This window comes from Dermacentor silvarum, chromosome 7 (genome assembly GCF_013339745.2).
Source record: "Dermacentor silvarum isolate Dsil-2018 chromosome 7, BIME_Dsil_1.4, whole genome shotgun sequence".
NCBI lineage: Eukaryota > Metazoa > Arthropoda > Arachnida > Ixodida > Ixodidae > Dermacentor > Dermacentor silvarum.
The window spans coordinates 41,492,301-41,559,531 of record NC_051160.1 but is presented as its reverse complement, the minus strand read 5'-3'; the positions used below and the strand labels follow the sequence as shown (position 1 = coordinate 41,559,531).

Genomic DNA, 67,231 nt, shown 5'->3' with positions numbered 1-67,231 from the left:
TGGTGAGAAACAAGGCGGTCTACCAAGGAATTCTAGCGCGTTTGTGGGCTGTGTCCAGTAGGAAGCCCTGAATTGTGGGAAAGCCAGACTTAATTGTTGCAACATGACAATGACCTAGTTCACGCGTCTCTCCTTGTATGCGGATATCTAGCAAAACATCACCTCTCGTGCCCCACCCACCGTACTTTCCAGACCTAGCCCAAGAAGCCTTTTCCTGTTTCCCGAACTTAAAATCACGTTGAAAGGACGTCGTTTCCAACACATAAAAGAAATTTCAAGACAATGCGACACGAGACCTACGCGCCATCCCCAAAAAGTGTTCCAGGAGGCTTTCAAAAATGGATGAGATGATAGGAACAATGTATTGCCAGAAGAGGGGACTACTTTGAAGATTTTAAAGCAAAAGTTTGGTTTCTTTTCGAACACACCTTGTACGTATTTGAATTGAAGAACTCTTTTGGGAGCCAAGCAACATAAAAATCTTTTGTCTTGCGGAGCACACTCTGTATACATGCCGCAGTGGTTGGTTGGGAGATCCAAGTGAAGTTTTTTATGAATACATTGCTAAACAAGAGAAAAAAACATTTTTAAATATGTGTTTCATTTTGACATAATTGCTCCGTCATCACAAACACATTAGATATCATTTATATATATCAGAATTATTTGTCCTGATGACTCCTGGGCCTCCAGGTGACCGTCATACCTGGAAGGAAAAAGAAATGCCACTCAATGTTAGATGATTCCAAAAACTGCATCACCTTGGCCCTCTTAGGGCTATGTTGTTCAATAGTTTGTTCGAGGCCAATATAGTAGTGATATTGCAAGAAACAGATCTCAATGTTAACCATAAACTTCTGAGACTGCGAGATAATGATGCGAGGTCTTTTATTTGACTGCCCTCATTTTGGTGTGGCTTAAAAACCACACTTGACTGCACTGAATTGCATCTTGTTGGCGGAGAGAATAATTGTTCAGACTGTGTTGAACACCCTTGCATTGCCCTGCTACTTGACATGTGGGTTGTTGCTGTAGTGCACAGCATTGCATTGATGTGCACACATTCTCTTCCTTTCTATTTTAAATCTAGGCTCTCCTGTTGCCTTTCATTCCCTTTATACCCCTTCCTCAGCACATTCACTCGTATTTATGCCGGTGAACCTGCCTGTCTTCCTATCTTTCTACCTCCTTTCTCCAAGAGCACGTGTCAGCATTATAAAACTAGGTGTCCATGATTTACTACAGAAAGCTGAACATTCCATATCACACACTTCACATGTGAATAACTCATAAGAGATTGTGAACGACATGCGAATGTGTCTGACCTTTGAATTTACAGCATTGTATTTGAAATTTCACTGGCATTATTAGCACTAAAGTCCATCCCTAATTAATCTGAATATAATGAGTGCATACACAGTGTAAACAAAGTAATCAAGCCATGACAATAGACGCAAACACATAATGCTCTGGCAAGCAACTAAAGAGAGAAACATACATTCAGTTGCATTCTTCACGTTATGTACAAACACATTTCACATATACTTGGCCTCTTCGAAATCAACTCAATGTGCTTGGGCTTCTGGTTTATTTCACAGTCATATTTCCTCCCACTTGCAGGTAATTATTAATAGGCCCACATTGTCAGCTGGCTCTCAGGGGCACTCATTTATGTCCCTCACACTTACTGGAATTCAGTTGTACTTGCATTTACACTGGCCTAAACTCAGAGACTTACCACTGTTCTGAAATCAGCAGAAATTAGTGAGACGCTCTCGAATGTGTGTCTATCTCTAGTGATATTACAGCTCGTGTAAGTGCTTCAATGTTCTCCGCGTGCAAGAAATATTGTAACACTTGTATCTTTCTGAGCCCCGCACCACTTTTGAGCTGGCAAAATATGAGTTTTTTCTTCGTGTGCTTCATCATAAGCATATATTTCCGCACTGCAGTGAACAGCCATTTGTGGCCTGATTTCGCTTACCGGTGCGGTGGTCCACTCTAAAGTTCCAATGGAGAGCCCGGGGTTCTGCTTTCATGGGTGGCGTTCTTATTATTGTTGACGTCCCACTTTATTCCTGTATAGAAAAAAAATTCAGTTAAGCGAGAATAAAAAGAAAATGAAGAAATTTGATAACTCGAGAAGCATAAGCTCATAAGAAAGGTCTTATTAATGCCTATTTGGGGCTAGTGCGTACTTCATAGTCCGCAAATCAACACAATATAGCAATCACCACACAAAAGCAAAATGTCCAACTTGTAATGTTCTTTTGCTTCTTTCATAGTTTTTTTAGCTATGCATGCAGCGCTTTTATCTCACAAAATGATGTGTGGCAATATGGAACGACGCAAGTACTCAAAACCAGATTTTTCCGTCTGCTATAAAACTTGAATTTGCTACAATCGACGTGACATGTTGCGTTGTTGAAATTTTGCCAGTTGCATAGAACTTCGGCCCTTCGACAAGTAACGAGTGTACTGCTTATCTCCAAGTAATAATGTGGCAAATCCTGCGGCTAGTGCAAACCGTCACTTCGGAGCTGCTGCGTCGTCGGAGTTATTTGATTACGGTCGCGTCACGCAAGCTTCGTGCTAAATTGGGCTTTGAATTTTAGTAAACTGGACGCATTAAACAGGAAAGCCAGAAATCTACGCAAACCGACACACTACACAGAGGAAAGTGCGTAACACACCAGAAAAATTTTTTTCAAAATATAACCGTCGTTTGACGAACTGCAACTACGAAATGCAATGAATTAATCACGCAAAGCCCACGAAAGGAATTTTAAAAAAGGCACATTTCATGGTTAGAACGCTACACGCGATTACCAGCGCCGTTATAAAACGCAAGCCCTAACGAAAATTCGCGCATGAAGTTTCAACAAATGGACACCTGACTACGCAAGAAAAAAAAATCGCCTGCAATCATACATTAGGGGGAAAACTAAACGGAGCTACGCCTGCAGTTATAACTACTTCACACACCAAAACTTATAAAAAGCGTGTTCGCATTATTACTACACGTTCAGATATTTAAATCACTGACATTCGTTATCTGCTGGCTCATAATAATGCAATGGTAGAAATCAAGCATTTAGTAAGCGTAGTGTAGAGGAAACAAAAATCGACCTACCAAATAGGCACAGGTTCGCAGCTCTACAGCACGCACTCCTGGGCCCGCCGATCCAGCGCACATGGCGGCCCGCCGCCGCTGATCGCCCGTGTGGCCGTCGTACTCACACGAGTTGTCGAAGTTGCACTGCTTTTTTGCAATTGCCGGTAACAACGGTGGATTTGAACATCACTGACATCACCGAGAGCGTTCACCGACGCGGCCAGATCACTTCACAACACGAACACAGTCGTATAACGTCGCCGGTACAAAGATATGACGATAATTACCGCCGAAAACAATCGCCTCGCACGCCGCCATACGCCATGTTCTCGCTCCCTCCCGGTCCGGTCGGCGCAGCCTTTCCTACTCCTCCGCCATCAAAGCAAAGCGGAGGCGTCGACTTGTTTCTCTTCGTTCTCTCCTTTTGCATTTCGCTTTACTTTCTCCCTCAAAGCATAACCCTCACTGCTCCTTACAGCTTTTGCTTTGTAACGCTCTCTCAACGCTTCGGCGCGTTTTTGCGCGCCAAATTTGCAAGGCTGCATATAAGCGTTGCGTCCGCTCGCGGCCGCATATAGCGGGCCTAGCCTGCCGCCGCAGCCATTGTCACGCATAATATTGCTCGAAAGTCCGTTTATATGCAGTACTTTACGCTGGAACGAAAATATACCGCATATGTGCCGGACATTATACGGTATTTGACTAAGAGTGTATGCACTCTAACCCAATTTTATTCTTCTGTGATTTTCTTTCTCGTGATCAGGGTCCCCTGTAAGTAATTGACCTAGATAAACGTACTCCTTTACAGGCTCTAGAGGCTGACTGGCGATCCTGAATTCTTGTTCCCTTGCCAGGCTATTGAACATTATCTTTGTCTTCTGCATATTCATCTTCAACTCAATTCTTACACTTTCTTGATTAAGGTCCCAAATCATTTGCTGTAATTCGTCTCCATTGTTGTTGAATAGGACAATGTCATCTGCAAACCGAAGGTTGCTGAGATATTCGCCGTGGATGAATGACAGAGCTCGGTTCAGCACGTCGCGAAGTTTAAGGCATGGTTGTAAACCCTGGAGCGCTGGTTCAGGGAAATAATCGCATCAACGTTAAATATGTGATCCAGGGTTTGCATTATAATTATGATCGATGGTTAATGCTATAATTATTATAATAAATGCATATATGTACAGATTCTGTTTCACTACGGTTTCCGCAGAAGACTGCCAGTGAAAATAGACCCGAACGCATTCTTCCTTTTTTCAGCAGACACTCGCCTCTCTTTCAAAACGTATTCTCTCTTTTCTGTTCCTTGCTTCGCACCTTCTCTCCACGTTTCTTCCCTCTGGCACTCGTCTGATCTCACCTTGTAGTTTCCCTCTCCCTCCGTTATATGTATTCCGTCTCTAAACTGTGCTATTGCTAGATTGTTGCTCATTATGTACATGTTTATCCCGTTTTCCTTTCTTTTTATCGCATGTACCTTTTGTTCGTACGTAGTGGCTTTACCTTTCTACCTTTAATTTTGTTTTCGTGTCTCTGTGTGCCATTTATTTGGCTGGAGCTGGTTCTTCGACGCATAAAAGAATGTGCGGCCCAACACCCTGTGGAGATGATTGATCAGCGAAGCTGAATGCCCCGGCCACGGTCTTTATCTTAAGATTTATCACGTGGGTATATTAAAGGTTTTCTCAGCTGTGCTATGCAATTATACATCACATTACGCGCCCCTTTAATGCCGAGCAATGAAGACACGGACACGTCTGGCGTTGGCGGTACGGCACCGTTCTTCGTACGCGAGCTGCCTCGGGAGAACGCCCGACACGTGGCTGTACCAATGCGATGGCGGAGAGAGAAGGGTGCGCACGCGCACCGCCGCCAGAGAGGAACGACGTCAACAACTGCGCAGCCAATTGCGCACTAGACGTTCCCTCTCTACTTGGCCCCTCACACTTGGCGCGTGCGCACTTCCCACAGGCTGGGCTACGTCACACCCATGCTGCGAAAGAACCAACCGTTGCCTTTCCTCTCTCGCCGAGGCTGCGAGGGTGTATGTACGTCCCCAACACGTGCTACACCTAGCTGAATAATCAAGATATTCCCTCTCCTCTTGCTTATAAGCCCTCTAGAACACAGTTTTTCTTTTTCGCGCATGCGTACTGGTTCCTGCGAAGGGCCTTCCTGGCCGCGGACAGACGTTTCGCCTAGGCATATACAGATTCGCTGTAATAGGAATAGATTAAGTGCATGATCTATCATTATTTGAACATTTCGAATAACTCGCACGCTCCTTACACAGGAGTCGTTCGAGTGCTGCGGCGTGACCGAGGCGCGGTTCCGCGACTGGGACCACAACATCTACTTCAACTGCTCCAAGTCGAACCCGAGCTCCGAGCGCTGCTCCGTACCGTCATCGTGCTGCCGGCCCCACGTTCTCAGAAACATGACCACGGAAGAGAAGGCGGAGTGGGACCAAGACCCGGAGGAGCGCCTCAAGCGACGATTTTGTGGCCGGGGGGTCCTGAATGTCAGCGAGCAGGAAGCGTGGAAAAAGGTGAGCGAGCCGACACTTGGCAACATTGGGCGCGTGAGAGCAGGCTGCAAAGCTATTCACTCCTTATTTAGAGTGGTGGACAGATGATGCGTAATAAATGCAAAATGGCTAAGACCTCTTGTATACATGAAATTGCCCATTGCTTTCAATCCTTCTGAAAAGTAACTATGAAGGGATTATGCAATGTTAGAGACACTGGTGAGATGTTCTCCACGAATACTACATCGCATAAGATGCACGTGAGACTCTAAGAAAGTTTTAATCGTATTCCTGACGCCAGTTTTCGAGAAAGCCACCACTAATTTTCATGGAAGCCGTTACCTCGCTACATACGTCAAAAAGCAGTCAGGAAATGCGATTCGAACACCGCGAATTCACACAAAGTCCAGGTCGTAGCGTCTGTGCCAATAAGCCATACGATGTTGCATCTTAATATCTGTGTTTATACGAAGAAAGCTTTTTGTACCATGTGAAAAATGAAGGAATAGTTACTTTGTCTACGTACACGGAGATTATGCTTCTGGCATCTGTAAGCATCATGTAACCCCCCCAAAAGTATTACACGTTTGTCACATATGAGTCATAGTACCTATAGGCGACATGTAAACACAAAAAAGAAGTTTTAACGTTTGTAGCATATCAGTCAGTAATAAGAACGGATTTCAAAAATTATTATGCCTGTGAGCTGTCTTGAGGACTCTAGAATGTAGGATAAACTTTAAGACACCCCATGCGTGGCTTCCTGTCGTACGAAGATCAGACACTTGCTCTAGGGGCAGTTGGGGCGATGGAATGAGGAAGAAGGAATGATATTGATGGAACGACAAAAGCTTATAACGGCGATGGCATAACAAAAATGACATTTCAGTTCTTAAATTATGACGATGCTATAGTGACGACAACGTGACGTTGACGACATGAGGTCAATGACATGATGACGATGCTGTGACTGCAACTGTATGAAGACAGCCGGATGAAGAAGCGAGAATGACGAGGATAGCACGACCAAGCAAGCATGGCGACGGCGGTATAATAACTAATGCACGATAGCGTCTGCATGACGACAATTCAATAACGACGATGGCGTTACAATGATTGCATAATCACGATGAAATGATGACAGCTTCATTACGATAGAATGGCGAACAAGGAATGACGTCGATCGATCGGCGTAGGTGATGTGATGACGATGGAATGACGAAAATTGGCTGACTACACAGATGTGATGACGATGGGGAATAGACTGCGCGAAGACGATATGACGGCGTATGCACGACGACGACTGTATGAAGACGATGGCAAGATAACGTGAACCCAATGGGACGACGACGAGTGTATGATGACAATGGCGTGATGACTATTGTATCGCGAAACTTGTATGACGACGATGGTTTGATGACCACGGCATGATGAAAGTCGGATGACGTAGCAAGTCGGATGGCACGACCAGGACGGCATCACGAAGACGGTCAGACAGTGGAGTCATGATAGCGACTCATGACTACGGCATGACAAGGGCACTATAATCACGATTGAAGGACGAAAGTATGATCAAAATACAATGAAGAAAAATTCACGTCGAAGGAACGACGAAGGCAGTATGGTGGCGATACTCGAGTAATGACAGTGGTAAAAAGACAGGTTTACGACGACGACATGAGGATGTCTGTGTGACGGCGATGGCGTTATGACTACGGCATGACGATGGTCGGATGACAAAGCTGGAATGACGACGATGCTATGAATGCGACAGCATTATGACCCGGAACGTATACCTAGTAACCCAAGCCATTTCGACCACTGGGTCGGAGTGGAAAGCGCGATGACAGCACGACGAGAGTGACAATACGAAGGTGGAATTGACGACGGTTGAACGCCCACAGCGGCAACACTATGGCGGTGTGACAAGAAATGCACGACGACGAAGAAATCACGAGTGTCGCATGACAAAGCTGGAATGACGGCAATGCAAAGACCACGAATGCATCACGACCACGATCGCATACTTATTGGCCCAAGCTATTAGATATCTTGAACGACTGGGTCGGGGTAGTGGAGTTACGACGACGGCATGGTTGGTGCAAGATCACGAGACTGAGGTGAGTGCCAAAAACAGCCACACGATTGTGCAGATCATATTGCAAAGCAATATTCACGAACGCAACCACATCTGTACATAGAGAAGGACCCGCTGGACACGACACAGCGGTTCAGCGGCGAAGGTATCCTGCCGCTATGTCCCGAAGTCCCGGGTCCTATTACCGTTTTCTCTGGAAAATCAGTTCCGCATAAATTTCGAAGGAGGAGTATGCTTCATGCAAGCGAATAGTCGGGCACTTTAAATGACCAGGTTTATATATTACTGAACGAAAGACCTACTCGAAAACTCACCAAGAGAATCTGAAGATTAAGGGGAAGCGAAATAAGAGTAGAACCCGATAGCGTTATCGGGACCAGTTCGCATCGCATCGTTCGCATCCGGCAAGTAGGCTTCTTTCGCTGCAACACTGAATGTGGGAAAGCCAGCTTAAAAAGAGCAAGCTTACACCGATCCCCTTAAAGTCGGCTTCACTTTTAAACAGAAATGCATTGCTGGGAAGGCGTTATTCCAGGGGCAATATAAGTGGTCTTATATTAAAATGTGAAGGCCCTAGCACCCTTTTTATGATTTTACTAATTGTTTGTTATTGCCCCAAAGCGCGCAGGTCTGGTAGAAATGTTTGAGTTTCTTCGTAGATGAATTATGTTTTCTCGTACATTCAAATTAAAATCCGACGCAGAATGGTAAACAATCTGACGGCGAATCCGACGCCGAATGGTAAAGTCGTACTTTACCATTTTTCTGACGGATTTCACTGTGAGAAATTCAATTTTTGTTTATCAGAACGTTGCACCACGTGGAGGGCCTGCGTGGTCGGGGTGGTTGGTATGATTTTCTCCGCCACCGACGCCGACATCGCACACCGACGCCGGTCGCCGACGCCGGATTTTCTGCGACACGAGGCCCTTAATGCTATCGCGTATATAACAATAATAAGAATTTATGGGTTCTTCTGTGCCAAAAAATTATGCGTAGCTCTGCTATCGCAGACACCAGAGACCAGCGTAGCCGGGGAAAGCCTTGTAAAGTAGTGGCAAACCAGACACTGAGTCTTAAATTTTGCTCGGCTTCCCCCACCTCGGCGTCGTCCGTGTTTGCGATAGCAGAGCCACGCATAATAGACCTCTCCTGGGGTACGTCACACCGCACCGGCGACGTCACAGCGTGACGTCACCGGCGCACGTGCGGTGACCCTGGTTGGCAAAAAACAGCCGCCGCCGGATTTCTGCGTGGTGCAGTCGCGCAGAAGTTGGTGTAGGTGGGCGCCACGTGGACGCGTGTTTTTATTTCTTTTATTTCTTTTTTATTTTTACGTGAACTTCCACAATTCTCTCGGCAGCCATATTAGCAGCAATGTGTGTCGGAGAACATCGGCGTGTGGTAAACGGCGTGATGAAAATGTGGCGACGCTGGGCCTTTTTTACTTGCTAACATGAACCACGTGGTGGTGGTCGGTGATGGATTGTGCGATGAAGAATGTGGGCATTTCCATGGAATTGTGCCACGTTTGTTGTGGAAAAGTGTGCGGCGAAAACAGCGACGATATCTCATCTCTGCGTAGGGAAACGGACTACATTAGGTGTGTGTGTGTGTGCGTGAGGTGCACTATGCGATTAGCAATACATCTCGCTTACGAGACTGTGGACGCATGTTGCGTGTAATAAAACCAGTCGTAGTGATCAGGCTCCGATAGAACTTCAGGGGACGTAATTGTTGAACTGGTGAGAGTGAATGAAACACGATGATTAGTGAGCGCATGTATTTCGGGGCCATCCGCGCTGTGTGCAGAAAAAAAAATATGAAAAAAAAAACCACCTTCGTTTCAGCATAATTTATCAACTGAAAGGTGTGAGTACAAATGAGTTCCTACGATGTTTTGACCGCTGCCGAAGCTGCGTGTATGCATTTAACCACGGGGAATGCCCAAAAGGCAAACCACTGAAATTATCGCGATTTAACACAGATCTCACGGGTCTTAAGTAAAATTGAACTACCTTTTTTTCGTTATTGGTGTATTCACCATTATGGTACGGACTTTATGCCGTGATGATGCACATAAACATGCAAAACTTAGGCCTTGTAAAGTTGAGAGCAGCAAAGGAGGCAGCAGGCACAGCGAAGTTAGCGCGCAACGCCTTATGTACTGGTGTAAGATTTTGCTTTGTGCATACAAATGGCCGAGACTAATATTTGAAATTAAATTATGATGTTTAACATCCCTAAGCGGCACAGCGGCTTATGGGGGATAGTGTAACGAAAGGCTCCGTATTAATTTTGTTCACCTAGATCGATCCACGCCGGGCACGGCAGGAGCTCAAGCGTATACAGCTTCGCTGTTAAAACACGATTTCATTATGAGGAACGCCGTAGTGGGGGACTCCGGATTAATTTGGACCGTCTTAGGTTTTCTAACGTGTACCTAATGAATGGTACACGGGCTTTTTAGCAGTGAGGCGTTTAAGCCAGCCGTAATTTGTGGTTTGTGGTTAGTATGAAGAAACTATCAAGAAATAAACTTCCTGGCCGAGGCGGGATTCGAGCTCGTGTACCCACGGTTCCAAGACGAACGTTGTAACCACTAGGCTATACATCCACGCTTGCAGAGCATGGATTTATGCGAACCATATGATTGCGTTCGGGCGTCGTCGTCTTCATCCATAGCTGGCGCGTTCGCACGCTCGAGGTCTGCGAGGTGAAGAGGTTTTGCGCGCTATGCTCGGGAGAGAAGTAAATAAAATGAGAGCGAGAGAGAGAGAGAGAGAGAGAGACGCTTTCACGGAGCGGGACTGCTGGAACGCGTTGTCGGCATTGCAACGTGGTGGAACCCGGTGCCAGCATTGCAACGCGGTATCGGGGTTGCATGCTGCGCAATGCAACGCGCAGTGACTCCGTAAGTCCGAGACGCGCGAAAAGAAATTATCATCATCATGAGTGACAAGATGAAAAGTTCGCGCGCAGCTGCGGAAAATGCTGGGCTACGATGGCCCACCTTTACTGTTTCAAGCGTTGAGCGGCCGAGTACAAGGTTAAGCGTTTTTTTTTTTTTTGCATTTCGCGCCACTCGCAATGCGGCCGGCACGGCCCCGATTTCGTGCTAAGCAGGGTAGCACCAAAGCCGCTGAGCAATCACAGTTGGGTGGGAAGCGGAATGCAGCAATAATGAGACAGAGCACTTTGGGGCTGCTACAAATATGAGGTGGTGTGAGGAATTTGGAAATGAGTAACGGTGCCAGCGTTAACGCTTGCAAACGTCGTTCTGAGCTGATCACCAGTTATCTTGATAGCGGTTACAGTTAACCAAGGGGTGGTGGGCTGATTGGGATTGATGGTTTGCAGCAACACCCCAAATGAGCCAGCACAGGGTGACATGAATTTGGCTTCATTCAGATAAGAACGGTTAGTGCGCACAAATATCGGCACACCAAAAGCGTCGACACGGAATGTAGGAAGAGGTCTAGAAAAAAGTCGCAGTTTCACACGAAAGGCGAAGCATCAATTGCGATAGCAAATTAGTACAGAGCTATACGGATAAAGGATAGTAGTTTTATCGGCTGTATAAACTTGCACACATTGGCTCACTAACTGAATTAACAAGCATGGTGTCAGCGCGATCAAGCAAACATGAATAGATCACACTCGATGACCGCAGACAACCACTGTCAAAACGCTGGCGTGAGCAAGCGCGACGGAAGCAGCGAGCGAAGGTTCGTGCAGGTTATCGCTTCAACAGAAACTGAGCGGTGAAGGCACAGCGCATACAAAGGTAGGAGCCGTGTGCAGATCGCTTTCAAGATACGGTGCGCACGAACGCCCGCATTCGCGCAAAGTACAAGTAGGCAGTTGCTGGCAGAGTAGAAGCCGCTCCCCCTCCCTCCTTCGCTGCCTACCCGCTTTCCTTCTTTGCGTGCGAGATCGCCAGTTCTCCTTGCGCCCTGTCGCAAGATACGCTGTCGGTACAAATAAAGTACAAATTAGCAAATGCTATACTGCAATATGTATATTGAAACACGAATAACTCAAGTAGGCTAGATGAATATTTGTGGCATCCCCGTTTCAATGAGGATATCATTAAAGTTTTAGAAGAACGAGACCGTCATTCACCTCAGAGTAGCACGAAGCTATGAAGGAAGCATAGGCGGGTTTTTAAGAACAAAAACTTTACAGATGAAGAAGAAGCCTCTAACCTTTGTAGTTTCGAGCAAGCCTGAGCTGGATGACTATTTTCCCCCCTCTCTTCTTCTTCCACCGCAGGTCTACACCCGCAGCTGTGTGGACGCCTGCGTCGCCTACATTCGCTCCAACATCTCGGTGATGATCGGTGTCGCTCTGGTCGTGTTCGCGGTTCTCTCGCTTCTGCGCACCATGGCCGTCACGGTGCACGACGAGATAATCTCACTCACCCACCTTTACAACAAGTACTACCGCAACAAGGCTCGTGGGTACCGCAAGTCGCTGGCGCGCCGCAAGGCTATGCAGGCGGAGGCCGCCGCCATGCACCTAGTCGTCACGAGAAGCACAAAGGCACAGTGAGTGGAGCCATTCACGTGCACGTGACATAGGCATCATCATCGTTTTTGCATCATTAAGGGCCCCTGATGGGGTAATATGTAAGGGTGAAGCGTGATCAACGGAGTACAGCACTTGGAGTACGGAGAATAAGAATAATGCGTAACAAATAATGAAAAAAGAAATGGCAAGAGCGATAATATGAGTTTGCAGGTGCGCAGTAAGCCTCGGACTTTAGTCGTTGCTGAGTGCTAGGTTAACTCTAAAGACGTTACAACTACCAGGCAAATATCGGGCTGACGGAGGAACAAATACGCGCACTCGTTTTGTTCGAGCTTAACGATATATATATATATATATATATATATATATATATATATATATATATATATATATATATATATACGTACATCATACAGAATGAGTACACCCATATGTGCTCATAAAAGATTAAGAGCAAATGTTCCACGTCATATATGCCAATAATTTCTATGAAGGAAATTGAACTCTTTTTTTGATAAAGCGATCGACGGGGTGCTTTCACTGGTATCGCCAAACTGCGGAATCTATATAGCTTCGTTAATTATATAGCTTTGTCAATCGGCAAATACTGCTCGTGCACTTCGAGTATTTTGATCGCATGAGAATTTAGACAAATAAAGACTAAGAAATGACGCCACAAGGACGACGACTTGAGCCACAAGCACGAACATTAGACAAATCAATGTGATCGTCAATCTCATGGTAGCTGAACGGGCGGAGTTGCAGTGTTCTTTCTAGTAATTGCTTTATGGTACTCTATGGCTGGGGGCAGTTTTTTATTTCCGCTTTCGCCGGCGCATAGTTGCAGGCGCCCACCGAGCCGGTAGATTTTATATTCTCCCACAGAAATGTTTACTAAATACTAAAAATGCTTTTTTTGTGCCATAAAAGGAGACATCAGGTCCACCATGGTCTTAAGAAATAGGGTCAGTTGGCGTCCCACAGCAGTTACCAGGTCTGCAAGTACTCATTGCTCCCTGAACCGAGAGCAATAGTGAATCGTACTGGGCATTTACCGATAAAGAATTCTCAAATTCTTGTTTACCACACTTCAGGGCTAGTAAACAGAAGTACATTTATAAAGAAAAATGTGGGTAGAAACGAAAGGCCCCACCTAATGCGAAATATTCGTTGCATCGTCACACTTAAAATGCTATATAAAATGGGTATGAGTGTAAAAAAAATGTCCAACAAATGCTCTTACTAATCTATGCAAAAAGGTTGTCTCAGACATTGGTACTGTTTAGTGCGTCACACGGTTCCCTCTATTATGTTACTGTGTATCTTTTCGAAGTCACGTTGAGGGCCGACCGATAAAAAACCCAATGCGGGATAAAAGTCGGATGAGCCAAGGCGAAGTGCCTTAGTCAGACTGGCCAACGCCTGGATAAGTGCACCTGCCGTTGTCAAAGGCACCTTTGTCATCTTTGGCGTTGTAATTTTAAGTGGCTTTCTTCACAGATGGCCACCACTACCTGCGACGCCACGTGACGTCACTCAACTAACTACTTAAACCTAACGTGCCTATAGATTGATAAGGTAGCCTTAGACAAAGATAAGTCCACCTATCAACACGTCGGCAGCCTCATCTGATTCACCAAAACTTTATGCCACACTGTCTATAAAATTTTCCATGCTACGCTCGGTCAAGTTGCTGCAGATCCCCTGATCTAGACTGGTGCTTCGATGTTCATGTCACTTACAGCCATGAGAGTCAACACCGTGAGTCGCAACCGCCGTCCGACTACTTCGGGCCTCCTGAGCCACGGCAGTTTCATCGAAGACGGTGAAAGTCCCTACCGGCTTCGATCGTAGTCTTCCCACCAGACTCGGTTCGACAACCCTGGTGGGCAACTGCGTGAAGATGTTGACTCGCATGCAAGTTAGCGTGCATCAATTTGTGTCCGGCGACGCCCGGCATCGGGCGCTTCTAAACCTGTAACGATTGGCTCCCATCTTGAAACACTTAGTTCAATTGTCATTCTGTAGTGTAATGTACAAAACTTGAATTTATTTGTGTGCAGACCAAATAGCTTGATAAGTTGTTTGTTGTCAAAGTGTTAAGCGTATGTTCCTTGTGCGTAAATATTTTTCTGTCATCTGTACAGACTTGTGTACTACCTAATGCCTAATCCTCTGAAGGCTATCTATAATACAAAATGTGGCATCTTTGTCGTCATGCTCATTGTTAAGGGCTATTATGTGTGCACTTATGATCGCTTTTCGCCGCAGTAAACTTCTTTGCTCACACCTGGATGTCTATATAATTATTCGCATGTGTTTGCTTTCAGTGTACTCCATTAGTGGCGGCCACAAACCAAGCGCCACCACACAACGTACGCATTGTCGGAGCGCGCGATACACGTTACGGTATTTAAGAGATGCAGATAAAAGTATGTCGGGTTGATCCCCACAAGCACGAATTTCTTGAATCTACGAACTGCTTTCAAAGATCAGTCTCAAAACGTGGACTACTGTTTTAGTCAGTGAAGAAAGTCACCTTGTCCACATAAGGCAGCCACTTTGGCCGCTTTTATTGCAAGACGTGCGTCGTCTCTTGACATAAATCACTTCGCATTTTGACTTGTTGCATTTCTGTTGCGTTGTTCTCTCAGTCGTGCCTACAAATGAAGTCGTGCTGGCGAGTGACGCATGTTCCATTAAAGCATGGGTTAGAAGCGCAATGGTTAATTTCTGGAAGAAAAAAAAGAAAATGCACAGCCGTTAAGTGCGAGAAGCACTACGCTACAATTAATAAATCTGCAAGCGATAAAATTTCGGTAATGGGCAAAAGCAATGCTGATGTACAAATTGGTTGCAAGTAATAGTTCACGCAACATCACCAAAAATGCTCCACAGATCAATTTTTGTTTCACTACGTGTATCCCCAAAAATGTCTACATTGCAGAATAATAAGAATCTTGTTAGTACTAGTGAATGTATTGCGATGAATATTTGTATCGGTAGCAATGGGAAGTCAATATCGTTTGCTTGCGTATTGGTATTTGCTATACTGGTAACGTTCCCGTTACTTTCTTAACAAAACGTCATGTTATGCGTTGAAGCACAAATGTATCTGGAACGCCAATTTCAGCGCAATTGATTTCATTCCCCATTGATTGGTTGAATCGGGGAGATTGTAATATTGCAGAGCATACCGGATTTTTTAGATGTGTCGTAATTATTATTCAGATCAGCTTCCACCTCACAGAGCTACTTAACACATTCCCAAACGGTGCCACACCATCCTTTTGTTTTTGTTCGCATTTCACCCGCTACGGAATTCCATCGTTGCAGCCAGAAAACGAAGCTGCCACCTCATGCTCAGCCTGAGGGCGCCATTACTACTGAGTCACCACTGAGGCTCATTTTCATAGCTGTTTCGAAGCACTGGCGGTGTGTAAACTTATCGTTCTATAGTTGCAGACAAGGAACATCGAGATTTCGCGATTTAAGGCTCGGATGCAGAATCTCTGCTGTCAAGGGAAAAACGCTCGCTCTCGAGATTGAGCGCGCTTTTCTGAACTGAATACGCAAGCCTTCCTTCAACAAATATCACGAAGTTCCAAGCAGCGTTGTTATTTCGTCAGCATTCACGAAAAAGTTTTCTTCTCCTTACCGACGCAATCGTAGCTCGAGTGCGATCCTTCGTGGAGGTTTGTCTTTGGAACTGGGCACTCGGCGCATGATTTCCGACCACTCATCTCCTGGTAAAATCCCCTCTTGCATGGCGCGCAGGGTTCTATGCCACTCTCCGAGTACGTTCCGGGCTCACAGTACTCTGTAGAGAAAAAAGAAAAGAGGTCTAATGACTTAACTCTGAGTGTCTTGCAAAAAACGGCGAACAGCAGTCGGACGCGTTGTAGACCAGGAACCCGTGCAGGAGAACCCGCTGCTGAAAATCTGTGCACCTAATGTAGTGGCACGCCGGTCACTGCATAAATAGCGAGGCCTTGAAGTGGCTAATTTGCCGAGTACCATTTCAAACGTACAATTTATTTACAGTAATTATTCGCTATAATAGCGCAGGATTCTTCACCGAGTCCCATGCGCACACATCTACTTACACAACCTATAAATAAAACGAACTTCAGTGTAGTTTTAAATATTTTGACCATTCAAAACGTTTTCGATGTGGAGTGAGGATTGGGCATTGAAACTATTTGCATATTTGCAGCAAGGGACCGTGTTGTAGCAATTGCTACGGAACGGTTTCAAACGTAATGAACCCAACCATATTTGCTTTTTTCTTGTGTCATGCAGTGCTTGAAATGAAGTGCAGTGAACAAATGGCCGCGATGCACTGGAAGGGTAACTGATAAATGCTGTCCACAGTCAAATTCCGAGGGATGTGCTTGTGCCCAAAAATACTTGTGCGCATGCCCAAAAATAGGGCGTCGAAAGGAGCACACAAAACTAAATGGCAGCTAGCCTTATGAATAGCATCACCATTATTAGAGCTTGTGACCGCAGACAACTCGGACGCATAAACTCCCATCTGGGAACTTGAATGAAATGCACTGCAATACCGATATGCTTATTTCTAGCATTTCTTTCTTTGAGACTTTTTTGTTGCCAAAGCAACGTAGAGTGTAGCTAAGTAGAAATACAATATTTTTGCAAGTTAAAACCTGTGGAGGGAGTTGGAGAAGCTTTTATGAGCTTTGTCAGTTGCTCTTGGTGCTTAATGGTGCTGTAAAAACTTTTAACATCGAGAAACCGTATGATGCAAATATACACTTCAGACTGCGATAGCACTCAGATGAAACACTACGATATATTTTTCGTGCATGGTCATAACGTACCAAAATGTCCTAGTGTATATGGACAGTGCTAACAACTGATGCTGGGAAGAATGAGGAATTATGAAACTGACTTTTGCAATCGGTGATCCGATCACTGCCATAGGCCTCGCTCGATGATCCTTCCGGGCACATTTTGCACTGCACCTGCTGGTATTTGTCCTGGTACGTTCCCGGAGGGCAGGCACGACATGTTCCAAGCCCGGTCCTGGAGAATGTGCCTGGAGGACACGGAGCTGTAGAAGGCATAAGAGTCGCGAAGGCAATTTATTACGGAGAGTGATGATGACGATGATGATCAATGAATTTTATTGGGGCAAGGGCCAGATATGGCCAAAGAGCGCCATCTACGGAGAGGGAATGAAGCACTGAATGACGAATGACACAAACGCAAGCCCTCTGTCCCTTGCTCCGCCACACCATGTGGCAGTATAACCTGAAACCTTGTTTCCGCGGTATGTCATTTTTCTGGGGCACATAACCAGTAAAGCCCAGTGCAGGATTTTCGGCCGTGTACCAAGCACTAGCAGGATTATGCATAAACGTGTCGATTCATTCTAACACTTGGAACACACCAAGCATGGTGCGATGTGCGTCCTTTGTGTTTCTTCACGCGTTCTCTGCGCAGTCAAAAATAAACATATGCGTTTGCGACGTGACGTTGGGATCTTGCATGTTACAAGCTGTCTCCCGCATCTAGAGTTTAGAGTGCGAGTCTCCAGGAAGACCAAAGCATTGTTGTACAAGTCATTCTGCACTGCTGGCACAACTACAAGCAGCACAAAACATGGAAAGGGACAGACGTCCGCGCATGCGCACTGTGCTCGAGCGCCGGTGTGCAGAAAAAATATGTCGCAGTTTCGCCTGAAAGGCGAAGCATCTATTGCGATAGCAAATTAGTAGAGAGCTATTCGGAGTAGGGATAGTAGTTTTATCGGCTGCATAAACTGGACACATTGGCTTACTAACTGAATTAACAATCGTGGTGTCAGCGCGCACAAGCAAACATGAATAGATCACACTAAATGACCGCAGCCAACGACTGTCAAAACGCTGGCAGCAAGCGCAGGTTCGCGCGGTCTATCACTTCAACGGAAACTGAGCGGCGAATGCACAGCGCATACAAAGGTCAGAGCCGTGTGGAGATAAGAGACAGTGCAGACGACCGGCATCTCCGGGCAAAGCGCAAAGGAGAAGTTGTTGGCAGAGGAGAAGCTGCCCTCCCCCCCCCCCTCTTCCCCCTTTGTTGCTTTCGCGTGGGAGATACGCTTTTGGGGCCGGAGCACAGCGCCACCCCGCCTCCCTCCCTCCCTCCCTCCCTCCCATACCCCCACGGTCTTTCGCGCGACGGTCACGTTTGCTTTCCGCCGAGCGTTCGCTCTCTGTGATAGCGCATGGGGGGAATGGGGGGGGGGGGGGGTTCGCCCTCCGTGATAGCGCGTGTCCCCCGCGTCGCCGCACGGCGCGCGGCGACGATTTTATCGCCCTTGGAATCTATACGGAACCTCACGGCGAGGGCGACGGCGACGCTGACGGCAGAAATTCGGTTGAAGTGTCCATATAATTGCTATCGCAATAAAATAGAATGCCACAGCAGCTGCCAGATACTAAGTATAGAGCTAAAAACTAGACGGGCCGCTTTCCGACTGGATATAACTATTTGCATTTGTTGCTCGTCAAACAAAGCAGCAACGGTAAACTATCAAATCCTTTGTTTCGCCGTGCATCACTGAAGCACTTCAGACAAGTTTCTACAGCACCACAAGAATGTTTGCAAGACGCCACAAATTTTGAATACATATACACTCTTCACAGGTCTATGTCATTCATTGTCTATGTACACTGCGGGTAGGAACGTGGTCAGAATCACTACAGCGATTTAAGGGGCAGTAAAGCGGACTATAAATTCGCACCCCAGTTTCCACCTGATAGCCTCCCTTCAAACCACCGATCTATTCTTTCAGGCCAAAAATCACTGCCCTCTCCAAACACATGAGCCTTTATCCCTTCGTGTGCCTATTTCCTCCCTTCCTTGTAATTTTTCGGGGTGGAGGAAGTCTCTCTTCGTTGAATAAAGGCTGGTGCGGCCCTTGCACCTTCTCTAACGTGGGCCAGGGGTTCAAAACTTGAAGCCTCAGTTATGTGTCCAAAGGGTCGAGCTTTCACAGCGGACGTTGACCACCTACATCGTAGTTCTGCCCAAAAACGAAGCTAATTCGAGGAGAGGTGCTAGAAGCTGGCAAGCTATGATTGGAATAACAGACAGTTGGATGGACGAACTCATAGACTCAGTACCTTAAGCCACCACTCTATTTTACGCACGAGGACGGCCTGCAAGCTTTCATTTAAGTAAACATCTATGATGTGGGGCAAGCTTCACGAACACGCAAGAACAAGAAGTGCGGATATCTGTACATCATTCCGCTGGCCTAACGAACAATGATATTGTGTGTGTTGCAAAAGATGTCACGTATTTGTCTACACATGCGAGGCGAAGTTCCAGGCAGATGTGCGCAGTAAAGAGAAACAAAATAAAAAATCGGTTGAGACTATTCAGTTTCAAACAAACAGCTCAAAAATGTCTCAACGACAAATATTGGGGCATTTTCGTCGGAGCTGCTGTCGGCGTGACACGTTTTTGTGTTGAGGTCTTTCTTTCGTCACAACGAAGGCGACTGCTTTGCGTAGCCACAGCAACTTTTTGTCCTAAGGAACACATCTTGTTGCTTCGACAACGTAAATTCTATCGTGAATACCGGGAACTGTGACAAGTGAAAATGATTACGACAGAAGCTTTTGTCACAGTTTGCGACACATTCTATCGCCGTTTTTTAACTTTGTGCTGTTCGTCCTGGTGTAGCTTCTGACCGACTACGACTCGTTGAAATCAATCGAAAGGGTCCGAATGAAGCAGCAATGAACCCACCCTGGCAGTCCTCAACACTCGTACTCTTAGAAGCGAAGGTTACAGAGCCTCCGGGACATGGTGTGCAGGAGACTGCGCCGTCTCGGTCCTGGTAAGTCCCCATTGGACAGGGAGAACACGATGCTGCTGTGCGGTCGTGATAGGATCCTTTGGGACACTTGACTGCGAAGGGAGAGAGAGTTGATGATGATTATGCTTATTACACTCATCGATGGTACCTATGCACTAGGAGTGACAAGTCTAGAATTTATAGGCTGAAGAAGCGTCGAACAAACGTATACTTGAAGGTGATGAATTGCTAATAGAGAAACGATAAATGAAGAGTACTGCGCTATAGCGAAGTAACACTAACTCGAGGCTGACCAGTCTAAAGCGCACACGCGCGCGCGCGCACGCGCAATCGCAAACGCACACGCACACACACACGCACAGGTACGCGCAAACGCACACGCGCAAACGCGCATGCACGCACACACACACACTAAAAATAAGAAATAAGTGAAATAATATGTGAAATAATAACACATACAAGGTATTTAAAACGACTTATAGTGATATACAAGTAAGGTATATTCTTCGCACGACATTTTCTACGGGACTACTAACTATTGTCAACAACAATTAAGCAATTTCCTGTAGCCCATACAGGTGTCATTCTAGGAGGGAATTCCTTAGTATTTAGTCTCTGTGAGCTCACCGCAGTCTCCATCGCTGTTCAGTGCTTCTCCGTCTGCACAGACGATGGCGAAGTCGTTTGCGTAGTAATCTTTCAGGCGCATTTCCAGAGTCAGGCGTTCCTCGTCGCCGACTTCGTTCAGTATGGATGGATCGATTTCGCCGATGACGTCCAAAATTCTGTCCACTGCTGCGGAGAGGCCTTGCGTTTCGTTTCCAAACGCATCTGCATTACTCGTCTACATGTCATCAAAAAAAGAACAAAAAAAAAACAATGAAAGGCTTGTGAACCGTTGTTGACGAAATAGAAGGCAAGGTGGATGTACATGGTACATGCATTTAGATGTACTGAAATTCGGCCTATAAAGACCACGAAATGTAGGATAATTGCACCATATGTTAGCATTATTTGCATTCTTTTTTTAGTTCCATTGGTAAACCTTTCTTTTTCTGGCGGGCCTTTTATTTATTTCCTTCATGTCAAGTTTTTTTCATTAGACGTTTTTTTTTTTGCGTGCGTGTACGTCGACGTTTTCTTTCGCGTTGACTTTGGTTGACACGCATTTTTTTTTTTGACCAAGAAGACGGTTGGTCCCATACGGGAAATAGCGCAACCTGTGATGCAATGTAACTATATTGGCGCTAATTATGCCTGCGACGGTAGTTTCACCTACTCTGCGACTAATTCTCGCGTCGTGTCTCATCGATACCTATATTTTTATTCCTTTTATGACCCGCTACCACGCAGGCATGAATGGGCCATTTTCAGACCAAGAGGCAAGATAGATTTCTAAATCCAATGCATCAAACCCATGCAAGGTTGCCATAGCCAGAACACCTTATCTTCAAGTGCACTGTCCTAGAGTGACGTGGCTATTAAGGGTGTGTATGTGCAATAACGATAGAAAAGCATTGCTATAGTGAAAAGTGAAGTGTGTTAAGCCATGTATTGTCCGCATAAAACTGCCCAAGAAAAGGGTCCAAAGGAGAGAAATGCCTTAATATATAGAGGTCAGAAATATTAAAAAAAAACAATAAAATCGAAATTTTTGATGCAGTCGCTTACATGTTTTGCGTCGTGAAGACAAGTTTTAGAAGATTACTTTTTAGTTGGGGCTTGGTATGCAACAAAAAACGAGAAAGAAAAATAAACAACAAATGAACATTCATCAAGATTGGAGAAGGGTGAATCGCTATGTAGAGCAAGTTTGCTCTACATAACGAAAGTAAGGAATATCCAAGGCGGTGTGGTACACGCTATAGGCCCCATCGATGCCGAGTTATTGTGACCGTTTATCTGTCATTGTACCATTGCAAAACCTTTGAAAAAAAAAAGATTGCTCAGTGCACCGTGTCTTCGAACGGAGATTCCTGCTCAAGGCATTTTATTTCGCTGCCTTAGTCCTTGACTGGCTAGATTATCAGTTTTCTAATATACATAGAAACGCTTGAAACGTCGTATGTTCTTCATTTATCTATTTAACATGAGATTGTGTGCACGTACACGAGAACCTCACTTTCCTATTTTTGTGGACCAAGCATCTAATTTATCGATTACAGATTGAGTTTGATTGGATTGCATGCTTAGCACACGGTGGATTGTCTATAACGAAATCAATGGCATTTGAACTGCTTGATCTACTTATTCCTAAACTACTGCTCGGTTATTCATTAGGAACGAAAATGTCGTTGCGTATTGACTCCACTTTGCAGGTGTTGTCTGCTCTCTTGCCAAGTCGCAAGCCCTCTGCTAACTATCACGCTACCTACGGATTAGTTTGCATCACTTCTCCACGTTATATCTGTCAATTTACAGTCCACAGATATGTAAAGATATACTATAAGTCTGACAATTGAATGTCGACAGACTCATAGTATAATTTTTAAGTGAAGTTGTCTTTGCCCCTTCTACCCAATTCCGGGGTACTGGCTGCTGCCTTGACGAGTACACAGGCGTAGTGAGGGTCGCGGCAGCGGGCACACCCGACACGTGAAAGAACGTAAAGCAACAACCATAGTGTTACCAGTCCGGACATGAAAAGGTGGCAATACGACTTGAACTTCAAATAACGATGCCTCGTCAACCGAGCATTCTCATGCCCGCGTGGTATACAGCAGGAAACTAGCAACAAAGCCAGTTGCACTCACGCCAACATTGAGGACGAATTGGGCGTCAACCGCTGCAATGGAGGTGTTTCCGGCGGCTTCCCGGACCGCACTTCTCGCAAACCTCGTGCGTGGGTTGCCGTCACTGCCGTCCGCCGCTTTGTACGAGTTGGGCTCCACCAATTTGCCGCACGTCACGCCCACGGTGTTAATCTGGCAAGCGTCCTCGGAGGCGCAAATCGAAGTTCTGTTCTTCACCACCTCGAAGTTCTTGATGAAGGCCTTCCTGATGGTATTCTGTACGCTGGCTTCCCCGCAGTCTCCGGAGTAGTAGTAGTAGGCGCGGTACAACTTTTTTGCCTGCGTGGGTGATGATTTCGCTGGCGACGAGCAAGAAAAATATAGAGGATTAACCAGACTGGTTGGTCGGGTGTTTAAGAGCGAGGCTTTCTGTGTCTCACTGATTCGTCCGTGAGAGCCGAAAACACACTGCAGGAAAGCCAATTGACACAATGGAACTATCTGCGCCTCTGCGCACACAAGAGAACAACGGCGCACGACATACGCATCGTAGCACACTACAGTTTACACTCACAGTTGTACCAATAAGAACACTGGGAACTGCAACTTCACGTTACCTAGACAAATTGTATATATATGCATTGCATTACGCGCGTCACGCGATGCATTCCCGGCCGTCACCATGGGTAGGCCGCGGGGGCAGCGCACGGCAGAAAAGGCTGCCGTACGCCAACGCGAGCGCGACCGTGCCCGTAAGGCCGATCCCGTGTATCGGCAACGGCAGATCCTCAGACCGTCTACCACAGCGGTCACAAGGCAATACTGTGCAAGTGTAGAGCCGACCGTGAAAGTGTGAGTGTGTGCGTGTAATCAACGGCTACACGATCTATAATATAAAGGCTATGCAACTTAACGAAATGTGTCTTCATTCAACTTCAACGTTCAAAAAATACAATCCTAAACAAGCAATCAAATCACATATGCATCGACATCGGGTCGCTCAGCATTTCTTGGGTCCGTTGCGTGGTCGTTGGTTTTGGACTTTGATTCAATTTGCATGGGAGAAAGCTTCGCGTCCAACTATCTTTCTTTAAGAAAGGGGCTTTCATTTTTGCTGCTTAGTTCACAGCGGAAAAAGCAGTGTAAAATGGGAAAGGCGCGGGAAAGTAATAAGCAAAGAAATGCGGGTCAAGCGCTCCACGGGTAGTTTCAAGCATCTTGGGATTAAAAAACAGAAAACAAAAATGAGGTATCTGATTGACTTATTATGACTCACAAGATAAGCCTTTTGATGTTACTGTGGTACAAGCATTAATTTCGAAAAACAGGAATTGTGACTTCCATGCGTGAGGTAATCTCCATTTTTCTACATCTGCGATTATGGGCGGGTGGCCATGATTTTATAGGAAGGTTTATCTCGGAAGCTTCGTTATATATAGTAAATGGGAACGGATAAATCGTTTGTCGGCGACCACTGCACAGATTTTAGTAAGGCCTCCTGCATGTCAAGGAATAATCAAGGTCTAATAATTAAGAACAAATATATCTTTAAAAATCTTGAAGATATATAGCAGAATTTAGCAGAATATAGCGAGGTCAACGGGTGAGGAACCAAGACGATGACATCCATATTAAAGTAATTCAGATTCAATAATTTACGTGAAGGCTACAACAGCGACAAGTCTAAAAATTAGATATGGACACCAGTGCGGGCTCTTTGGGGTTCGCTCTCACTGGACGCTGTTCTGAATATCTGGGCCCGAATTCACGAAGCTTTTTTGTTCTTAAGTGCTGTGTGCCATTGACCTGCCGTCTTCGCTTATAATACGTGCAGTATCACTACATACTGCCAAAAGAACCTGTCCTTGGGCTAGTAGGTGTTTAGGCTTACTGTAGCGTTGTTTTTGGCGTTACCAACTATTTAATTGCAGACCCAGATACAAAATCTAGGAAACTTCCACGCACGTGCAACGCAGAACGCGACATCGCGAAAGCTGCTTTTCGAAAAAGCACATTTCCGAAGGAAAAAAACATAATGGATGTGTAAGTAACACAAGCTGACCCTTTCTTTCTGATATGAAATGCTTCCAATGATTCCCTCACACTTTGTTCTCTGCTCTTGCCTACAATCTTCAGTCTGGGACGCTGTATTAGGGACCACTAGAGAGAGCACGAAAACAGCGTTGGTTAATCTGGTGGCAAGCATCTTCCTGCGCACTGTATAAGGCATGGCTATGCGTGTCTGCTTTTGAGCGAGTTAGGATTAAATAGGTAATAGCAGAGATAAACGTTGAAAAAAAAATATTTGAAGCGTTTTGTATTGGAAAGAGCAAGCTTGTCTTTGTGACACGTCTATCACGTTGTTTTCTTCCCAAACGCGCTTTTTTCAAAAGGTAGCGTTCGTGATGCTGCAATTTTACGTGACGCATTGTCGGCGCCGTGAGTACGTGAAAGTCTTCTTGGTTGTTTGTCTGGGTCTGCTATTTCACATTTGGTAGTTGCCTATTCTTTGTGACTTTCCTTTTTTTCTATTAAATTGATTGATGCTCTTCTACTATGCACCAAGAACAACCCCAAGTTCCACCCCAGAATGCTGCGGATGGCTTGGTAGTGCTTAGCCTAGCTCAAAAGCCAGGACTAGCTAGGTGCCCATCAGCTCCGCTGTCTCTTTAGCATTGCGCCTTCAGTGCAAGTTACTCTAGTTTTTTTTTTCTACCATTGGGTGCTTTAAACTTGCAAATTCGTTGAGAATTTACCAGAAATTTATTGTTTTATATGAAAACGTTAGATGACGGCTCGTTCTGCGTTTTTCTAAAGCAAGAATGCCATTTTGTTTTGGAATCTTTGATGGCAAGCCATTGCTTTTTTTATACTTCTCGAAAAAGTAACTAACGGCTTTTTGCACATTTTTTGTTGTGCGAGTCCCGGGGATGCTTTCTCTGAACGCGATTGGGGAGAGGGGGAAGGCTCTATTGAGAGAGCGCGCTATTCCTCGTTGTTTGAAGAGGATTTGCACGGGCCTTCTACATGAACGACGGTGCACTAAACACTGAAGCATGAAGTCCCTGGTGGCTCCACACTTTCTCGCGTTTGTGCACCAATTCCTCATCTGTATTCTGAGGCTATTTTACAAGCAAAAGCCACACTAATCTGAGTTTTAGGTAATTGTCTGGTCAACATGTGGAACCTTAAATTATTTGTGGTGGTGTACATGATATTCAATACTAACCTCACTTTCCGCTTAGTTGGCTCTCTCATACGGTCGTTAAAAAAACGTGCACCAATTGAAATATTTATTCGGCACTCTAATTTCTTATAACACTCCAACGTTTATGACCTATATTAGTGATTGCTTAATTTTGCTGTCCCCAAACCTTGAAAACAGTTCACTAATAAAGGCAAACCTTGCAAAAAAGCTTAAGATGGCATAGAAATGATTCAATTTTGGCAATTAAGAACGTTTATTAAAATGTTCTTGCTCTTAATCTTTCACTGCTGCTGAACAGCTATTTATCCCAATTTTTCTTATTTTATTTCACTCGTCAGTATTAAAAGGTCGCAGTTTCGCCCGAAAGGCGAAGCCTCGATTGCAATAGTGAATTAGTAGACAGCTGTACGAAGTAGGGTAGTAGTTTTATAGGCCGTGTAAACAATCAATCAATCAATCAATCAATCAACCAATCAATCAAAGGATTTTATTTCCAACATAATAGTTGGGGGGTAACCCCCGGCGAAAAGAGGCATAATGCAGCTTGAGCATGCCTGGGGGCCCGTACACAACAAGTAAAACTTGCTTATTAACACAATAACAAGCACGGTGTCACAGATACACATGAACACATCTCGCTGCACGGCCACAGAAACTCGCTGTCAAAACGCTGGAGTGAGGAAGCGCGGCTACAGCAGCGAGTGAATCGATCACCGTGCTGTCTCTCCCTTCAATGTGAACTAAACGTCGAAGGCACCGCGCATACGTAGCTACCGGCACTAGGCGTACTTTGTCCACATCGCAGAGCGCTTTCAGAATGAGGCACGCGAGGGCGCGCACATCGTCCACGTTGCAGATCTTTTTCAAGATACGGAGCCCGCGCGCTTGCGCCGTAAGTAGAACGCCCCCTCCCCCCTCCCTCACCTCCTTCCCCCCTTACCTCACGCGCGACGGAAGACGGCGCGCTTCCCCCCCCCCCCCCCCCCCCCCTGCCTTCCACCCTCGTGTGCGTGAGATTGAGCCGCGATCGTCCGCTGACCCTCACAAGAATTCACTCGCACATACAGCGTACGGCAAGCGGCGACGATAATATCGTGTTTGGACTTTATGCGGAACATCCCGGCTACGGCGACGGCCGAAATGTGCTTGGACTGTCCGTAAAATTGCTGTTGCAATAAAATGAAATTGCGAAGCGAGCTTACTCACCGGCACAGTCCGGCCATGGTACAGTCATGTTCGGGGGCATAGTCTTCCATTGTAGGCTGTTGTCGCAGATGTACGCGTCTGCCGGCTCACTGAGGAACTCGAAGCGGTCGTTGCAGAAAGGCTGGCAGAATTGGCCGTAGTACTGGTCGTCGCACGCCAGCGCGCCATTAAGCGGCGCAGGGTGGAACGAGCACTGGCTGCCTGCGGTAAAATCGAGCCACCACATGTGCGCACAAGAATTGTAAAGCAAGGTTTAATTTCTCGAAGAAAAATGTATACTTTGTCATGTTGTAGTGACGATGAAGGACACGATAGTTCCGAAGCTATGAGTCGCGAACATAACTCTTTATAAGGCACATTTGTGCCCAGAAAACAACAAAAGCAAGGAGCAGTTACGCACCCCGATAGCGGCGAATACAGCAATTGGTCGTCGAAATGTGATATCCCGTGTAAAGTCTGTCCGGTTTTTATACACGTCTAACAATACATTGTAGGATAATCACTCCTTTTGGTTTATGTTCCAAAATGAATTCAAACAGCATTCGCATCGCACGCACAGTCTGATTAGGCAATAAATGCATGTGCCTTGTAGCCTTCAACTTGACAGCGTTTTGCGCTGAATCTTGAGCGAAGTCCCGGTTAGCAGAGCACACCGCCTAGGTACAATTTTAGCGTAAAACTGTGTAGAGGTGTTTCACACTTCTTTACACTCAGGAGTTCAGCGTAATATCTTACTCACGCCACACATTCACATGAAAGACGCAGGTCGCGTAATTTCTGCTCCCATCCCGTGCTGTGTAAGTGATTCTGTGAGTTCCCAGCCCGAACATGGAACCAGATTTTCGCACCTGGAGAGAAAAGTTATAAATAGTTAATGCACAGACAAAGCGCAGTTCAGGCACCCATGCTTGTCAGAAAAGCAGTAAATGTAGGCGGCCCGTGTGACGTGGATAGTTATCACTCGCAACAATTAACGGGATAGCCCAAATAAGCCAAATGATGTGAAAGACGTGAGATGACAGCGATGTCATCGTTTCGCAATTTGCACGCCATATATTTAAAAGAAAAGAGAAAAAAAGAGGGGGATGAAATCTGGGTCGCATTTTCACTGCTATGGAAGCTGCATTTTTTTTTCAGCCAGATAACGTGATCCACGTGATTACATTGCTCTATGTGATTACATTGCTCAAGCATTTTTCTTTAGCGTGCTTTTAAATTGCATTTCTTAAAACAAATATTATAGACAACTTTGGCGCTTGCATCTAGGGGAGCTTCAAGTATGGTGGTTTGGTCGAGGAATCAACGGAAGACTGTCTGATCAGGTATGATCATTAAAAAATAAGCAGGTCACTCACCATAGTCAAAGCAAAATTACGTTTCCAAAGAAACAAAATGATGGTCTCACCGGCATACTCAAAAGACGGATCCAGAATACAAACTGAAACAACTTGCGTATCGTAGCCACGGAGAGCCACCTGACAACAAGGCCCAATCTTTAATCCTTTATTCATTCAAACCAAACGTAATACAATGAAAAGGTCATCTGATACCCTCACAGCCACTTGTACTCGCGAAGTTTGCGTCTTCAGATCAAGTCACCTAAAAACCTTCTGCGTTGCCCACACTCGCATTGTGAACAAGAGCTGCAGTGGCTTAGCGGCTATGGTGTTGCGCTACTAAGCACGAGGTCGCGGGATCGAATCCCGACCGCGAGGACCGCATTTCGATGGGGGCAAAATGCTAGAACGTCCGGGTCCCGTGCATTGCGGGCACGTTAAACATCCCCTGGGGTTCAAAATTAATCCGGAGTTCCCAACTACTGCGTGCCTCATAGTCAAATCGTGGTTTTAGCACTTAAACCCCCATAATTCAATTCAACTGTTTTGGCTATGGTAAGCGACCTACAAGTAAAATGTTTAAGCCAGCATGGGATTGATGAGTGGCTCTTGAATTTGCCCAAAATTCATCTTCCTCGCTTCCATTGGCTTTGTGACATCATAATGTGATCAATTTGAACATAAGATTTTGCTTTGAATGCAACAATTCGCATGGAATAAGCACCTGCATATCAGCATATCGAGCCTTTTGCCTCCATATGGTTGGAAAAATACGATTCCTGGGAAATTCGCAAAAATGTTCAAAGCGTAATGAATAACGTCTAGAGAAAGTTTTGATGGCACATACACGACGAATATGCGAATTAACCTAATAAGCATCAATTGCGCACTACCTCAATGATTTTTGCTGCAATCATTGAGGTACGGCGCGATGTTACTAAGAAACTCTATGTTTCGAAGAGGCCAAGAAGCAATGAGGTTACCGGTTCTTCGATAGTCAGATTGCCGGAGTTGTCAGCGAAGAGTGGCTCTTCCCACAAGACTGGAACTTCATTTTCTGTCGTGTTGAGGTCTATGTCGTAGGGACATCGTCTGACTTGAGGCCTTTCTTCGTCTGTGCGAAAGAAAAGAAAACTGCGACGTGGCTCAAAACACGCAACCAGCATTCGTGTCAATACAAGCCGTCGTGCATTGCGGAAACAATGCTGCATCTGATTCTGTAAGCCTTATAAGTTTAGCAAACGGGGTCAAGAAAGGTTGACATCGAGGGACCCCTTTGTAACAAGATCCTAAAGCGATCTCGAGAGAAGCGAACGCGCGCATTCTCCTGGCAAGCAATGTGGTTATAGAAAGGCGAACTTCAATATTACACTAAGTATATCACGTTATTAGAGACGGCCGCGCGCCTTTTCGTAAAAAGGAATTAAAAGAAAAAGAATAATCCTTGGTTCGGCCACTCAGCCTGGAATATATGTGAGGATTATGTTTGTCTTACGAGAACTGGTTCTAGTTCTACTCGACTTATACGACTTAGTATAGAACCTAGTTGCAGCGTTCACTGGACGACGCTTTACAACTAGATACCCGTGTGAAAAACTGTACGACAGGTTCTGATAGACTATCCTTTAAGATCCTGTTGTGAACGAACCTCAACCTTATTGTAATCTTTCTTTTTCCCGGCGCGCATGAAAGCAGTCACGCAAGAGTGCGATGATTGTGAATTGTAATTAAGGAAAAAAAACACTGCTTCTTACCAAGCACGGTAATGATGAACGTGCAAGTGTCACTTAATCCAACGCCGTCGGTGGCCGTGTACGTAATCTCGTGGGTGCCTATGCCAAAACGTCGCGCTCCGGTCTGGTACGGGGGCGTCAACAACGGCCTCCTGCTTTTGTCGTTGTCGGAGTACGTCGGTTCCGGCCACGATACACTCGCAGAATCTTTTCCCGGATCAGCAGCAAGCTTGATGTCCCTAGGACAAGTTATCCGGGGCTTCTCGACATCTGGAACCGATAAACCACGTTTACTGCGCCAAACCGAACCCTAAACGAAAACCGCGCACTAGCGATAATTGTAGTAGAAAGTTATCCCTAATGAATAAGACATTTTTCAATCATCCCGGAGGCTAAAATGAGCCTGAAATCGAAAAATGAAGTGTCATTTACCGCTTCGAAAGACGCTGTTTAAGTGCGGAGGGCATCGCTTCGAAGCGAAAAAGAATGACATACAGGTTCGGCTCAGGTCCATGGTGCGCCGATGTCTTTTCGGCTTGGTTCCAGTGCGAAGAAAAAGATCGGTTGATGAACAAAATGGTATTGCAAACATTTAATGCTCGACTGGTGTCAATTAAATATGAATGAAGTCCGAACTGCCTCAGCCACTGTTATGCATATACCAGGTGTCCCAGCTAACTTGAACCAAGATTGATTAACTAATTAATTAATTAATTAATTAATTAATTAATTAATTAATTAATTCATTAATTAATTAATAGATACTGCGATCTTTTACACGATCTTAGCAGGGTGGGAACATACAAGTACACTCATATAAACATAGATTACAAGCAATCTTGCCGACGCTTGAATTCAACATGACAAAAGGACAGAATGCAAGCAAAAAGAAGCAAATAAATTATGTGCGACAGAGTCAAGAATGCAGGCGGGCCTGAAAAAGGGATAAAGTATTTAGTGTAACGACTTCGTCAGGAAGTTTATTCCGATCAACTATTGTTCTTGGAAAATAAGAGTATTTGAAGCAGTTGTTATGCGTCGTTAACGGGGCTACTGCTTGGGAATGTTTATGACGGGTGGCATTACCAGTTACAGGTGTTAAAATGTGCGAGGTATCAATACGGTAGTGGCCATTCACTAGCTGAAAAAAGAATTTTAATCGGGAAACACGATTTTGTTCTGTAATCGAAGAGAAGCCACTACGTTTAAGGAGATCTCTTATAGAAGTTCGACTTTAAGAATTGTAGATAAATCGAACAGCTTTCTTTTGAATTCGTTATAATTTTTCAATATTTGTTTTTGTCTAGGGGCCCCAGATGATTATTGCATACTCTAAAGTAGGTCGAACTATTGCATTATATGCCAGAAGGCGGACAGCAGGTGTCGGGAATTTTAACGGCCGTCTTAGGGTAAACAATTTGCGAAGACAATTAGCCATTACAGTGTCAGTATGTTTTGACCAGGAAAGATTGTGAGATATGTATACACCGAGATATTTATAGTGAGATACTTCGGAGATATAAGTGTTGTTGGCAAAATAGTTGAAGAGAAATGGCCTTTTCTTTAGTGTTATTCTCATAAAGACGGTTTTGTCATAGTTAATAGACATTTGCCATCGATGGCACCATGCAACTATTTTGCCAAAATCACTATTTAGCCTGATTTGATCTTGGGGGGATTCAATTTCATCATAAAGTATACAATCATCCGCGTAAAGTTTAATTTTACATATACATTATTCACAATGTCATTTATATAAAGCAAGAAAAAAAGAGGACCCAGCACAGATCCCTGGGGAACGCCAGAAACAACAGGTAATGTGCCAGAGGAAGTCTGGTTTATCCTAACAAATTGGGAGTGGTTGGTTAGGTACGCTTGTATCCATTTTAATAGTTATATATATATATATATATATATATATATATATATATATATATATATTGTAGTGAGGAAGAGGGACGATGCAGTGGGGCATCCTTACCAGAGCTGTCTAGTGGGTCACGCTCTCCAGCTAGCGCATCGCTCGGACTACGCCGCTCGCACCCGCAGTTCCCTGAGCTGATCCAACGGTCGGCTCTAACGCTTGCGTGCAATCAACGCCTTTACAAGTGGTGGAGAGTGCTACGCTCGAACAATCCTGGAGCTTCGATCCCGTACCCTCTCTTCAACCATGTCCCAGGACGCATCTCAGCTGACGTCCCAGCAAACGCCTCCTGCACCATCCGTCGTGTGCTCTGGTCTACCTCGCCACAAGGATCCTCCTGTTTTCAGCGGCACAGACGACCACGACGTGGACGGGACCAGCCACAGTGAACCGGTGGCGTACATCTGACAACTGGCCTATATGCTTTGCCTGCGGCTACGCCGGTCACGTAGCCCGTTTCTGTAATCGTCTGCAGCCGCCCAGCGTCGCATCATCCATGGCCAACCGTTCGCCCCGTCCATATTACGACCCACCTTCCGGTGTGTCACCAACATACCGCCCGCCGCTGAACACCCGCCGTTCCCCATCTCCGCGCCGGCGCTCGCTATCGCCGATGCGGCCTCGTGCCGGCCCTCGGGATGAGGAAAACTAACAGTCGCAGTCCAAGAGGCAAGGGCTGCGACAACGTCGAACTGCACAAGTCCTCATTGCAATCCATACAATGTGATAGACGTGTTTGTCGACGGTGTCCGCGCGTCTGCACTCGTGGACACAGGAGCAGCCGTATGTGTTATGGACGCTAAACTTTGCCGCTTACTTCGGAAAGTCACGACACCCCTGTCCGGACTATCCCTTCGAACAGCCAGTGCTCAGCACATTCGACCCTTGGCGTCTTGCACGGCTCGTGTAGAAATTCAGGACGCTGTATACGCTATAGAATTCTTCCTCATTTCCTCCTGTTCTCACGATGTCATCCTCGGCTGGGATTTTCTCTCGCGCCACAATGCCGTTATCGATTGCATAGAACTATCGCCGCTGCTAGCTTTGACGCCCACTGACGTTCCGTAGCTTTCGAGGAAACTAATCGCCGACGCCGACACTCAGGTTGCTCCCAACGCCTCAATGATCGTGTCCATGCGCTGCAGTGGCCTCTCGGACGCCATTGCATTACTTTCGCCGTCTGGCCGTTTCCGCGCAAGGAAGGGCCTGTTGCTACCTTTTGCGACCGTTGGATCAGCTCAGGGAACTGCGGGCGCGAGCGGCGTAGTCCGAGCGATGCGCTAGCTGGAGAGCTTGACCCACTAGACAGCTCTGGTAAGGATGCCCCACTGCATCGTCCCTCTTCCTCACTACAATATATATATATATATATATATATATATATATATATATATGTAAAACAATAGCTCCGGGGAAATTGCACTAACTGCATATTAGCGGTAGTCCTGTTTACTTAAAACCAGTATTTTTTATTACTAAATACTAATTAATGCATAGTTCTGTCTTTTGTCAACGTTTTAAATATGGCTTGAGTCTTTAACATGCCGATTATAAAGGCATATAGCGCCTCAAGTAACCTCGGATTCAATAATTTTTAGTGCTAATATTTGCCTGGTTGTTCTTGCCGAGAGAAAAAAAAACAAAAGCCCGCGAAATACGAAAAACAAAACACATGATGAGGTGCTCGCTCGACAACTATTGTGCTGCCCTCAAGCGTGCAATAGGCCAACAGGCAGGACAGCCGACCGACTGTGACCACGGGGAAGTGACAGGACTTTACCCCGGTTATAAAGATCTGGGCATCTGTAGGCTCTTGTCGCATAAGGGCGCAAATGCATGCTACTAGCTGATGACTGACGAAGCGATAAAGCGGCCAAAACTGCGAAAGCAAAGGTAACGGCTTTTTATTCTGTTTCAAGGAAGAAAAGCTTGAATCGCCTGAGAAAGATGGAAGGCGACGACTGCTACAGTAATTTGCCCGTTGGATAAAAAATGAGCTGATCAGTTTCTACGTCGGGTGAACTCATCCAAACGAAAGCAAGAGTAAATTTTCTCAGTCGGACTGCGGCTGTGCTTGTTGACCCATTGCACGCTTGAGCGCTATACGTGACCCAATTTTGTGCAGTCGAACGCCTTAATAACGAAGTGCTTGGGGACTCCGAAATCATTCGCTCTACGGACCGCTTCATTGCGTTGTAAAGGTCGCGTACCGCACCGCTGGCATTAGAACCGGCTCACAATTATCCCGCCGTTATAGAGGTCATTTTTTGTAGGAGGCGTTCGTTGCAGAGGCGTTCAGCCATACTCGGCAATACAGCAGCCAGTTAATACCTACTGGCCCAAGTTTTCTAGTCAGTAAGATAGCAGCAAACACGTATGCAGTGTCACAACATACCTATACATATCAACAAATGTATACAACAAATTATCGATGATGAACGCCAAATCTCAAAGAGGCAATCGATTCTTCGCTTTAAAACCAATTCTTTTTAATACGCAGACGGACGTGTCGGTGACGCAATCTGCGCGTACTTTTCTGATAAGAGAGGCATGGCTCGCTGATACTTAAGTGGCTTCACCAATTATAGGCCACCTTGTGCACGAACGTATGTTAAAACGAGCAACGAAATCCGACCTGCAGCCAATATTAATCTCCTCGTTCTACATCACAATGTTTCGTCCGTTTACCTAGATGTTATGACCACGGCGTAAAAATGTAGCCTGAAGGCTTTGCCGGACTCACCGTCACACCTTGCATCATCCGGGTTCTCGTGGACACCGGTGACCCAGTGGCCCATGTCGCCGCATAGCAGGACTGCAGGGCCGCGTCGCTCGAAGCCTTCGAGACATGTCACCAGGAAGTGCTCGCCGTAGGTGTAGGCCTTTCTTCCCCTAAGGTGACCGGCAGGTACCGCGTTTGGTATCTGGCGTGGAGGTGGGCACTGCACCGCTGGTGGCGAGTCACACATGGCGGAATTGTTTAAATTGGAAAAGCAGCAGAAGGAAAATAAAGGTCCTACTGTAATGCCATCCTTCTGTTTATTTAGGCCTTTCTGTGAGAAATATTTTTTTTTCATATGAAATTTATATTCTGTGCCACTGAGCGAGAAACACAAGAGAAAAATCCTGCTTTAGGATACGTTCGCCATAACGTTTATTCCGCTCCTATATCATAGTAATGCTTCTATACAAGTCACTAAATTATAGCGCACTAGAATGCGTCGCAGCAGCAGACCATAGCACAGACAACCTAATCTGTGAGGAGCACACGCCGCCATCTTCTCCCGCGTACGCTCGTTGTCGCGCGTGCACGTAGCGCGCGCAGCGGGAGCCGGGCGCACACGAGAGAGAGGCACTTTGTCCTCTCCCGGTTCTCGCTCGCCTCTCGCGACGAGCCGGTACTCGCTCGCGGGAAGAGGGAAGGTATCCGACGGGTGAGGAGGACATTCCCCTCGCGAAAAGGCAAAAAGGTATAAAATAGCGCGACCGAGAGACCCCCGGGTCTCTCTGAACTCGCTACGCCTGACCTACCCCTACGGATACACCTGCTGCAACCCGTGAGTGACCTCGCTTGCGTGACTATCACACGCAACCAGGCAAGCCTATTTATTACTTATTACACAGAGCGGACTTCCCTCTGCAAGTGTGTTTTATTGCCCGCAGCAATAAACGTTGCTGAGTGGACTCGCTTGTTGCCTTATTCGCCCGAACCCTACGTATAGCTGCGATTATACGCGCTACGGGTTGGGGAAGACCCCCACAAATCCTAGCCCTAGAACTTGTCTAAAATATTTTCATCTGTTTCATCCTTCATACTATGACAGCCGACCCAGCATAAGCAACATGCAAACACCACTGCAACCTCCCCTTCATTACTTCGCTTAAAAAAAAAAATCCGTTAGCACCTCCCTCCAGCCTCACTCTATTCTACAAATAGACTATATACGACACTGCTTCTATTCACATCAATCTTATCACTCCGTATCCTTACAGCTCGACTAGACAACCATAAAACAATGTTATGGTTAGCAGTGTCCAACCAAATCGCGCAGTGAATCTTGCATCCCCAGAACGTCGCTCGACTGGAACGCCTTTTCGGGCGCTATGGTTTTCTATGCGTTGCATAATGAGGGATGCCTTTTAGTAAGATTCAACCTCAATACATTTCAGCATTTCCATGAGACCATTTAGCATGCGAAAATAAAAATACCAGCAAAGGGAGGCTTCAGGAGAGCACTTGCGATTGTAATAAAGCAGGAGGCGCAGTATGTCTAGGTAACCCAAGGGGAAAGGGGGGGGGGCGTCAAAACTGGAACTAAGGTGCTCCTTGGATTGGAGCTTCGGTGAGCCCCCAACCTAAATACCATACCGAGTTCCAGCTTCGGTGTCATCCTGCTTTGGTGTCCTGGAAGAACCACCAAAGTGTGCTAAATAATGACCTGTTGGTTACATTTTGAACTTTCTCAAATTCTCCCTTCACTTCACAGCCATACGCTTTCTGTGTGCTTCACCGCAACAGACAATCATATTGCGATGAAGTTACTATCGAACGAATATGAGACTGTTGCTCTTTCCGGACCCACAGCAAACATACCCAACCATCATTTGTTATTTATTTTCTGTACTACCTGGCCAGACGTCCACTTGCAGCCTTCCGCGTTTGAGACCTGTTTCTGTATCTTCATTTGCATATTGCATCTTAACCAATCAGTAAACATGATTCCGAATACATCGAATCACTCCGGTGCTAATAGACGATCGCATGCAACAACCTGCTATATCTCCGCAACGACAATGCACATTCAACAAGTGCGCTTCATGACTGACCTTCGCAGGTGAAATCATCGCCCGACCATCCCCACTCCGTGCATGTCCTGGTTCTCGAACCCTCGAGGTTGTGGCCCGTCTTGCAGTGGAATAAACAGGTGTCATTCAGCTTCCAGGGCCCGTCACAGCCGCTATAAAAGCCGTTATCTGGCACGGGAGGCCTGTCACACTGTTTCTCTGAAAGATGGCATTGTCAAAGAGCGGGAATTCACTCTATAAAACTACCCCTTCAGGCCACAGGTGGCGTTCTGTCTTAGGGACAAAAGAGCTTTTCCGACATAAAATAAGCACAGGTATTGCTGACTAGGATGACCGTTAATGACACTGCAATCCGCTTTTGCTTAAGTGCCACCTTTCTGGCTCTTGGTGCAATGAATGGCTGAACTCGTGGAGTTCCGCACAAAGAAGAGTGGTCCTTGTTGGGAGTGTGCATTCTTTGTACATCTTGCTTTCCTATTTCTCTATGTGACGACCCTGTGCTAGCAGTGGTGCACATAGCCTCCGTGCCCGTACGTGTGTGCTCAATACAATTAAAACCATGAAGGACAAAAAATACAGCGCAAATAACAAACTTGTAGAGATAGAAAAGAAGCGAACAGCACAAGTGCTGAAATCGCAACAAGCTATTTATTCTGCAGAAACCCGATATAGGTTTACGCTCGCGTTATCTGAACGAATAAAAAATCACCAGCCCTTCCCCTGTTGAGCAAATGCGGGTAAAGGAAGCTTGTCTTGTGTGTATCTGACCTTCGTGGTGATTTTCTTTCTGTCTCACTCTCTCTTTCTGCATTTCTTTCTCTTTTTTCTTTCTTTCTGTCTCTATCTTTCTATCTTTCTTTCTTTCTCTCTCTCTCTTTTTCTTTTACTTTCTTTCTCTCTTTCGGTCTCTCTCTTTCTTTCTCTCTTCCTTTCACTCTTCCTCTCTCTCTTTCTCTCTTTATTTTTTGTCCCTGGTGTGTGCCACTGAGTTGGACCCTTTCTGCAGTATCACCAGGATCGGCCCACTTTTCAGCGTGACACCACCACCACCACAGCCGAAACTTGTGAGCCTATAAAGCTTCGCTTAATAAAAATTCAGAGCCCATCCCCTGTCGAGAAAATGGGGGTAAGCGAAGCTTGTGGCAAGACGACACTGTCGCAGGCGTTCCGCTTTGTTTGCCCCAAACTCAGGGTCGGCGGCTCTTTGCTGACGTTTGGCCTTAATTAACATCGCGCGCTCCCGCAACTCGGGGTCCGCGGCTCTTCCCTGACGTTTCGCCTGGGCTTCGGAAGCCCTCACGCTGGGATCGACCGACAGGCTTCGCTTACTCCCATTTTCTCGACAGTGGAAGGGCTGGTGATTTTGTCTCTCTGGGTTCCACGTGTGACAAGGGCGCATTAAAGGTCCCCGAGCCCACAGGGGAATGTGCCATTGAGCCTGGACCGTTTCTGCACTATCACCAGGATCGGCCCACTTTTCAGCGTGACACCAGAGCCACCACCACCGAGCATTTAAAGGTTCGCTGAGAAAACGACATTGAACAGCGCATGTCGACGGCGAAAACAAGCGTTTGAAAGGAAGACGCCAAGGGTGTGAAGACACGTACTTCGTAAACACAGATAGAGCACAGCGCGGAAGACGGGTTCAGGGGTAGCAAGTGCCATGTGTGTCTTCCTGCGACCCCGTCGTCCACGCTGGGCTTGTTTCGCAATGAAAGAACGGAATTGCGGACAGCGCTGAGAGCTCAGCAGTATCTGTCGTTTATTTGTCCCTCATGCTCGTTATTTGTTTTTCCTGCACTTCAAGTAAATTCAAACAGGCCAGCTCGTCATACGTCGTTCCATTACAAATATCTGAAAGACATTCTGATCATATCCACCGCAAGTTTTGATAATTACATCTTACAATTACATTTTGCGAAAAGCTGAACGCATGCGAATGAGAGATACGAGGGTACAGTGTAGAAACTAACCAAGTAATGGAAATGAACAGCTGAATGAATAGCTGTGTAGGCATCCCACCCTGGTGCAAGGCGCCAGTACCAGTTGTCAGCGAATACATTCTCAATCCGGACGCTCCTCTGCCTAAGTTTGCAGGTGCTAACTAGCTATGTAACTGGCAAACAATTTTATCAGAGGGTTGATAGTGTTAACTTTTGCCCCAGCACACTTATAAAGACTGATTACGCCCGCGGCTCGCAGAAGTGGCGGGACCAAGTTGGTTGTAAATGGTTGCTTTGGTCGGAAAGCTTACGTTGTCGGGTCAGTCACTCACGGCTAAACTTTTCAGTCACGTGACTCCATTTGCAAAGCTGCTGAACCAATCAGTGACTCAGAAGCAGCACGTCTGTATAAGCATGTTTATATTCTGGCGCTTATTTGACGTGGCGGTGCGACAAGACGTGAACGCCGCCAATCACGGGGCGCCAGCAGAAAGCAAGTAAGGAATGTAGGAGATAGGGTACTACAAGTCTTGTACACTAATGTCAAAAATATGGAACAAAGATTTACAAGCGAATTCTAGGGGGGTCTAAAATAGAATCATTAATAAAGTCAAAATCAATTTTTTGTACGGTATTGGGAATCATAGATGGATCTTCAAACTTTTAAATGGTTAAACCGAGGCCCCAAGAAGGAGTACAACCGCACTGCACAAGTTCAACGCTATATATACATCACGAAGAGGAACTTCCACAATTGCGGTTTATAGCGAAGGGATAATGGCAGTTCGAACCTAGACACACGGTCGTGTTTCCGCTCCAGGTGCCATCGCCCTGGCAGGTCCGGCTGTCGACGCCATCCTCGCCGCCCATCAGCTCATACTCCGGATCGCACGTAAGCAAGCACACGCTCTCGTACGAAGTGTAGCACGGCCCCTCCAGTCGGCCATGCTCTGGAGCCTGGAGTGGAGGGCAGGTGACGGCTGCGAACAAAGGGCCGGTAGAGAAGCATCGCTGTAGGCCGCCACCACTGTGTTTCTGTCATTTAACGCTCAGTGTGAACAGTATTACCGTGCGAAATTGAGTGACATGGAGCAATTTGGCGAGAATTTCGATTTGGGAATAGAAATGATGTCTGGACAAAAGGGTGGATGGCAAGCAGGCATGCACAACAAACTGTATGTATGTATGTATGTATGTATGTATGTATGTATGTATGTATGTATGTATGTATGTATGTATGTATGTATGTATGTATGTATGTATGTATGTATGTATGCATGCATGCATGCATGCATGCATGTATGTATGTATGTATGTATGTATGTATGTATGTATGTATGTATGTATGTATGTATGTATGTATGTATGTATGTATGTATGTATGTATGTATGTATGTATGTATGTATGTATGTATGATTAGGGGTTAGTGAATATTAAGATTTCGCATACGAAACGAATACTACAATCTATTCATATTTGTATTCGAAGAGGAATTATTCGATATTTTCGAATACTGCAAAATAACCACTTATTTCACCACAGACTAATGTTAAAATTTTTGTACTGTTCTCCGTCTGCCAAACAAAGTATCGCAAATTATCAGAAGTAAAACATCGCCAAAAGTTTTAAAAGGAATGCAGAAAGATAATGAATAATGCGACTTTTGATTTCGGTTGCGTGGCTAACCTTACGATGATAACGTGTGAGGTTTTCCTGTAGTCTGTCATTCGTGCTTTCGGTAGTCTAGTCGCTTAGCAATTCTATATTTTACACCGCAAACACGTTATCTATTCCTTGTAACGGGTCCCTTAACATGCATTTACTGCACACAACTCCTTCAGCAGCTTCTTTTTTGTTCATTTTTCTTTCTTTGCTGGCAATTTACGATTGTTTTTTGTTAAGCATTTCTTTGGCGTTTTTGTAAGCACCATTCCATACAGGAGCCATTCATTCTTAGAAGGCATCTTTGCAACAAGGCTCTAAAGATGTTGGGAAGCTATGTGCGTCGTTTATTATTGACAATTATTGATCTTGTGCTATAAAACTACTTCTTTCTTCATGCTAGTTAGCTTTGTCTCTTGGACTAGTCAATACAGTCGTGGTACCTAATTGTACAGAAACAAGTATTATTGCTGTAAATACGTAAATGAATTTAGATTTGACCATTCAATATTCGATCTCATATTCGATATTCGCACTATTCGCATTCGATTCGTATTCTGGAAATGTAAGATTCGCCCACCTATTATTATTATTATTATTATTATTATTATTATTATTATTGTTGTTGTTGTTATTATTATTATTATTATTGTTGTTATTGTTATTATTGTTGTTGTTGTTGTTGGAGGGAATAGCAAAAAAAGTTGAATGTAGAAAGAAGGAAAGTACAGACGAAAGAAGCAATAAATGACTGTCCATGAAGTCTAAATAAAAGCGACGATAAATGATAGAGTGCTCCAGAAGGAACTTAACAGACCTGCAGGAAAATGAAAATCGAAAACGCGCATGTGGTGCTAAATTCTCAAGAAAATTAAAATCAAAATTTCATAAAAATAAACGAGGTTCTGTGCCTCACAAAAAAAATTCCCTGCAGACGAGAAAACAAATCCGTTCTTGTCATAAAGTTAGAAAAATGCGATGAGCATGATCGCGTCGAGAAGCACATGCACACGAAGCAATCGAAGTGGCGACAACGTTCACCAATGTTGATGTACAAGAAGCACTCATTGCGGAAGCTATAACGCGATTACCGCATTACTTCTGTGAAAGTCGCCACCGGCAAAAGCAAACGAAAGCATGTTCAATGCAAAATCTATTGATAGTGTCACTGTGCATCGTCCCACGTGTACTCAGTACTAACTCTCTCCCTCTTTCATAGTATTCCCCATTTCCTTTACCCGCAGTGTAGGGTAGCAAAACATACGCTCGTCTGGTTCACCTCCCTGCCTTTCCACCCCTTGCTCTCCCTCTGACTATTGATAAATAACTATTTTCTTGCGTAGGCGCTCGTTGTCGAATTGTAATGTCTTAAGTTAGGCCTAATTTCGAAGAAACCGAGCCGCGTATACTCACGGACACAGGGCTTTCCGCTGGCTGGATCTCCCATGTAGCCAACTTTGCATCTGCAATCCTTGAGTGAGCGGCTGCCCTCATTTTTTATCTCGCTGTGATCCGGACAATGCTGACAACTGCCCTCATAGTAGGTCTCTTTGTAGGTGTTCGGTTTGCACGCTGTCTCGGATGAAAACAAAACAAAAAATGCAGTGAAACGAAGATGTTAGTAAAAAATTAGACCAAAATTTAACACCGCTAACTCTCTAAGTATACGACAGCCTATTCAGATTGTCATTTCTCCACAGATTCGAGCTCAGTCTTAAGCGTTGCACTTTGGGCGTCTCAGGCTTAATGAGGAGCGTGCTACACTGTGAAATAATTGACACCCTTAAAAGTGAAAAACGGTGTAAATTTGTCTACAACTTACACCCTTACACCTCTGCAAACACTTGTTTTTTTTTTGTGATTCGAGAATCCTTTTGTTGTGAAAGATAGTCTCTCAGGGGCTGATAGGCTGTCATTGTCATTGTAGTATATCACTGTCTGCTGTCAAAACGTTCTTGCGGCTTAAGTAAATTAGCATAGGGATTGAGTGATCTCTATGCAGAGAGAAGTCTGCTAAATTTTTCAGCGAATGGCTTTCTAAAATTATAATTATCCTTGTGGATCACACAGGCGTCAAAATTACACGCTAGGGGACGGACGATATCAAGGCGTGTTCGTGTTGTAATACGCAGAAAAGAAGCTGAATACCCCGCATCGAATTGACTAGTTTGCTTGCTGGAAGGAAGTGGAACACACTAAGCGGCATACAAGCGATATTTTAATGAAATAACCTCGGAAACTATGAAGAAGAAAACGGAAGTACTGCCAACCGACCCAATGAAAAAATAACAAAGAAGTAGTTTGGCTTGAACGAGGCTCAAACAAGGGTCCTGTGTGGGGGTCCAAACTTAATGGATTTTGAAATTTCTTCTCCTCAGTCGGCCTCTGTTCTGTTTTCTTTACAACACGCGATGCAGTCGACAGGTTATAGCATATAGTATGCGCAGCAACATTTGAACCAGTAATATTTACGTATAAGTCAGCAGCCGCGAAAGAGCAACAACTCACGCGTGCATTCGCCACGGACACCATCCCCGTAGAACCCCGGTCCACAGAGGCAGGCGCTCGCGCCCGTGGAGAGGTCACAGCCGCAGACGGCGTTCCTTCTGCAGCAACCCGGGTCGTCCGGCTGCCCGCGGTACGGGCTGTTGCAGAGATGGTCGCAGTTTCGCGGGCTCTCCGACGCTCTCCACCGGTCTCTTGAGCCATCTGCGCGGAAGCCACCTCATCCGCAGTTGTACGAATCACGGGGCATATCGTCGCTCCGGAATTTTTCTGGGGGCAGTAGTGCGTACAAAGAACAGGGACCATGACGATGCACTTCATGTACGCCGCGCTGTGCACATTCCCATTTCGTCTCGCGTGCTATTGCGGTGATAGCCGCGCTACAGCGATAACTCATCTCTTCTGGCTTCAATTGAAGCATGATGTTGGGCATAGCCGGCATAAGACATGGGCTAAAAAGAACAAAAAGGTCATACTCGACTAATTGTCACACGACAACAGCACACTGCCTCAGAAGATATTGCAGCGAAACTTTTAAAGGAATTTCCACATTTTTTTTTTGAGCGGCGGCGGAGTGTTCTCGCTGTTGCGCATCCTCTTCATGCGTTGCAGCGTTGACTTGAAGAAGTGGCGCCGTCTGCGGCGTGCGTGGCGCCGCGCGCATGTCAGCAGCAAAACCTCAATGCTTTACCTTTTCTTTTACCGCGATAGCGTTAACGGCCCCTTATCGCAGAAAATCTTGTGTCGGCGTCCGGCGTCCCATGAGCGAAAATTTCCAAATATATTTAGACATACGTATATGCCACGCCTTGCTATATGACATGTAGTATATGTGGGTTATATACGGAATTTTGAGAAAGAAAGCCCACAAACAAATGTCATGAAACAAAACACCGACAGCGAATGGCTTTATGTTTAAATCTTGTCACAGTGAAAAATTGAAAGTGGGAAGCAATAGCGAAAACCTGAAATTGATGCAATTTTTTGGCGCGGCTGTTCACGACCTCCGGGATCGGCCCACGCAAGGGGCCGCGTGGCTACCAGAAAGCTCACCTTCGTGCATTGCGTTCACCGCCAGCGTTTCCCAGTAAACATTACGGTTACATAAACTACAGTTACCTGGAAGCGTGAGAAGCAGTCAAGGATCTTCGAATGCTTTCGTGTTCCACTCTTAAAGGCAAAGTTTAAGCGTCCGCCAAGTTTTTCTTTCTTTCTTTTTTTTTTTGAGTGCTACTGCACCGTCTTTTTTATATCGTTGTGCCAGCTGCGTGGTTTTCTACCGCGTGTTGCACACTGTTGGTGCGTAATCTGTCTTAACAATTTCTTACGTTCATTATAAATGACGTGCTGAAAAGAACAAAAAGAATTAAGTCCAACTGCAACCCAAACCATTAGTCTCCGTGTTTTATTGACAAATGAAGACAGTACAGGATCAATACATATCCCAGTTTCATACCTGATTTTCAAATACACAAAAGTGCACAATATGTATGCGTCCTTTATTAACGCAACGCTCGTGAGATAAAACTAAACAAATAAAGATTTCACTGGCAACGTAAGCAAACCAAATAAATTGAAGATGAATAATTCGAGAAGAACAGTAAAGTCGTTAAGTAGGCCATACAAAGCATGAACAAGTTTTTAAACTTGTTTGCATCTCGAGTACTGGTAAAAAGTGAAGCAGACTGCTGCTGACATTTGTCACAGCCATTATAAAAACTATAAAGGAAGGACAGAAACAACATTTTTACAATAATCGAATAAAAGATCCAAGTAAATTCAAATAAATGCTCTTTGTCACACAACGCGCCACAAGCGGCAAGTTTTAGGCAGTGTGATTACAGTTGCAGGCTGCATTCCTGACAATTTCTTCATCAGAAATAACTTGCCCATTGACTCACGCTTCACAGTTTCTGCCAACAGTATTACAAATACAAAGAATTATTACGCATGTCTAATGTACTCGTAACGCCGGTCTATAACGGCACACTTGCCGCAGCACACTAGCCGCAATCTGACGCACGCGGAGATAACCGCGCTGACATTATTGCTATTGTAGCACAGTCGTATGAGTTGGGGTAACTTTGGCGGTTCCCACGATTATTAGTAGCTCCTCCACCCAAGTAATCAAATTGGCGCGACGCTGAGAGATGAGCGGGAGGCACTTTCATGGATAAAGGCGCAGTTATGCGCGCAATAACTTTAGAAGTTGAGGAAACACACATAACTCAGGGCACGACATCGGAGACCTCGCTCACGGACCAATGACACCATCCGGTGTGAAGCCATCTTGTCTTCCCTTCTTCCCGCGCTCGTTGGGAGCCGTGGAAAAACGCAACCATGACGAAAACGCAAACATGGCGTACATTGCTTATACAATACGCAATGTAAGAGCAATGATAGTATTTGTTTATTTACTTGCTTATTCTTTCATTCATTAATTTATTCAGTTACAATAGCTCGAAGGCCCATTAAAGGGCCTTGTGTAAAGGGGCATAATAATTTATAGAGGAAGAAAAAAATTTGTCGCAGTTTCACCCGAAAGGCGAAGCATCAATTGCGATAGCAAATTAAAAAAGTTGTCGCAGTTTCACCTGAAAGGTGAAGCATCAATTGCGATAGCAAATTTGTAGAGAGATATACGGAGTAATGATATTAGCTTTATCAGCTGTATAAACTTGGACATGCAGCAGCACCGGCAACGCGCCGAACTGTTGTCGACGCCGTCGGCATTTTGCCCGCGTTCGCTCAAAATGCGTGCGGCGTTGGTGACTGTTGCCGGAGCCTCTGATATAAATAGGCACTTGGTGCCGCAGCTAAACGTCGCCTCCCTTCCCTCCCCCTTCCCCCCCCTCCCCCACGGCCTCTCGCGCATCGGAAGAAGGCGCGTTTGCTCTACATATATGGTGATTGTAAAGGAGGAAAGAGACGCCTACTTCTGCAGCCCTTAAGGAAGCACGGCGCAGAACGCGCGTTTGTTCTCCGCCGTGCGTTCACTCCCCGTGAAAGAGCGCGTCCCTCGCGCCCTTTCACTCGCACATACAGCGTTCGGCGGCGCGCGGCCACGATTTCATCTCCATTGACGTCATACGGAACCTCACGGCGACGGCGACGGCGACGGCGACGCCGACGGCGACGGCGACGCCGACGGCAGAAATCTGCTTTTGAGTGTCCATATAATTGCTATCGCAATAATAAAGAGCTATACGGAGTAAGGATAGTAGTTTTATCAGCTGTATAAACTTGGACATGCAGCAGCACCAGCAACGCGCAGAACTGTACGTTGTCGACGCCGTCGGCGTTTTGCCCGCGTTCGCACCGAACGCGTGCGGCGTTGGTGACTGTTGCCGGTGCCTCTGGGGGCGGCTCGGAGGTTTTCGACGAGATCAGAATGGGACACTCGTCGAGCAGCGTCTGAAATCTTACCCAACTTCTCGCCTCGCAACGTTTCTATATAAATACGCATTTGGTACCGCAGCTAAACGTCGCCTCCCCTCCCTCCCTCCCTCCCTCCCTCCCGTCCCCCCACGGCCTTTCGCGCGACGGAAGACGCCGTGTTTGTTCTCTATATATGGCGATTGTAAAGGAGGAAAGAGACGCTTAATTCTGCAGCCCTTCAGGAAGCACGGCGCAGAACGCGCGTTTGCTCTCCGACGTGCGTTCGCTCCCCGTGAAAGCGCGCATCCCTCGCGCCCTTTCACTTGCTCATAAAGCGTCCGGAGCGCGGCGACGGTTTTATCGCCGTTGACGTCATAGAAAACCTCGCGGTGACGGCGACGACGACGCCGACGGCAGAAATCAGCTTTGGAGTGTTCATATCGTTGCTATCGCAATAAAATGCAAATCCAAATAAAAAAGTAACAAATGTACGTACATACAAAGATTAAAAAAGAACAATGGTGAAATACAATGGAACAGTGTTATGCACTAGTGAGAGAAAAGCAGCGCTGGTTCCGGCGAAATGTTTCGTAGTTTGATATGGATGCTATGTAATCTGAAATATCGTTCCATTGTGCACTGAATGCGAAGCAACGCAGATTCTTACATTTTCAATAAAAATGTTGGTATATGACCCTACATTTGCATAAAAATGAGCATAATGTGAAGGCGCCGTCAAGCTCGTCCTGTAGGATGAAGCGGCAGAGGGTGCGACCTATTGCCGTAAACGCACGTGTGGAAATGACAAAGAAGATTAATAGCGGGGTGAGTTCCCAATGACTGAAGTGAAATGCTTGCTTTATATGGAAGGGCTAATGCCGGGAGACAAAGATGGTAGTACCTACGCGAGATGAATCTAACTGCTCTATTCCGGGCAAATCCCAGCATGCTGATAAGGTAATCATGATACAGAAAACAAGTCGATGAATTAATTTTTTTGCGGATAAACTGAGATTAAGGATTAATTTCTAATGAATAAGACGTGTACGAAGTACGTTATCATACCATATATCATATGTGTTACACTGTACCGTTACCAATCAATAAAATATATAAATTTCTTTACATTCGGAGGCGAGAATATTGATTAATTTGTTGAACGATTCGTCGAATGAAGTTGAGTACTTCGTTTTGTGCTCCCCGGTTTTCCGAAATGCAAAAAAAAAAAAAAAGCGCGCATAAAAATTTGGCAAAGTCGGGCTTGTTACGTGCCGAAACAGCTCTAAGCTCGAAGACTTACCCGGATCAAAGCTCCTCCGGAAGTGAACGACGTCATCGCACTCGAAGAGGTGGTCCCCGGACGATGCCAACTCTCCTAGAACTCGCCTGATGAGGAGTCTTCCAATGGCGAACACGAATATCTCGACGCCTGCATCCTTGAGCTTGTTCGCCTCTACCACAGGATCCGGCCCCACCGTCGGCAGACCATCCGTCACCAGGACCAGCACCTGTAACGTATTATGATCGCAGACCAGAGCAGCCGTGCCTACATATAGCGACGGCGAGGGTCCCACATGCGTTCCATAATGGCGGGTGTGCTTTAGTCCCCAATGTATCAGCGCAATGAGCTGAATCATGCAAAAACTATTGCGGTGAAGCATAATTATAGCGAACAGAACTCACGGCCGGGCAGTGAAGTTGACTAAGAGTAGAGAGAGTGAACCGCTGACGAGCATTGCGAATGGCATTTCTTAGCACATATCGGTAACACAGGGCGAATGCGTTTTTAAGTGCCATATCCCACTTTCTCACTAAGCAGGCAGGAACGCGTTTATGAGTGCCTTTACAAATTAGTGGAGGGGAGCATACGCCGGCCGCCATGTCACCGTTCCCTTTCTCCCTCGATACGATACGCATGCGTTCACATGCACCGCATGAGAAGGCCTACAACTCTGAATGTCGCATCTCCTGCTGCAACAATGTTATTCGCCCTTTCTATAGCACTGCCACCATTTATATAAATTGATGCGTTAGCAATCAGAAAAGACACACCAGTATGACGTTCACGTAAACGCGGTGTGTCTCACTGTGGCTACCACCGTAACCTGGCAATGTGTCGCAGAAGTTAATCTTCTTTTTTATTTCATTTCAAGCTTGGCTGGGCGTTTGCAAGCATTTATAAGTACGTGTGTGTTTGTAAATGCCATAATCATGGACGACGTCGCGTAGGGTTCGAAGGCTAAATCTGATTTCTACGGGTAAGGTCAGTAGATGGTAAGTGCGGGCAAAGGAAGCCCGAGGCGGAAGACGTCAATGACGGCATCAATCGAGCGCTATATTAGTCGATTGCTAATAATTTCCGTGCGTCTACTTTGTAGGCAAATCCTGTGGACGGGAAACAGGGGCAAAACATGGCAATAAATGCGCGATTATTTCGCAGAGCAGCCGCAAGTCAATGAGGACAACGCTAGACAACGATAGACCATTTTGTAGAATGTTAGACTTGCCCAACTGTGCCCTTGCATAAGTAATGTAGTCTGGTTTTCCACTTCCAGAGTTCTTTAAACGTTGTTCTTTGATCGTACGGCCAGCGCACGGGAAACCGAGACAATGTACACGGTGTGTGGCCGACGTTATTATTTGAAATAATTTGCGGAGTTTACGGAGTTAAACAAATACGGTAAAAAAAAAAGAAAGCACTGAGAGCGCCAAAACAATCTTGCGAATGTCCAGTAGCGAATGCATCCGCTTTGTGCTTTATTAGCCAAGTTGCCGTTCACTGGCGGCAGACCGTAGGACAATGTACCGACTTAGCTCGGCTTCCACTTATGTTAACATGAATTTCACCACATGATGATATTTATGCTGCACCCTCGTGTAGTAAGCTCACGGGCGAGGGCCGTGTTTTTCCAGCAGTGCCTATCTGAACCCCCCCCCCCCCCCCCTTTAAGCGGCTAAACGACATAGTTGCTCAGCCGCTGCAGGAGGCTGTCGATATTGAAGCGCTAGTTTCACCAGCGCGCGTTTAGCGAATGGGGGAACGCCTGCCAACGAATGCGTCTGCAACATTCCTGCAAGTTGCCTGAAGGCTGCATGAATAGTTGCAGATACCGTTGCTGTATTCTCGAAGCAAGTTGACGGCTAAGTGTCAAAAGAATACACGGTCGAGAATAATGTCATCCCAGCTGCAGGGGTACGATTGCTTTCTTAAAGACGATAGTCTTTCTTGGGGAACTTAAACGCTGAAAATTTGGTCTGTCTGTCTGTCTGTCTGTTTGTCTGTCTGTCACCCGATTCAGCCACCCGGCAAAAGTTGGACCACTTGCTTACCGCCCACACTACTTAAACTGGTACGGCTGTTCATACTTGTGAACGTTATCGATCGCAAAGTAAATATTACGCATATCGGAGGCGCAACATCACTAGGTAAGTATTAGGAGGTGTGTTCCTTTAATAGACAATACATAGATACGTAACTCTAAAGACCCTAGTTTCTTAAGCTGCGCTGAAAATGCCATGCTATGCGCGCCGACGAACGACGTTCCCCGACTGCGCGCCGACGAGCGCCCTCTGCCATGGAAGAAGCAAACCCTCTGCACAAGCTCATGTTTCCCGATGTATTGCCAGATGGCGTCCATGTCTCACGCAGCGCCTCCTCAATTTTATCAATGCCAGCCAGATGCGGCCAATTCAACATAAGGGAAGCGCTGTCTGAGGCAGGGCAAAACATAAATGGCCGCTTGATGAAATAATGCGGTAAAATGAAATCTGTTCAAACAAACCTTCATGCCAGGACGGAAATGGTACGAGAACAGCATCACGGGTGGCCGCGGATCAGACCAGCACTCATGTAGTACGGCCGGCAGAAGACTATCGTCTTTCGACGACATTTGCAGCGAAGCACGCAGATACGCGGCAAATTTTTATGTTAACCGACATGAAGAAGGCGGACAATGAGACCAGAGAAAGCGTAAGGAAAAATTCCACGTTATGTTTAAGTGAAATGTAGAAGTAATAAGAATGTAGGAACAGACAGTGGGTGAAACGATTACTTGCCGCCGGTGGGACCGGAATCGTTTTCTTCCGCACTACGCGTGCGGTTATTTACCAATAAAACTATAGTGCGACGCGAACCCACCCATCCATTTTCTTGGATATTTGTGTTTAAGATTAGCCGCTGGCGTGTTAGCTAGCGCCTCTCGCGGTCATGAAGGCGGATAAATATACCCAGATGAATAGGTGAATGGTATGGCGTCCGACAGCTTCAGCGTGGGCGCCGTTGCTCGTTTTAGGCTCCATCAGGTGGCTGGCTTGGCGGTGCGCTCAGCCGCATGCATTAAAGTGCATGTTGGAATCACTCACCTTGTGCACGTGCTCGCGGCTGTTTTTGAATATCCTCCGAACCTTCCGGAGACCGGCGCCCGTGTTGGTGCCGTGATAGTCGGCGATGTTGATTGCGCTTTGCTTTAGTCTCGAAAGTTGACACTTGTTGCCGGGCTCCTTGATGAAGTCGGCATGCACGACTGAGAAAAAAAAATATACACAGCTAGGACGAGCGGAATTGTGGGGAGGGAGACAAGGCACAGTAATTTAAATAGTGGTAAACAATGCGTTTGCGAAGACTTTCCTATATAAAAAAACAAAAATGCATATACCCCCTATCTAATAATGTTGAATGAAGATATGCCGATCCCATATAGAAACCATATGTTCGCGTACATCGATAGTAGATTGTCCCGTGTGAACATTATTGGGATCTCATAGACAAACCCAGGTGTTCGCTTGTATCATATGAGGAATACGGGGCATCATATGAATATACGGGCCATTATGTTGCGCGCGATAAGTTAATTTGAAATTATTGAATATGGACCTACCAATCTTTTTTTTACTTTATTCCCGATATACTCACTGAATTACGATATGCGCGTTACAATCGAATACGATAGCAAAAGTGCGATAGGTAGTGTTCTAGTTCCACTCTGCTGTCTCTAATTCAGCCTTCTTATCTCGAATGCCCTGTTTGGCCTTACGGCGGGGGCCGGAATATCTTGCGGGCGCTTAAGTTTATAATCGTTGAACATTACATACAGCTGACGGCCAAATCGCACCTCTAGTGAATTCAAAGTTGTAATTTTTTTTCCCAAGCGACAACAGACCACGATTTCTCTCTCTTGCCACGAACATTTGGGGAGGAGACTATCAAAAGTATAGCAATTTCTTTTTCAAGTACGAAAACTAAGTTGCGCGTTACAATCGAGGATGCGATAGAATGGAGCAAATACAACAAAAAGACAATTAAAAATGGCACTAGCAGTTTCGACAACAGCGTCAAAGTTTTAGTGGCTAGCACAAACATCATCATAAAATACCCTCAGGTAATGAAGTCCCACGGCAGTTAATTGTACAATAGAAAAGTAAAGCAATCATTCGTTTTAGTGTGGAGCTGTCGCCGTCACTTTCAACCGTAGCCTCTTTATGAACTGAGGAGATACATCGTAATTTTAATTTTTCAATGTTCAGCCCGCCAGTCTTTTGTGCAGAAGGCTCCGGTTCAGACGTAGCAGACAACGCTAGTAAGGCATTCGGAAACAAAATATAGTGCTTCACGTGCACAAAAGAAAGACACGTGCATGCGTCACGTATTTCGATGTAGGAATAAAGCTCAGAATTTTATGTCGCCAAATATAATGTAAGAATAGGTGGAAGGCGTCGCACGACTGCAACTGTTTACTATCTAACTAGCGGACTCGACGCGTTTCCGTGACAAGCAGCCAAACTGCACCGCCGGCGCTCGCGGCCTAAACACAGTGCATGTAATACGAGCAGCGCTAAAAGTGTGCAAGTATGACGTGTTTCGATGTAAACTTACGCTCCACAGCTTGTAGTTGTAATACATGAAATAGCTACATTGTAGAAAGCGTCGCAAATAAGAAACAACGACGTTGCGAAACTCGCGGAGTGAGACCTGTGTGACCACGCTGCTTGCGTAGATTACACAACGTCGCCTGCTAGGCATCAAATGGAGTACAGGGACCCGCGTTTTTTTCATTAAAATCATTAAAAAACAATTTCGCGCGTGCTGCTGCTTTGTTTTAGCACACATTACGCGGAGAGACCGCATTTTATGCTCCAGATCGTTCACTATAACACTAGGCACGGTTACTTGCCTTGTATGCCAACAAACTAATGTGAACTTGCCTATGTCTAGATGTCCACGCCAACCCCACCAGCGAATCTCGGAAACTAATCTCGAAGGCCCTTCGTTGCTGTGCTGCAGACGCCGGAAGTGACAGACCCGCCATGTTTTAAACAGCCCTCACGGCGAGGGACCCATACAAAGTCAAATGCGCACTTTTTTTCTTCCTAAACTAGGCAAGTAACACTACCAGGCACGATCTGATTTAGCGGTAACAGTACGATCTCGACTAGAAAATGCGATCTTGCAGCGATACTTAAAATGACCCTAAAATGATTTGGAAGATTGTGTACAGACGTACTGGTTTGATAGGGTAGGTCCTTGCGATCATTAAGTGACACATTAGGGCTCTTCGCGCAAAGCCTGATATTTATTATAAGGACTAAAAATGTTCATCAGTTGGGCTAGCTATCCGATTGGTTACCCACGTTGCGTCATAGGGAATGCTTGAAACATGACGCTACCTTACGCTTATTTTTAACTGCATACGTATTCACAGTAATTTGTGTAATCTTTAAAATGAACACACAAATATAATAAATCTACACGTTTCTTCAAGCCATGGCCCACTTCTGCCTGAGAATGTGGATTATTTGCTACAGCTCTGGCTATGGGGTAGCCGATGGGATGCGGAGGATTTGTCACATGAAAATGGGAGCAGTGACGTCTTGTTTGGAGGCAGGAATATGTATGGTACCAGCGCTGTATTAGGCGCACCTTGCGCTGCAGGTGTGTGCTGGGAGTAAGCGGCAGCGACTACACGCGGTAGAAGACGCAAGCGTTGCACATCAGTGTCAACAACAACCTCTTGGTCAGCAAAGAGGTCACCCACATGCAGTTTTGAAAAGAAAGGCGCTTTCAGCGCTCGCCGCAGGTTCCGCATTTGCCAAAGAGCCATTTTATTGTATACACGAAAAACTGGATCTTCTGCGTAGGCTGGACTCCGGGCAGCGCCAAGTCGACGTTGCGAAGTCATTTGGGATCCCGGCGTCATCATTGTCGACAATTAGGAGCCAGCGTCAAGGAATCGCAGCCACATCGGACAGTACATAGCTCGGGCCCGCTACCAAATAACTGTGCACTGGATATTTTATTAAAGTAGACGACGCTGTTTCCACATGGCTAAAGGATTTACGATCCATAAATATTCCGGTTTCAGGACTCAGGATTCAAGAGAAGGCTGTGGAATTGGCAGCACTTTTCGATGTCACTGGCTTTGACGCAAGCAGTGCAGTCCTAAGCGCGCAAGTGCAACAAAAGACTACAGCAATCTTCAAAACATGCTAAATAATCAGAAATTCACATTCAAATAAGCAGCATTGCAAATAAAATGGTTCAAATTTCCTTTCAACAACTGTTGTTTCAACAACTAACTCGAGTAATGCCCTCTAGCATGCTACTCTGTTCAGAGGGAAGAGGAAAGGGAAGGGAAGGAAAGGGAAAGGGTTCGCTATTTCAGTTCAGTGAACTTTCACTTTAACGAACTTTTTCCTATGGTCTCTTAAAAGTTTGTTCAAGTGAAGTTTCACTGCAATATGCATAGAATGATGGAAGAACATATTCTAAATAGCCACGATCCGGGGAAAAAAAGCGTTTAGAAGTAATTCGATGTGCTTTACAACGTGTCATAAGACATGGCGTATGGAAAACTGGTATGCCAGACCGAAACGCGGAAAGAATGATTTCCTCAAGAGCACATTTCTCTCGTATGATTATGCATATGAGGGACATTTACGATCAGAATGAATGTCGGCGAGATTGGTATGCACTTTTCATTAAGTGGTCAACTTCTGCTTTCAAGTTTTTTTGTTGTTATGGAAGGTGGGCAAATGTAGGGCTGATAATGAGGCATGCCCCCACTACGGCGGGCCTCATTATCAGATTGGGGTTTAGGCACGTAAATACTCTGAACTTATTTCTCTACATACATTATTTCACTAATTGCACAAAATACAATGTAAAAATAACTTTAGCTACTCGTGTAGTGGTGCCGTTTCCGTCTCCCATGCAGGAAGTGCGGACTCGATTTCCAATGACTGTTCTTTTTTTTTTCTCCGTAATTCCATTTTTTTATATTCTAGAGTATCGCGAGAACGTTATAGATAGCACATATGATCAAATTCACAAGTTATCGCAGCGCTTTTTTTTCCGCTGTCGTCTACAAAGAAATCTTTCGAGAGTATGTAGAAACAATCGTAAACGTACGTATATATATTTTCATGTTATCAGGCGATTATCAAGTCGAAATATTACCGGAAATAGCGGCATGGTAGCTTGTACATTGCAGATACGCTCGTAACAATACGGCGAATTCGGCGAATGCATGGCAGCATTCGTCTCTTTTGGTCTTATGTAGTACTAAAAAAAAAAAAAAATAAACGTCAGCGAGCATTGTGCGAACTGCCGCCGCGTCTACCTCCGCCGCACCCAATTCGCCTTTACATTTCGCTTCATGTAGCCCATGCTTACTGATAAAAACTGCTTAGGAAAGAGAAGTGGCAACACGCTCGGTTCAAATCAACCAGAAGTGAACAACATGCGAGCCATAACTTGAAGGAGGCGGGACATAGCGATGGCCGCATGGTGAAAAGCTGCGGTGGAACGCCTTGGTTTCAGGGTAGGCTAATGTTTAACTCGTATTTTTGTTATTATAACGTGCTGACACGAAATTCTGGTGAGAAAGCATTCCTTAGTAAATACCCTCTATGTCTATTTGCATGACAAAAGCGGTTTCCGCGACCCTTTAAGCAAGAACGAGACAGCCGTATGTGCAACATTTTATTGAAAATGAATTCTTAGAGAAAAACGTAGGCCTCTGTGTAACGCTTCATTCGGTCACCCATGAGCGGGAAATGTAAGCCAGACAGAGAGAGAGAGCAATTCGAAGGCAGAAAAGGTGCTCGGCTCACCGACTGTGTCGCTGAAGGAGACGATCGCGACCCGCGTAGCGTTGGGCATCACCTCAAAGTAGTTGACGAAGTTGTCGACGAACGTCAGCTCCGTCTCGAAGCCCTCATGACCTACGCTCCCGGACCGGTCGAGAAGGAACACCAGGTCGGTGCCCGTGGAGTTCATCCTCTCCCACGGGAACCGTGCAGCGTGGGAGTGGCCTGCCGCGTGTTCCTACAAATTTGTTCAATGCGATCAGAGATTTACAGCATTGACAGCAGTTCGATATTTAATGGGCCAAGTTGGCTGCTTAAAAGAACTTATTAGAGGGATTGCAGAGAGGCTAACTCGAGTTGAATGCCCTCTAGCATGCTACTCTGTTTAGAGGGAAGAGGGAGAGGAGAAAGAGACGGGTAAGAGGAAATATTCCTCTAGTTATAACAATTTTTTCACCGCCCGATTCATGGCCGATTCCCCAGAGTGGGTTGCGCCATTTCATTAGGGAGCTAGAACAGGAACAAGTATCTAGAAAGTAGGCAGTAAATGCGAGTATAAATACTTTATGTCCGAAAGGTCGGTTGACAGCCTTGAATCCAAGCCTGTGCTCAATGAAACTCTAAGAGGGTCCTGATAGCTCGTTTCGTTGATGCGTATTATGTCCGGCTAACGTCCTAGAAGCACTTTCTCACGGAACGGCTTGTTGGTAGTTTAAATGCACGAAACCTTAAATGCAGAAATAGAAAAGGCGTACCTTTCGAGAGCCGGCAAGTTCAAAATCTCAAATGTGCTACGTAGGAAAGAGAAAGACATAGAAGTAAACAAAAAGAAATATATCAATGAAGACTGCAAACAAGAACACTAGTCACAAGCAGCCCAAATAGGGTCACTATGTGACTACCGCCACCAAAAGTAGAGACCTGTATAGCTAGGAAGATCACCCGCGCCGCCACGGGATGAGAGGGGAGAGGGGCAGGGGAGGGGACAACATATGTGTACATTAAAGGACTTGTAAGTCCTTTCATGTACACATATTTGCAGCATGGATATCTGATGACAAACCTGACCACACAAATGCAAGTTTGGCAAGTGTTGCGCTCTTGTAACAGAAGAAGGCGAAAGACTGCTGCACATTTGGTAATACACAAAGTTATACATACGGGGCTACAGTTCTTTGTAAGACATATTGGTAATGCATTAAGTTATACAATAGGGGCTAGACGTCTTGCAAGACATAACGAGCCGCAATGGAAAGTGCACGCGTGGCACTAAAGGCGACCGCCTGAATGCCACATATGAACACTTGACGTAACACTTGACGTAGCACTTGTAGTGCAGCATGTTAGTGCACGCACCAGGCCACACCTTTAGTCAGTGAGATTTCTGCGACGGGAAGCGTGCTCGTCTCGTACGCCGGAGGTCCGGGTTCGATTCTCTCCCAGACCGAAATGTACCATCTTTTATTTTCAAATCCAGTAATTTGCTTTGTGATGAAGATGATGATGATGATGACAGTGGTGTACCCTATCTAGAGAGCTGGGTACACCACTGTACGAGCGCATCGCGTTATGTGCCGAAGCTCCTGTGGCTTGCAAGTACTGATTTTGTTAGTTTTACGCTTTGTCGTTAAACTGTTGCACCACTGTCACGCAGTACATGGTTTAATACGAATACATTATATGGCTCATGAAACGGAAAATCCGCTGGCGCGGCCGGACATGGTAGAAATAGTGACGCGGTCATAGAGACAGAGGGCGCCGGTGGTCGGTCTATATATCTATGGCGCCGCGCGTCGTGGCGCTGCCAGTCGGTGCGGTGATTTCGGTGAGTTCTCGTAGTGCTCCGATGGACGAACTTTCGATTTCAACTTCTGCGTCAGTAGATGCGCCCGGCTCCTCTGGACGCCCACGCGAGTAAGCAAACGCGGCCGTCGCAATGCTTTCACATTCATACACGTGGGAGTTCCTAAGTGCAATAATTTATGGGTGGCTTCACAGATGTTGAACTGGTGCTCGTTGCTTCACACAGAACTGTCTTTGATAAATGTTAGCACGAAGTTTTCGCGTTTAATTGTTTGCAGCGGGGTTCAATCATGCAGGCAAATTATTTTTTACCAGCTTGATTCTTTTCGCCTAAGGATCTGTTTGAATTGGTGGTTACTTGAAACATTTTGTTGTTTTTTTTTTGGACAAGGGGCAGCTCAGCGCGGGAACTGCTTGAGTTTCGCTCAAACATTTGCGTCACGTTTCTGAAGTCACTAAAGGTTCCGGCTGCCTGAGCAGACTTGCCACGCAGGGTGCCTTGTTTGTTTCACAAGTGAATGCCTTTATTGCGTGCATATTATAATAATTTCGATGTTTTGTTCGCTAACTCGCGCTCGTTTTCACCCGTGCCTTTAGCGACTTCCTTGACGATACGTGTGCATTTCCATTAACAGTTTTGCAAGTGGTCTCAATGGGGAGATTTTCACGGCACTTATTCAGTGGCGTCACGTGTGAATATTCAGGTGTGGCGCTAGATCAGTACAACGTGTGTCGGCATCGCACCATGTGTAGTAGTCCGAAGTATGTCTGCACCAATGACGTCTGCTTGTTATTGATGTAGAGAAAGAGTAATGCAACAATGGTAGAATTTAGAAAAGACAATCGAGAGATCCAATTAGTCGACGAAACTAAAAGGCTACTTAACACGAGATATACTTCGTAAGTGGGCTTCGTAACGGTTGTCTGCGGGATCCATTTGGCATGTACGCGGACTGGGTTATCCCAAACTCAGGTAACATCATTTACATGTCTGCTCTCATAGAATTTCATGCCTTTCCTGCAGGCATCACCGCAGAAGAAACAATCTGACACCCGAACAGAGGCGAAATGGCAGCCGCGAGCTTCAGCCATCCTTGCAGCTAAGGGACGTCGCCTGCTACAGCTCCCGAGTGTGCTTTCGAAAGCGCTCGCTAGGTGGCCTTGAGTGGCGCCTCTATAGGCGGCGCACTACGCGTATAATGGCTATCGCGATAAATCAACAGCATCGAATGCGCTTTTCCATACCTGGAATAGTCACCCATCAAACAGGAATAAAGCAGTCTAGAAAACTTCTTTGTTGTATACATACTCTGTGTCCCCGCTTACGCTAGCCAAGCTGTTTAACCAAACAGAAAAGAAAAGCCCGGCGGAAGATTTTAATATAAAGCTTGCGGTGTTCGGGCATCAGAGGTTTGGCAAACCGAACATCGTAGGCCATAAAATCGGACCGTCACAGTGTTTTTAAAATATATTTTTATCTTTGCACAGCTTTACTAAAGTTACCTGGAACTACCGTTATATAAAGCGGCCAAAATTTCAGATCAGCCTGATAAGGGAAGGGGCAACAAGGCTGCGACATCAGGACGTTAAAGAAGAAGCACAATGTATAAAGACAAAACACCTAATGTCACTCAGTGGACTGTCCTTGAGATTAGCGTCCAATTAATTTACACGCAAAAGTATATGTATGTTTGTTAATCAAGTTGGCATTGTGAAACCATATTCTTCGAACATTTCTGCTGCAGTTCATCAAGACATTGCGCTATTTCAACTCTATAAGTGCTGACTTACGGCGAACAGACCGCATAACGCTTGTTACGGATACCCCCGGAACGTCTCTCTCTCTCTCTCCAGCAACAGTTTACCGAAACTGCTCGTAGATATACATAAAGTGTATGCCCACCTGTGGCCACGTCGGCTCAGTAGAAAATGCAGGTAACGAGGCATGCCAGCAGAGCCCGGCATGAAGATTTCATCGCGCAACAAACTGGAAAAAAAAAAATTCTGCCCCGCTCAGGAGAAAGAGGCCGGGACCAAGAGAATTGCGTTGCCTCTGCTGTGGCCGCCGTCTTCGTCGCCAATCCTTCGTGTACTTATCGCCATCTCGGTGGAGCCTCGCAAAAACTTCTGTAATGGCACACCGAGTGAGACCCGGTGATTGCGGCGTCGCTCGAGGGAGGGCTGCCGCCGGGGTCTCACTCGTTCGATAAGGGACGCGTTGGGGTGAGTCACCTAACAACAGCAACTACACACGGAGGTTGCGTGGATATCAAAAAGGAGCACACCAACCCATTTCAGTGATTAGGTTTCTGCGGAAGAAAGAGCACTACCACTTAATATGAATGGTTTGGGCCAAGGGTGAGCTCAAGAGAAAGATTTAGCTCCGGGTAAGCTCAAAATTTTTCTCTTTATCTACAGGATGTTCAAAATTAAGCTTTCCAGATTTTTTAAAGATCGCATGTGGCAGGTAGCATAATTCTGATAGTTGATCTGGGTTATTCGAAGAGGCGGACATTAGTGGCATAAGACAACGGAACACATATTCAAGAAATGAACAAAAATTCACTAATTAACTTCTTAGTTGATTGCTTTACGGCGCATATTGCAATTTAGGAATTGTAGCCAGTGAGCTTGTAAGGCGTATCCACTTGCAATGAATTTGCAGAATGACACCCGTTTGGAGATATGCGCCATCAAACTCGCCGTAAAAATGCGCTGTTGTTCCACTTACTTCTTTAAGAAAATACTGTTTTATACATTGAAGCAGCAACGTAACTAGAGCGCCCATGTACATCGTCCCACACTTAGGGAAATAATATCTTGAAACTGGTGTCATCCTGGAAATTCATTTTAAGTGGATGCGTCTTGCAAGCTCACCGGCTACAATTCGTAAATTGCGATGTGCCGTAAGATAATTAACTAAGAAGTTGATTTGTCAATTTTTGTTAATTAGTTGAATATCTGTTTCAATTTCTCGTTCTACTAATGTCCGCCTCTTCGAACCCAGCTCAACGATAAGAATTATTCTACCTACCACAGGCGATTTTTAAAAGTCCGTAAAGCTTAATTTTGTACACCCGGTATATTTAAAAATGCATAAACGCTTTCATGAGAGAACTACTCGACCGATTTGAATCAAATTTGTTGCGTTTGAAAGATAGGAAGTCAAGTTCTAGGGACTGCTGCGAATTAAATTTTAATTTATAACGATGTACTGTTTAGTAATATTGCCATAAATCAGTGCTTGAAAACAAAGTACAAAATTTACAACTTCGCAACACTGCACAAGAAAAAAAACAGGCATACAGTCTTGCCAAATTCAATCTGTTAAGAGCACCTCAATAGGACAAATTTTATAGATCAGTTCAGAGCACTCGTGAAGTTGTTACAAATCGCATAAGACAGTTTTGCAAAGGTCCTAATTACAAATTTGTTTCATACATCAGGCGATATATAATAAATAGATTTTGCCCGCTTTATGTATTTCATTAGGTGCAGTATATGGAATTCTAATATTAAAATTCCATATACTGCACTGAGTCGCAGAGCTCGAAACATGGTACTTGGGGTTTTAGTTAATTTTAAGGTTTTGTTCCGCAGATATAGCAACAGATTCATGGCCCAATTAAAAAATGTGCTTGCTATATCATCTTCCTTTGAACGTATTCTGTTAAATGCAAATAGTCCCATTGCCTTCGCTGCAGTGAATGCCCAACAAAACGACTTCTCCTTTCCCGTGTACTTATATAGGAGTTCGTGAGGCAAAGCTTCCTCCTAAGGTGCCACTCTCCACGTGCCATATAAATCTTGGTTGTAGACGGGAAGTAGCGGGGCGTCGCCTAGGGAGCGTTTTACCGCAAGAATATTTAAAATCGGCTCACTATTACAGGATATAGACGGAATTGAAATCTCGCACTGCCACGCTGTCAAAGCGGACACTCCCTCCGCCCCTTTTCCTCGACTAGCGTCCTCAAGCCAAACTCCAACCCTGCCTTCACGCGCACCGTAGCCTAGAGAGGGAGACCACGTCACGTTTACGCCCGCCAATGAATCTCCTTTTCACAACCAAGCTGTATATGGCTAGGCGAAACCAAAATCTGTCCATCCGATGTGCGCAGAAATGTGGGCCTATCCTGGTGATAGTGCAGACGTGGTCCAAGCGCAATGGCGCATACCCCTGTGGAGTCCGGGTGCATGGTGGGCTCCGGGACCTGCAACGCGCCTTTGAACTGCGCTTGTCACACGTAAAAGGAGACAGAGAGGCGCGTGATTGGCTGTGCCATCAGTGACGTCGTTCTCTCCGTCGCAGCCGAGCAGCAGTTTCTCTCCGACTTGAACATGGGTAGGCCACGCATCGTACGAACTCCCGAACAGCAGGCAGCTCTCGAAGAACAGCGCCGACAGCATCACCGCGAGAGAGCTCGCGTTCGCCGTGCCGATGCTGCAGTCCGGGCACAAGAACGGGCCCGGGTGGCCGAGCGCAAGCAGCGACTGCTTACCGAGGATCCGGCAGCCTACGATTGGATCTTGCGTCGTTGGTTGCGGGAGTTCGGGGACGTGAGGAGGACTTAGAGTAGTGGAGGCTTATTTACATTATTTACAAGGATTAGAACAAAGCAAAGAACAGTAATAAAGTCATCGACGGCCGGCACATACAGCATACGGCGCGCGGCGACGATTTCATCACCGCTGGACGTCATACGGAACCTCACGGCGACGGCGACGACGCCGACAGCAGAAATCCGCTTGGAGTGCCCATATAATTGCTGTCGCAGTAAAATTGCACCCCGTACACGAAGTTTAAGCTTTGTCTATGTCGTTTTAAAATGCTTTGTGGCATTTCACTTTGATCATTTTCAAGCATTGCTTTATAAAATACAATTAGAGATGATAATGCGTGTGATCACGTTTTAATTGATAACTCAAAATATAATCATCAATAAAAATAATAAATAAAACAATAAATAAGAATATTATAAAAAAGCTATAATAATAAGATAATAAATACACTGAAGAAACTAAGGCTTTCGGCGACATTTTTAGATTCGAGGCTTTCCAATGGCGGTAGAAAAAGAAAATTTGCTTTTTAAGCATACCATTTTTAGGTTATTTCGTAAATAACCAGATAAGATGATTTCGTAAAATACATTATAAAATTACTTAGCATTTGATCATGTAATAGTGAATAAGATGAAGAGGCGGAAGATCCCGGCGCAAGCAGCATCGCCGACGCAGTCAATGCAATGTGGGAGATTTTCGTTCGGCTTGCGTACTTCGCCGCGGGTCTTTTGAAGCTCCCGCCTTGGTACAATAAGCCTCATTTCAATATGCATAAATATGAGACACATTTATGAACCGGGAGTTACGCTGTGCTGCACAATTTATACTATGCCCACACGAAGTAAAAAAAAAAAAAAAAAAACGAGACAAAAAAACCCTGACGCAAAACTTGACGCGCAAATGCTTGCGTGTAAAACTGCATGAAGTACCCTAAGAATGCTAATCGCATCAATCATTGATAACGTTGGGAACATGATTGACGAAGTGACGCCGAAGGTAAGCACATGTATAAATTGTTCTGAAAATAGGCACTTTATTTGGCCGCGTTCAAGTGCGTCACAGGCGTCGTACTCCATGGAGCCACCGGTCATACGTGCGGGAGCTTCTATCGCGACCCACCACATGGCTAGTCCACAGGACCTAAACGGAGTTCACGTCCCCTTGCCGCTTGTTTGGTCGGTTTGGTGGCATACATAATCTCCCGAATCTTCTTGGTACGGGAGAAGGCGCCTTCGCTGCACACGTTATTGAAGTCGTCCATCTCGACATGATACGCCATTATGCCCACTGGCTGCGCCGGCAGGCTCATGGTCATGCGGTTCCTATCTGTGCGCCGAGAATGAAATGGCATGAATTAAAGGTAAATTCGAGTCACCGTAAACATATAGTGCAGTCGAAGGCCAAGATTGAAAAACATCGGCGTGCCTAAAAAAATGTGGACAGCTTGCACTAGCGGTCCAAGGCTGGTGTAAACAGTGGAGCTGGTGATCGACCTAGCGTGTTACGGGTTTTACGAGGCTTGGACAAGTTTTGCTAGGAAATGCTAAGTGGCTGCTATAGGCACGGTATTCTGAATCGGCTCGCCGCCCACGCGCACATAGATGCGCTTCAAGATGAGCGGTTTCTTTTTCAGGTGTCCGGATCATCTTTGGTCGTCCCATGTCAAGACTATATGTACTCGCCACAGACTCAACTAGAGTTCTGCTGCCGTCGTGGCGTCGCGGCGGCTCCGAGCTTTTGTCTCCCGGTGACATCACGATCACGCTCCGCCTCCACACTTGCCGTGCACCGTCCGTGCACAGAACCGTGACGTCACTGTGTGCTGTGTTGGCGCAGAGTGACGTCACGGTTCTTGGCTCCGCATACCCAGCGGAGCGAGGGGGTTTTAGCGGGAGCCACAGTTTTGGTGAAGTCAAGTTATCCCTTGGCCGGCGCGCGGTTTCGGTGTGGCTAGGCGAAGCATGGGCGCAGTAGCTGGCAAGGGCGGCGTTACGAGCTTGGCGAAGCGATGACATGCCTAGGCGAAGCGGGCGAGCAGCTATGCCAGGTGGTTGCTAGGCGACGCGAAGTGACGTCATGGCTAGACGGAGCAGGTGTGCGGATGTAGCAGCTGGCGCGGCGGCGGAGGAGCGTTGCCGAAGCTAGGCGAAGCGAAGCGCAGCTGTGCCAAGTAAAATCCCTATATAGTAAAAGTACCACCATCTACTCTTTCCTCCGCCGTCTCCTCTCCTAAAGCGCTTGTTTTTTTCTTTATTTTTTGCTTGCGAAAGCAAGTCGACGGTGGTGCTCCTAGAAAGTCCACGTTGAAGCTTTCAGGCCGGGCACGCGCCGCCGCCACCGCCGAAGACTGCGGCTGCGCAGATTGACTTTCAACATGGCTCTGAGGCGAAAAAAAGAACAAAATATAAAGAAGTGAGAGCGCGCGCTATCATCGTCCAATCGGAGATACAGGAGAGAGATAAGCAGCGTGGATCAAAGGATGGCGGTACTTTTGCTTTATAGGGATTTTAGTGTCAAGTGGCTACCAGGCAACGCGCGGTTACGTCGTCGCCAGACGCAATTCCTGGTCTAAGCCACGCGGCGGAACGAAGAGTTTAAGCAGCTCCACTGGTAAAAAGCAAGCCGTGATGCTCTGAATATTTTGAGTCACTTGTAACATGCGAATGCACTACGCGTCGCGACTGTTGCTGTTTTCGTCGTCGTCATCGTTGCTGCTGCTGTTATGTGGCTGACGTCAACCATGAGGAATTGGACAAGAATTGTATTGGATATGCGAAGTGAAATCACGCGAATACGTTTACAGGAGGCATATTGGATGATGAAAAAAGGCAAAATTACATGTTAGAATTAGAACAGCATCAAAAGTAAGACTCAGTAACCAGAAACTGAAAGCACGCAAAAATAAAAACGACAAACTACCCCGTCCCATCCACCCTGTGAAAGCGGCTGTACAGCGAAGCTGTTGCCGACGTTAAAGAAGCGCCACTGCCACAAGGCGTCGTACCGTGTAGATCAATGTAGCGTCCACGACCTCGTTCGTGCCCATTCCTTTGATTCTTTGACGACGCGGTGCACGTTCGCGGCGTCCATACAATTGCGCGTAACCCGCGATCGCGAAGTCAGTCTTGCCCTCATATCGATCATATCATATCATATCGAAAGTCAGTCTTGCCCTCATATCGAGTACACTGGGAGGCCCACTCTGCGCGACTACAATCAAAATCATTACACACCTATGGAAGCGGACTAGCTACAACGCAAACAGTTCACAAAGAGGCACGGCTGTTGCTAACACCGACAACAAAAGGTGGCCGCTGTTCGGCCTCCTTAGCAAAACAAATTAGAACACTTCCACATCGGGAAACACCACAGAAAGTCTAACCTTTGCCATCCACCAGAGATACAAATGGGAAGGACCAGTGCCGCAGGAACTCGTGTGTGTACCCAAATGGGTCTCTAGGAAGCTCAGTAAAATCCTCCTAAGGTGAGCCAGCAAAGGCCATTGCAGCCGCAGGCGTCGGCGACCGCCATCCGCCCTGCAACGATTTTGCCAAAGGACATATTCCACGGCGGTGAGGACGAGCCTTCCGTGGGTGCCTCGGGGACACCGGCCCCTAGTGTAATACCGGACCACGCCTATACTGGGCATGCATCGATGCACGAGACGCCAGAAGGTCGTGGCTATCACACAACTTGCGACAGCGTATGCCACTGTCTCTCTTTCTGCAGTTAGGGCACCTCGCGTGTTGGACCATCCTCAGCGTTGTAGGCGTTCTAAGGCAGGATTCTCCATGCCCTTGCCCACTGCATGTCCGCTATTTTCTTGGAGAGCCTAGTTGACGTTAACTCCAACCACGGAAACATCGGTGGCGGGCATACACTGGACCGGGCGGATACGAGCATTTCGCAGAGCCGCGCTGGCGCTACATCTCCTGGCTCTACCTCGGGGTCTATGGCGCTGGTTCCGGGAAGAGCAAGATGACCCGCCCTGTAGTACCGTGGCGTGTCTTCAGCACTCGGGTACAGATGCCATAACGCTCGAGGGAATAGTACCCTCCGAATTGGACCTAAGAAATACCTGGCGAGCGGCCTTGCGGTTGCTCCTACGTCATCTAGGATTGTCATTAGTGTCTTAAGGCCAAGGATTAGCGCAATCGTTTCGATAGAGGGCAGGCTGAAGCCCCCGAGGCGCCGTAATAATCGTAGGGCGTCACTCTGCAGAGGCTCTGTGCCGCCATCCAAGAAGAAAGAGGAAAACGGCGTGGCCGAGGGCCTGCAGCACTGGTGTTGGAGGAAGTGCGACACGAGCAACATAAAAGAAATACACTTAAAAAGGGCGGCTTTTTCTGCAAAAGAGAAATTGATGAGTCTTGCCCTCTGGCATTCTTAACATCTTGGACTAGCGGTTTCCATAGATCCGGTGCGATGCCACATTGATCGAACTCTACTCCCAGAAGCTTAATCTTTCCTACTATTTTAAGATTATGTGGCATGCCCAGTCTAAGCTGGTAACCATGGGCTAACGCACAGCTTTTGGCCACTATCAGTTTCACCCCGGATATGCTTTCATACTGGTCGAAGCGCCTCAGCACTTGAAGCAAAATATCTGGATCTCTGATTAAGACGGCCACGTCATCGGCATACACTGAAGCCGTTATCGCCGGTTTGCCCGGGTGGGGAAGGCCGCGCACTTTCGTATCACCGCATATCGATAGAATAAAGCGGTCTATGCACAAGACGAAAACCATCGGGCCTGATGCGCATCCCTGTCGGACGCCCCTACTTGATCTTATCATTCCATATGCCACTCCGTTTAAGACCAAGGTGCTCGACATGTCCCGGTATATTTCCCGGAACAAAGCGATAACTTCTGGTTAAAAGCCATACATGCGCAGTACCCCAAGAAGGTACTCATGCCTGACTCTGGCAACGATGTGCTCTTCGTCCAATGACACGCACAGACCTTCGTATGTTCAGTATAAGCTAAAAATGGCGGCTTAGCGAGAACGCACTGAAGACGTTCCTGCCGACAATCCCAACCGGTTTGCTCACAGCAGATTACATTGGGCCAGTATTGCTTCAGCCTCTTCACTAATACTGTGACGAATATCTTGTAATCCGAGTTCAACACCGTGATCGGATGCCAAGAAGCAGGGTGGTGCCGATCTTTGCCGTCTTTTGGTAGTAGAATGAGCCTGCTATGTGCAAAGGACTTCGGGAGCACCTTAGTATTGAA

The 67,231-nt window shown here is 46.0% G+C and overlaps 1 protein-coding gene across 1 annotated transcript; it reads right to left on the bottom strand.

Moving 5' to 3' along the window:
* Positions 1-14,822: 14,822 nt before the first annotated feature.
* LOC119457938 (sushi, von Willebrand factor type A, EGF and pentraxin domain-containing protein 1) lies at positions 14,823-59,503 on the bottom strand. Its single transcript, XM_037719711.2, has 19 exons — positions 59,339-59,503; positions 55,657-55,870; positions 50,911-51,071; positions 47,849-48,056; positions 43,174-43,374; positions 42,079-42,237; positions 39,794-39,982; positions 37,081-37,257; positions 34,997-35,203; positions 30,351-30,599; positions 29,580-29,710; positions 27,999-28,107; positions 27,260-27,460; positions 22,867-23,204; positions 20,741-20,957; positions 20,044-20,205; positions 17,192-17,353; positions 15,935-16,096; positions 14,823-15,009 (listed from the first exon to the last, which is right to left on the bottom strand). The coding sequence occupies exons 2-19, from the start codon at positions 55,820-55,822 to the stop codon at positions 14,927-14,929; spliced, it is 3,282 nt and encodes a 1,093-aa protein (XP_037575639.1). The 5' UTR covers positions 55,823-55,870; positions 59,339-59,503; the 3' UTR covers positions 14,823-14,926.
* Positions 59,504-67,231: the final 7,728 nt, after the last annotated feature.

Excerpts from the sequence above, each read along its gene's own strand:
- LOC119457938 (XM_037719711.2), bottom strand. The coding sequence starts at position 55,822 with ATGAACTCCACGGGCACCGACCTGGTGTTCCTTCTCGACCGGTCCGGG. Across the intron at positions 51,072-55,656 it reads CTCCTTCAGCGACACAGTCG|TCGTGCATGCCGACTTCATC; the intron begins GTGAGCCGAGCA and ends TTTTTTTCTCAG. Across the intron at positions 23,205-27,259 it reads ACCATGGCCGGACTGTGCCG|CGAAATCATCACCCACGCAG; the intron begins GTGAGTAAGCTC and ends GCTCGTCGCCAG.